At 30.0% G+C, this 72089-nt stretch overlaps 1 long non-coding RNA gene across 8 annotated transcripts; it reads right to left on the bottom strand.

Annotated features, from left to right (window-relative positions):
* Positions 1-21322: 21322 nt before the first annotated feature.
* LOC114130330 (uncharacterized) lies at positions 21323-71516 on the bottom strand. Of its 8 annotated transcripts, none has more exons than XR_007603077.1 (9): positions 71419-71516; positions 46652-46782; positions 39397-39460; positions 36965-37019; positions 36789-36900; positions 36629-36696; positions 27720-27845; positions 27412-27646; positions 21323-21656 (listed from the first exon to the last, which is right to left on the bottom strand). It is a non-coding gene; the product is annotated as an uncharacterized LOC114130330 (long non-coding RNA). The 8 variants fall into 8 exon arrangements; XR_007603078.1 differs by lacking the exon at positions 39397-39460 and having other exon boundaries at positions 27412-27511; positions 27577-27646; positions 71419-71513; XR_007603072.1 differs by lacking the exon at positions 39397-39460 and having other exon boundaries at positions 71419-71509.
* Positions 71517-72089: the final 573 nt, after the last annotated feature.

Below are 72089 nucleotides of genomic sequence, written 5' to 3'. Positions count from 1 at the left end.
ATTATAATAATATTATACTGTGGAAACGGGTGCTAAGTAAGCATTTCTTACAGACTATATATATATATAACTACGGTTTCTTATGCGCTCCGAAACTTTAGATTTTCGTAATCAAAACTCCTCAATGCGACCCGGTAAGGGGTATTTTTTGTTTGTACTGCATTGATGGTGGCAGCCGCTGCTTTGGCAATATAGATCCGGGGGACAAAAAACATGATATTATATGCGCGCACACATCCACGCTCGCATGTATAATATTATTATAAATCGCGAAGGAAGCGGGACGGACGACGACGAAGGGGGTCCATATTTTACCGAGAAATTTGATAAATCAGCGCGAGTCTTAAGATTTCTGCAACCTTATCCCCCTCGCACAAACCCGCCGCCACAGCCTCATCGCGCGAGTTTATGTATACACACACGGCTTGTATACGTGCGCACATATATATATATATTTATGGGGCGGCCGTCATTAATCTCCGGTCAAAAATTACTTACGGGCCACAGATGCTGAGGTCGGTTTTCTTGCGTTTTCCATTATTCATCCACCCTCCCCTCGTTCTGGCGATCGAGTGCCGGGAGAAGACGCACGCGCGGCGGCTTTACGCACCTATACACACACACACACATACCGCTGTAGGGAGGGCTGTACACGTACTTCGTTGGTATATATACGTACGGCGGCGGTGGCGGGCGCCTTGCTGCAGGAAAACCGACAATATTTTTGCCGGGCAAAAAACGGCGGCGGAGGATCTAAGACGATGCGAACACCCCTCCTCCTCGTCCCGTCACCGCCGCCGCGTCCAGGACCGGCAGCTTCATCGACCCGGTCGGGCGGCGCGTTCCCATTGGCCGGGCTCCCGGACGGTTACGCCCGGGCCACACCTCCCCGCCGCGACCCTTGCGTATACGTCGCTCGTCGTCGCCGCTCGCGATTACCCGCTCGAGGGGGGTTATTGATGTTTTTAGGCCGCCGCTCGCACACATATTATTATACATCATCGGAAGCGCGGAACACCTGCTATATATTATTATGCATTATTATTATTATATTATGACGGTTTTCCGAAAACGGTCTTTTCGAATATTCTTTGTAACTGTCGTCGACCGATTTCCTTCTCGTCGTCCCTCCACGACCCCTACCCCGCCGCCGCGACTCCCAGATGATGCGTTAGCCGGGGCAGGCACTGCGAGTATTTAAGAAAGTGACAAATTGGCATATCAGACAAGTACGATATCGCGTGTATACTCGTTTATATAGGTAGATAAAATAATATATTATATCGTGTAACTATACGTTCACTTTGAACTCGACTACGGGGAATGACGTCCATTCGTTATACGGTTGTAGCCCGTCCAAGGCGTACGTAAGAGCTTATAAAATATATAATGTGATATAGAAATATACACGCCTGGTTTTAATCTCGATCGCGATTCGTATACAGTATACGAGTATAGTACATAGTATGCGTGTTCAAGATAATATTTCAGTCGAGGCAAAATCCACTTCGACTAATGTTCCACGATCCCTTTCAAATAACTTTTCCTCGAATCATATATTTTAGTTGCGTACGCTAAATGCGTGCACGTATAGCAGTTTTTCTTGAACTCGTATTTATTTTACGGTATCTTAACAAATTAAATATAATATAAAGCTGTAAATACAGACGAGTGCAGAATTGGTTACGGCTATATTGATAATGCATCTCACTATATAATAATTATACATTATTCTATATTTTGTCCTTGAATTCAATATTTCAATCACGTGACGAATGACAATCAACAGTTATAGACAATAAACGATATTATTGAAAATATGTTCTTGATTCCTTAATCCTTAAAAGCTTACGTAACATAAGTTTTTTAAAATACACACAAAGTATTTTCAACTATGACATGCCTGTACAAGATGAGTTTCCTGGTGGCAGCATATAGGTACCTATTTATAATACTTATCCGTAAATACAGGTAATAGATAAACATGATCGAATAGAATTTTGATAATGTTGAACATTTTATTTGCTTTGCGGGTTTAACATCACTGAACAATTTCAAAGTCTTACAAAGTTGATAAATTCAAGTTGACTATATACATACATATTTTGTTGTTTATTTTCTAAGGAAAAAAATTAAAATCACAGAAATCAATTATTTATCTCAATTAAGCTATTTTTTCCATATAATTTTTTTGTTTCCAATGTGCATTAATTAGAGTAAATTTTTTATAATTTACCTAAAATAATTTTCACAAATATGATAAAAATAATTAATAAGCATCATTGAAAACCCAGATTAAAAGTCATCATATACTAACAAATTAATTGAAAATTAATACATAGATAACGCCATTACAAAGCAAAAGTATTATTTAGAAAAAGTAAAGTACCATTGTATTTTATTTTATATTAATAATTATTTATTTCAGTTTCTTATTTGGTCTCAGTGCTAAATGGAGGAATTCAAAAACATTAGTTTTCTGGAAATTTTAGTTTGTCTTAACACTCAACCAATATATTACTAAAAAGTTGGATAAGTGAATACCACTTTGTTGTACAGTATAAAGATTATCATAGAGTTGGTCACTATAATCGATGTGTAAAATTTGAATTTATCGATGTAGCGTGAAAATACTGAGAAAATGATATAATGTTTGATAAATAATTACAAACATGTTTGATAAACATTTTAAATATCAGCCAATTTTTGTTTAGAGTAAAAAAAATGATTTTTTTCGATTACTAATTTTAAGTAAAAATCCCCATTTTCTTTTTTTAATTTAGTTTTTGCTTTCCCGATTATTTTGAAAAGTGTAGAGAATATTTTTATTTTTGACCTTCTTAAAGTACCAAATAAATTTAATTTGTTACCAGAAATCAATCACATAAGTTGAAAATCGAAGCATTTTTAATTTTTACTGTCACACAGAATAATGACAGACCGAAAAAAGCACATATCATTGTAAAATCAACATCACTCCGCTCAGAATCTAAAATATATTAATTTTATAATATTATATAGCAAATTATGCTCGATACTAATATGCAAATTTATTTTACATAATATGTGAAATTTTGTTGGGAATTATCAAAAGTTAAACTATTTGATTTTTTTCTGGGGTGCTACAAAAGTTTTAACTTATAAGTTTATAACTAATTATGCAATGTATAAGGATACAATATTACTTGTGAACTTAATTAACCCTTGCTATATTGCGCATGGTATAATTAAATAGTAAAATTGTTATAAAACGAGATGAAAACTAAAAGTTCTTAAAATCTATTTTACTTACCAGTAATCATGTAATTTTCTGAATACAAAAAAAAAAAAAAAATCAAACTGCAATTTAAATTATTAGTCTAATAATAAGTTTTAAAAATAAAAAATTTACTAAATTTATTCTAAAAACTTTACAGAGGCCTGATAGACCCCCGCGTGTGGTCATAGGTATTAAGTGGTTTCAAAAGTGTGAACAATCAATATATGGTTAATTAATATAGGTAAGTTACTATTATAATGGTAAGTACTATTCAATGCATAATACAATTATCACGTCATAAATTATAACATGATTATATGGTGTTATAGTATAAATGTATAATAATTACTACATTTGTTGAAATTATGTGCCCGAGTAGTATAGACTACAAATTATTTTATTCGAAAATATATACAATGGTAAGATAAAATTGTTATTTTGACGGTAAATAATGTTTAAATCATAGCCAGGGAACTTATTATTTGGAAACGCGTTTTTCGACCGGCCGCAGACTCGAACCCTTCGAAAATACAAAAAAAAAAAACCTGTTGTCATATTATAATGTTACGGATCATAGCTGAAATCGTTAAAATGTTAAACGCGGTGTATCACAATAATAATAATATATACCTACACGGAGTTCGATTTCCCACAATATCGCCTCGGTCGGCCGTATCCGCGATGTCGTCGAACGTATCGGAATCACTCCGATCAGGTTTTGTGCGCCCCTTGTACCGGCGCGGCGTCCCGATAATAACAATATTACTATTTTGTATTCTTTTTCTATTATTCGATTCACATTCCGCTGACCGATCAAACCCGTTCGACCGGGCGAAGGCGCCGGCAACGTTAGTCTTACGTTCGGTAGTCGAATTTTCTCACGGTCCGAGCCGGTGCAGCTAATTCATATACTATATTCGTATAGGGGATGACGGATACAGGTTTTTAGATATACCGATTTATGTCGTCCGATTGCCACAGTATATAAGTACTTCTTCTCATCCGAATGTCCACCACTAAATATTAATGCAATAGGTTACTTGACGTATTTAGGTACCTATTTCTTTTAAACATACCCCCCCCCTCCATAACAGGTTCGCATTAGAAGAACACGAATGAATATAATATTAACCACGGTCTACCAAATAAGCTTAAGTCAAGACTAAAAATATGTTTATAGTTCGCATTATTTCAATATTTATAAATTACTGCGATGTGACTCACATATACAATTTTTTTTTTTTTTATCATGAAAATAGATTATTTTGTGTTTATTTTAATGGCTACCATTGGTTAAAAATTATATGATTAGGTATTATAACAATTAGTAAAAATATAACACGAACATTTTTACATAATATAATATTTAAATGATAATAATTTTATAATTTGCAATCATAACTTATATTTTTAATTCTGAACATAATATATTTTTATGTATTTTAGCGATATTGAATTTACGTCAAATTTTAATTATTCATTGAATCTGTCCCTTGTTTTTTATGTTTACGTATCAGAAATATGCTCAGCATGAAAAAATTGAAAATCATAAAATTATTTATCGTGATTTCAGTGTTTGTATTTAATATTTAAACTATAGCAAAACTAGTTATAACGATTTATATTGTATACGTCATAATTATTTATTTTTAAGTTGACAAAACTTATATAACTATGTTGTTTTACCTGATCATATTGCAATTATGTAAAAAATATTAAATTGCATCGAAATTTGTTTTTCAGTGTACATTATACTGTATATTTTATACACATTAGGTCTGCCACATATCTTAGTATATTCCATAAATAGGTACTGTAATAATTTATATTTTATAGTTAGTAATATTTAATAGCGTACAACGTTATAGTCATTTAACAAATATTTAGTTATTATTTAAGAAAATTGAAAGTTACTGGAGATTCTGAGAGGAACGATGAAATGTATTAGTTTTATATTGATGGGTATTTTTATTTATTTATATTTTGTGTACGTGTGTGTTGTAGAAAAAATAATTTAAAAATACTTCGATTTTCAACTTAGAGGGTGGTTTCTGATAGTAAATAAAATGTTGTAGATACTTTTGAGAGTACTTTTGTATTTTTTTACCCCAATATTTTTTAAAATAATTAATCAAGAAAAATATAAAAAATGTGAAAGAAAACAGGATTTTTTATGCATGAACAGTTACAATTTAAAAATCAGTGATCCATAAACTATATTATTGTGGAAGGTTGACAGAAACGCTTCCTGACTCCTACATTAAATTGAAAAAATCTCACGAATTAATAGGGAGTGTGATCGTGATATTTTTTTAGTTTGGTTTTCGAACCACTATTTATTTTTAAATGACAATGGTTTCCGAATGTCAAGATAAACTGGATAGATACGTACTGCCTATTGGCCAAAGCTTGTTATTGTTTATTCATACATTCTCGGTACGGATGTTCGTGTTTTGCGCTGTGCCATGACATGCCTACATAATATTATCATCTATTTTGATTTTTAATTTTGTTCTGCCACCGCTTAAGTAGCCGCGCATTGTGTGAAATCGATTACCTTCACCCAGGGCGACACAAGGGTCTGTAATATAGTTTCAAAGTTGAAAACAAACGATAAAAACTCATTTTTGACGACCTTTTTATAATATAAATAAAATATTATAAGGTAATAAAACTATTGTCGAATAATATTTTTTAATTATTAATCTAAGCATTTTAAGCCATTTAGGTGAATATAATTTAGAGACACTAACGTGTTCTGAATCAAATTGTTATTGCGACGCTGTAGTAGGTACCTCTTGCTTATATTTTAAATTTAAAAAAATGGCTATCGTCTTATATTTTTAATGGATAGTTTAGATTTAGTGATTAATTAATAATCAATTAATTATAATATATGTATACGCATAAACCTATACATATCGAGAAAGAAAAAGGTCAAGATTTTACAGTTTTTTAAATAATTACTGTTGTATAATATGCAGTTTTCAGCGATATAAGTACTCCTAGTTCCACTCGAGTGATCAAACGACCATAAATCAACCAGTTTCAGATTGTTTATTAAATATAGATAGAATTGTTATATTTGTAATCCTTGACAACCCTAAATTAATCTGTTTCAGATTAGATTAAAGTAGATAATGAAATAGAACAATACCGTGGTATAACAGACAGTAAACGAAAATAAAATAAATAAACACATCAAAATAAAAACAGTTAATAACAACTTCTCCAGGTCGCCTTATTATAATAATAATCGTATTGTCCTCGGTATCCTCATAGCAGGGATGCTAAATCCGTGGCACAGAAAATGTTTTCTTATTTATATACTTATATAATATTTTTATAATTTAATGGCACGCGTAAAAAACAAAAACCATTCAATTTTTGGCACGTCTCATAAGAAAAATTTGCCATCCCTGTCCTATTATCTATACTATCATTGCAAATGCATTAAATATAATTTAAAATGTATACCTTCCTCAGCCATATTTTCTTTGTGGTCAATATTTAATACTACCTTTTAGACGTCATTATTATTATTAAGTTTTTTATATCTCGTGTTGGGTATTTATTTAATTACGATTTACAGTGTTTTATACACTATTGGTTTAAAAAAAAATGTTCCTCTAGTGTAACGTATATATATTATATAATTATAAAACATTCATCGATCATATTGTATGATTATATGTTGTACGACCCTATTAATATAATATTTTAATAATAATAAGACGTCACGTGTATACGTAAATACATAATAATATGTAAAGGCGTGTACCCGGAATATAATATTGTAGATGCGAATTACAAATATAATCAATAATATTCTTACGTAGGTAACATTATACTCTCACCGTGTAGCTGTATAGGTATAAATAAACTGCGGAGTAAGGATACACGAATATGATACGCCCGGTTGGGATTCGAATACGCGTTAAAAGGTTAATTGCGTTAATACTCGTGGTATATTATACTACATAATATTATATGGGGACTTATACATAACATATAAGCCATAATTTCTTTTCGATAATACCTGTACGAATATGATAGTATGTGATCGTCAAAGGTGTTTCAATAATAATAAATGTTATTTTATTCATAAATGCCATTTTTTTTAATAATAATATAAATTATTAAAAAATAAACGATTTTCTCGCGTTCAATTAAGATATATTTTTATAAAATCCGCGAAAACCTTTAAATTTTAAAGTGATTATTTTACTCAATGAATATTATTATTATTATTATTTACAACTTTATAAACTGGACTAAGACAAACCATGTATCAACAAATTCTTATGCGATTATCACCTACTCATCATTTTTATGAGTGCATATGCGCTTCATTGTAGATATTGTCGAATAGTTTTACGCCATATACTTATTTTATCTACTAGAAAACTGCATAAGGATTTTGTGTTTCTTGGTGAATAACAGACAACAGATTTTATTTAAGATTGTATCAAGGCAGTAGTAACGAAACAGAAGTGGTGAAATAGCAAACGGATTTATACGCGGGGCGATGGAGGGTTCGATGCGTAATCGTGGCACGGCGACACGGCGTCGACAATAAATCTCTGTCACGTCAGCCGATGAATAATAATAACAACAATAATAATAATAATAACTATTATTATTATTGCCGGGCGGAGGCTGCTGAAGCGGTGATTTATATATTATCATAAACTCTGTCAGCTATAAGTCTCCATCACCTACCACTACCGCAATATTTGTACCTATACATACATTACCTAGTGTAGCTACGCGTGTAAGTTATAAACTTGGAGAATATCAACTGCCACGGAGATCTTATAAAATATGTCTATTTAGGTACTTTAGCTGCATAATGTATACAATAGTGTGCACATCGCGAGCGCATATGCACCAATTATCGGAAATCGGAAGTATGACAATTGTAGAACTCTCATTTTCCGGTACAAGCCTTTATCGAGTTAGTTTTTCTCGTTGTTTTAATTTTTACCTACAACAGTTTTGTAACAACGGCTCAAAAATTGTTATGTGAATACACATTTTATATTAAGTTATTAAACGCGATAATACTTTATTATTATTATTAAGTAGAACAAAATTATAGAGTATCTTATTGCATAGGTAATAAATATCATGACAATAATATTATATTCAATATTATAGTATGTGTATCTGAAAAAATATATTCATATTTGTTTTTTTCGAGTCCATTTACAATTAACTCGAATTTTAAGCATTTAGATACGACACGTGCCAAAATGTCTTGGATAATAACCATTTTCTCCAGTAGTCTTCTCTCACGGAGATTTCCATCCACCTCTTCAATGCGTGCTGCAAAGACGATGAAATATAACCACCACACAATCATCTGCACCACGTGCACCCGGTACACGAACTATACATATATATATTTATATATGTGTATGATATGATACAGAATGGGACTTACACACACACACACAGTTAGTGAAGGGAAATACGACGACGACGATGATAATGCGCTCACGGGGTTTCTACGGGAATAATAAAACCCCACCGCCACTGCCGAGTGTTTCCTCTCGGGCGAACAAACACATATTCATCGGAGCATAAATGGAGAAAACGGCCGCCCACGCGACGGTCTTGTCGTCGTCGTCGTCGTCGGTGCAAAGGCGGAAAGGAGAAAGAGCGCTTTCATTCTGTATGCGTATACATAATTTGTACTTTCCTTTCACCCGTTTTCCGTTCTTAGTAGGCACGCACGCACACACACACACCGCTGTCGTTTTCCCGGGCCAAGAATGCCCGAGCAATTAAATGCGTTTCGTCGTTGTCGACACACGGTTTTATGTATACAATAATTTACCGAAAAGGTTTTCGGCGCGATTTGTGTGCTCGGAATTTTAGTCTATTTTCGTTTTAAAATCATGCACCCAGCCTGTGTGTGTGTATATAATATTATATGTATATATTTATACGCACAAACAGGATGTGTACTCGTATTGCTCGCCCTCGTACATACTGTCTGCTCGGCTACGTATTAATATAATTCTACCTACCCGGCCGCCCTTGTTTCAATCTTTATAGACACAATCTAACCATTCGAACCCTCGACGTAAATGATTATGAATTAAAGTTTAAACATTTGATTGTATATGAATTAAGTTTATAAATGACCATCTCAGAGTAGTAAATAAAGCCAAAAACAAATACACGTTTAAATGTTTATTATTGGTTTTGAGAAGAGCTATGAAGAGTCAAATTGAATAATATCTGTCGACATGTGTGTTTAAAAAAAAATAAACACCATTTAAACCTTTAAGTTAAATTTATCTGTGGAGTGTTATCTAGTAAAACATTATAATACATGTTTTAATATAGAATAATATGTCAATGTCTGTTTCAAAACATATTGTAAAAACTTTTCTGAGTGATCTGCGTGATCTAAATGATAATAATTAAGATGACTTAAGTGTGTTCTAGATATTAAATTAACCGGATTCACCAAATTTTTGTTATTTGAATAGGTAATACTGATTACGAAATTTTTTCAATTGAGATAAATTATTAAGCTGTCCCAAAGACATAAAATATTAATTGACATATTGTATTCACCACCAAAATGTTCAACTTTTGATAAAGATTGTGTATTCATAAAATTGAATAAAAAATAAATAAATAATAATATTATAGAAATAACATATTTGTAAATTATTTTTCAAAAATAAATAAATTTTTATTTAAATATATTAGTCTTAAATATAATATTCATAATAATAAATTGTTATTAATTGAATAAAATCATTATTAATAAAAAAAAAAAAAAAAAAAATGATTGATTTCTTAGCTGACTATCAACCATATTTGCGAGTACCTATATTAATTTAAATAACCTAAGTAAATTTTTAAAAATATTTTACAATTAAGTTTTAAAGAGTAAAAGGTTCATTATATCCAAACTAATCTCTCGTATAATACCTAATAAACCTTTCCGTCGCTTCAAACGTACTTGATCTTTTAAATAATCAATAATGACTTATTCCCCCTAAGTTTATAAATTGGAAGTTGAATCTATAGATGTTTCCAATCCCTCAATTTTCAAGTCTTGTATTAATTATTAATTTATTTACTTCTTGTATTTTTTTTTTATATATACATATTGTAAATATAGTTAATAAAAAAAAAATTAGGTACTACCCTGTTGTACATTAGGTGTCGAGAAGGTTACTATTATGAGTGCGTTAAATTTGAATTTTATGATATATCATTATGTACGAAAAATGATTCTGAGAGAAAATAGTCTATTAGCCTATATCACCTACTATCAAGTGAAATGTTTATTTGATATAGCTATTAAAGTAATTTATTTTGTATTTTAGTATATTATAATAGCTTGTTATAATTTTTTAAGAAATAATTATTTTATTGTTGAATATCAAATTTCTTTAACATTTTAACTTGAAATGCTAATGGAAAATTAATTTGACTTCATCTTAGAATTTTTTTTCATATATAGGTTGAAAAACTAATAAAAAACTTAACATGAAATTTTTAAATCTTAGGTTAATATTAATAGAAAACAATAATATAAACATTTGATGAAAATATCAAGTTCCTCCGGTTATCGTTTTTCGAGTTAATTTAAAAAAAATTAAATCGATTTAATCAAAAATTTAATTAGTGTAAGAATTTACATTTTTTCTTAATGTTTTGTTTGTTTTTCAAATTATAAAAAGTGGGCAAGTGAGTACCGCTCTGCTGTACATTAGGTGCCGTATGGATCATTATTATATATTATAGGAGTGTTAAATTTGAATCCAATGATAGTTATCATTGTATACGAAAAACGATTCTGAACGAAGATGATTTGTCAGCCTAGGATATAATTTCTAGTGGTTGGTAAAAAAGGTGGTTTAAAAAAACCAGCTTATATTAAAAAATATTTTGAAAATTAAATCACGTAAAGAAAACTCGAATCTTAATAACTGGTAAAATTTTCAAGTATCTACGACTTATACTTTTTGAATAATAACAAATATTTAAAATCGTTTGAGGATAAATCGTTATCGTTACGCTATTTCGTTAAAATTTAAAATTCAAACGCACTTAAAATTTTTCCTATAATGATGCTTCGAGTTTTCTCTATAGATACTTGAAGGTAAACTTATGGAAAACTTAGTGTTGTATTTTTAATCCTTAGTTATAAATACAAAAAATTTTATGATTTTTCAACTTCAAATATTTCGCAAATATTCATAATTTTGACGAATTTTCGTCAAAATTTGAACTTCAAATGCTAATAAAAAAAAATTGTGCCTATGTATTCTTATAATTTTTTAATCACTATAAGAATAACATATGAGTAACTTTGTATAAATTTTCAAGTATTTTGATAGGGCCAAAAAAATTTTATCGACACTTCAAAAATATTTTTTCAGAAAAATTGAAAATTTCAGTTGTCTATAAATAGCTCAAAAAAAGTCAAAATATTTTGAAATTTAAATCACGTAAAGAAAACGCGAATCTTAATAACTGGTAAAATTTTCAAGTATCTACGACTTATACTTTTTGAATAATAACAAATATCAAAAATCGTTTGAGGCTAAACTGTTATTTAACGCGGTTTTTGTAAAAATTTAAATTTCAAACACTCATAAAAATTTTTTGTCTGAATCCGGTAGAGTTTTTTTTACAGATATTTGAAGAAAAATGTATGGAGAACCTTGTACCAAATTTTCAAAACTTAATTATAAAAGAAAAAAATTTTATGATTTTTCAACTTCAAAATTACTTGCAAATTTTCGCGTTTTCGACAGATTTCGTAAAAATTTGAACTAAAAACGCTTATAAAAAAAAATTGTGACTAACGATTTTTAATTTTTTTAGCTACATTAAAACAACTCATAAGGAACCTTGTATTAAATTTTCAAAACTTTTTGGTCATCCAAAAATTTTTTATCGACACTTTAAAAAAAATTTCTCAAAAAATTCGAAAATTTCAGTGGTCTATAAATAACTCAAAAAAAGTCAAAATTTTTTGAAAATTTAACTATATACGGATACCACTGACATTAACATTTGGTGAAAATTTCAAGTATTTTCAGTGATTAGTTTTTGAATTACAACCATAAAAAAAAATCGATTTGGTCGAAAACTGGTTTTGCGTAAAAATTCCCGTTTTTCCGTCATTTTTTTTTTGTTTTTCTCGATTTTTTTGAAAACTGTTGGAAAATGTTAACTTTTACCTCTATAATGCACCAAGGATATTCACTTTTACATCGGAAACCACCCCCATTGTTTGAAATTGGAGCATTATTTCGACTAGTTATGCTGTACACAGACACAAAAAAAAAAAAAACAAAAAAAAAAAAAAAAAACATACATCATTGTAAAATCAATACATTCTTCACTCCGTTCAGAATCTAAAATAAATTCTTGGAACTTTTAAGTTTGACTTCAGTAGTCAGTACAAATTAAATCAAATTTGATACCCAAAGCCAACTACATTTTTAGAAATCAAAATATTTTATCAACAACTTATCGTGAGCTCACTCAAAAAAAAAAATACATTTCATCGTAGTAAAATAAATACATTCATCGCTTTGCTCAGAATTTTAAATTATATTTTGGATCAGTTAGACATTGTATTTTTTTTAACGAAAAATTTTATTTAATCATAATCGTTATTAATTTAAATTTAAAATACTTTAGAAATTTCAAATTTTTATCAAATGTTTATAATTTAATTTTCTAGATTACAAATGTAATACTATATACATGTTTCATGAGCGATCCAAATTCAGATTTTGATAAACTTTGAACGATAACGTTAATATATAATAAACATTTATTCTCAAATGATTTTTGTCATTATATTATTATTCAAAAAACTTAACTGTAGAGATTTGAATCATTTAACTATAACTTAAGGTTATCATTTTCCATACATACTGACATTTATGATATTTAAATTAAGCTTACAGGATCTGTTTTAAAATTTTTTTACATAAATGTTGAAAAAAATTTTATGCTTTTTTATTAAAAAAGTTTGAAAATTGAATACGAAATGCTTAATAATTGTACGTTGAATAATTTGAAAATATATTATTTTAACTGTATAATATTTTTATATATTGTAGTCTTAAGATTATAAAATATTATCTTACATTGTTGTCCAATTAACTATAATAATTAAAAACTATTTTAAACCATCATGTCAATTATATTGGGATAATATATTAAGAGTACGTTAAAAAATGGTTTAAAATATTTTATACCTACATTTCTTTAAACATATTATTTTTATCAACTCGAACCTGTTCACTGTGCTATATATCACTTCCAAAATCCCAATATTTACAACACTATGCGCTGTCTAAAAAAATAGCTTAAAATAATTTTAGTGGTCATTAAATGCAAAGTAATATAGGTAATTGACGATTAGGTATATTAAATACATCAACATTTTGCGCTAGACAACAGTGTAATATCGTATATATAGTATATATAATTATGTATTAACTTTATGTCTGGCCTAAGTTAACGAAAAAAAAAAAAAATGTTTTGTTCAAAATATAAATTCTCCTCCCTACTTTTAGTATTTAGCTTCGCACATCAATTCAAAACGTCCAATAACCATTAGTCCGAAAACTTAAGTATTTATCTTGGTTAAAACTTGAGGAGTTCTTCTATAGATACGAACATTACCCATCACTTTAATAGGAAAGTTTTCTCATGCGATAACTTCTCTCATCAGCCGAGCTCCTGCCGCTGGAATGCATTCGATTGAAAACCCTGGAAAATTTCAACGGGGGTGGCAAGGTTGATAAAGGAAAGAGGATATATAATATATATATTAACGTATGTGCGGAAGAGTGGTAAAGAGGTATAGAAAGAGAGAAAACGATAGTGAGACATATAAGTAGGAGAAAGATGGAATAAATGAGAGAGTGAGAGAGAACTGCGAGAGAAAGAGACTTTGACAGAAATGTCGTCAGAACTTTGTATAGAAAATTAAATCGCACGGTATCTGTGGTGGTGGGTGGAAAGCGGGTTGGTAGTAGTGGAGTAGTGGATGGTATTTTCCATGATGGCTTCTTCTTAAAACCTACCCCACCGGTAGCCCGTAGGGTTGGTAGGTAAGGTGTTTGTCAAGGAAAGGGTGGAGCTCCCAAAGTATCTCCGGCATTCTTATTGGCCCAAAGAATTTCCACACACACGCGCGCGCGTACACACGAACACACACGCACACGTTTACGCACTCGCGCACGTACACACACACATATACGCGAGCGAGCTCAGTTCTATATAAGTATATACGATGTACGTAAGCGAAGCACAAAACACACAGAGGGATGAGTTTTGCCGCTACCCACCTCCCCGCTCATTCCAGTGGACGACGTGTTCCGGGCGTTTCGTGTTAAATTAGAATTTCCCGGAGCCACTGTCTTTTAGCTCTCTTGACGCGGCATACAATTTAATAATGCACGCTAAGACGGCTCGAAAGTAGACCCGCAGGGACCCTTTGTTCCTTCCGAATAATCTCGTATACCTTAATACAAAACCCGAAGACATACACCCCGCTTGCACTACCCCGCCAGCCGTCTACTGAGCGGTGTGGATCCGGCACGTCAAATTCCCACCACCCTCCCAGTCGGGACCAACGCCGATGCCACCACCGCCGCCGCCACTGTCGACAGTGTGCCTGGGAAGAAATTTGAATCGTATTTCTCCTCCGCCGACGCCCAAGGCTCCTCCGTACGAAGTCGCAGTCGTAGCATCTCGCGCCCGCTTCTAATTAATATTTTGCTCGGCGTGTTTTATCAAACGAGTCACTACCCCCCGTCCTCTCCCTTTACAGTACTTTATGGTAATACGAGATAATAATATACGCGCACTGTATATAGTGAGGGTTTAGTAACGCGATGGATTATTAACAAAACGAAAAATTGATCGTGTATAATAATATTATATTAATGTTAAGGTAATATCTGTATTTCGATACATAATAATATAATATATAAATAAAAACAAATTAAATATTTAAAGCGCCTAAAACAGTAACAACGATTATAAAAATTGAATCTCTTTTTTTTTTATATCATATTTTTTGATTAGTTATATTGACACGATGGTTACATATCTTTTATGTAGGTAAAATATTAGTGATTGAGATATATTTATCTAGTCTTAAAAATCTTAGGTAACTACACTCAGCCCAGCGAAAAACAATTTTAAATATGTTATGGTTTTAGAACACTGTATTATTTTGTCCAACCTATAAGCTTATTGAAAGTTTTTGTTTATTTCCAAGGATTTAATTTATCATTACTATATAAAATGTATTTATTAGTTAAATTATAATTTTTTATAATAGGTAATTAACTAATAAACATTATCTTTATCCACGATAGTGTAAGCGTATTTTTGTTAGTACATTTCGTTATTAGATCCAAATTTTTAATTTAAATTTGAAATCTAGCAGCATCAATTATTGTCAATAATTCGAATAAATAAAACCGTTGAAGCTTTATTGTTGTATAGTAGATTTTTGGTGTACTTCAGTCAAAGTTAAATTGAATTCAATGGTAAATTGTGAACCATTGCACACAAAAAAAAATTATTTTGCGTAGAAAGTGTGTGCCACTGTGTCAGCCTATACTTTTAAGGATATTTTATAATTTACTTGACATGTTATCTGTAACAATGATTTTCTATTAATATTATTCTTTTATGTAGGTAGTATATGTTGAACTAATTTTTACAAAAGCATATATTTTATTAATTATTACTAATCATTATATTCTTATATTATACATTATTTTTATTAACTTGCAGTGATTAATATAAATGGTTTAAAATAAAAATATTTATTTAAATTTATTTAAAAATTATAGTATTTATTAGGTACATTATACTCGCATTAAGAAAAAAAGTGTATTCGCATTTCGCACTTATCTTTAAGTATTATTATTATACTATTTCTATAGTTAAAAACAATTTTAGTCATAGTTTATTATAATTAAGCTATTATGTTTTTACAGATGAATATTTTAATTTTTTTTATTTAATAAAACATTAAACGATGCTCAAATTTTAGATAGAGTGCTGGATTTATTTAATAAATATATACATCGAAAAATTCTAATATAAAATATATATAGTAAAATATATCATTATACTAATTTAACAGTTGTGTGTATTGAAACACCTATCATCAAATGTCTAAGAATCTGTTAATGTATTTTATTCAATATTTAGTGTATAAATATGAACATTTTTCAAATTTAGTACGATTTAATGAATTTATAATGAATAATTTGATATTTGTAATGGACATTGAGACAAAAATATATAAGGTGTTCGTAAAGTTATCCTTTCCTTACGAATTTTAAGTATTAGGTAAAAGTTTAGATAAGTTAACAGAGTGGTATAGTGGTATACTTTGCAAAATGTTAGTCCACTACTCTACTTATCTAAACATAAAATACTGTTAACTAATAAACTACTCATCAAAAATTTAATTTTAATATATCGAAATATGGCGAGTAATTTTTTTCTTTAAATAATGAAATTGAAATGTAATTTGATTTTAAAAAAAAAGAAAAAAGCAAAACAAAATATAATCGTACAAATAGTGGAATATATTTTTTTCATTAATGATGTTGTTTTATGACTTAAAATGGCATAAAGTTTAGATTTTTTGAAATAATGTGTGTCTCACATTAAGTGGATTTCTCTATATCATACTAATTTTCACATCGGAAGATTATTATAAGTCAGGGGATTAACTACGACAATTTCACACACGTTTAAATTATCATACAATGCTAGACATACCTATATAGTATACACACTCGCAGAAGTTTAGTATAACTGTTTGTGACGTCGAAAAATAATTTATCATACAATTGGATAGAAGATTTTGATAAATCAATAACTCAAAATTTTAATTAGTTTGAAAAAATAAAAATAAAAAATAAAAATTAAAAATTTTTATTAAACATTAGATGTTTTTAAAAAAAAAAATATTTTGATTTAGTCTCTCGATTTTGTTTTTAAATAACGAACTTGAGTATACATCATTAATATATGGTATAAGATAGCTTAAGTTTCAGCTTTAAATCTTAATTGTTTAATAATATATTATTATGTAGTATAATATTCAAGTTAATTGATAGTCACAACTCAATGACTTAGAACAAGAACTAGGCAAATCCACTTTTTGAAATTGTTCAGGGCTGATAAAAAACCGTTTCATTCCATAATTAATCGATACTAAAACTATTGCTGTTAAATTTTTCTATTATTAACATGACGAAAAATAATACTGTGAACTTAGAATTTATTTAATTTTGTTTTTTTAGACAAAAGTAATCTAAAGTTATGAAACCTAGGGATTTATCTGGTTATTGAGCCAAAAATATTATTTTTTTAAAATATACTCATATTAGTTTTAAAAAAATTTGCAAAAAAATTAAAAACTAAAAATTCTAATTTTGTTACTTTGAAATATAATAAAACAGTACCTGAAGTTTTAAATTGAGTTATAACAAAACAAGTGGCATAAAATATATTATATTCACAACAACATTTTTGTTTGGTAAAGTTAGTAAATAAATTATGTTTATATTTATCGGATTTATCTGGTTATTGCACCCAAATATACATTTTCCTTGTTGCTTCAGCCTTCAAGCCCTTTAAATATAATATATTCGTAATTACTATAAAGTAGTAGGTATATTTTTTTTTACGTTTTTTATGATTTTTATAAAAATTATCACATAAATATTCAAAAATGCATACTCTTAAACATGTAAATATAAAATGAATTACAATATTGTAAATTGTAAAAACTTTTTTCTTACTTTAATAAAAATATATACATTATTATAATATATAATAGATTCTATAGTGTAAGTATGTTGCTATAATAAAATATACAATTTGTTAATTGGATTGTATTCCAAATAAACTTTAACTACAATTTAAAATAATGCATGTAGTTTACACCTACATTCTGTATTGTCTAACCAGTCTTTATTTTTAATAAAGTTGTTCATATAATCATATATCATAGACTTTTACAGTTTTACTATTCATATTTTGAATTTAATAATTATACCTAATATATGGTTTATAGTTTTTGATACTAATATTTATTTTTGGAATTTACTAGCTATAAAGTTCAAAAATGTAATTTTTAAATTTTTGTTCAATTCAACTACAGTTACTTCTTAATACTTGTGTTGATCATGAATTATTTTTAAAAGTAACAATGCTATCAATGGACATTAATTTCACCAAAAAATACATGTTTTGTTATGTAGTTTTGATTAGAATTTGACAACACAATTAAAATTATTAGGTAATACAATTATTTAATGGCAAAGCATGTTCATAATATTAGGTAGCAACTATAAAATAAATTAGACACTTTTATAACATTTAAGTATTTAAGTACTTGATATTTATTTTTTGTTAATATCAATAAAAATAAGAAATATTTTATGTATTTGTACCTAATAATAAAAAATCACAATTTGTTTTTGAATTAAACTAAATTAAATAATAATCAAAATAATTATCTTGCCGGATCTTATACTACGTATCGTTACTTCTTAAATATTTGTCTATTTTCTTTGACTATTAATTTGCATATTTACTACATTATTTGAGTAGGTAACAAAGCAAATAACTACCTACTTAATAAATAGTTAATGACTACTGGATATAGGTATAGCAGTTAATATTAATATTGTAATCAAACTATATTACATGGTTCAATAAACTATAATGTTTAGTTTGTAAGCATTTAAGTAATTTAAATTTAGAATTTAGATACATCTTTTATGTTAGATAATGAATTGAAATGAAAATTAAATAGTAATGAGTATCTGGCATCTAAGTTAAAAGTTACGATTTAATTGGATATAATTTATAAATTTCCATTCATATAAATAAATAAAAGTAATAAATAAAATTAATTAATTAATTAAACACACAACTCTTTTAAATTGAACTAAAATTAATTTTTAAAATAAAAATTTTAATTACACTACTTGTAGTTGCTGTATACTTTATATAAAGCATTTAATATTGTTGTTTGAATTCATTAAATTATTTTAACTAAATAACAACTGGTTGAAATATTATTATGGATTATATAGAAACACATTAAAATAAGTATCATAATATGTGCGTTAACGAGTTTCTTCATTATAATAATATACAAGTATTAAAATATAAAATTATTTAATAACGATAACATTTTTTTAAACTATACATAAGGTTAGGTTATGTATGATCGATTAAAAAGTTACGTGAATATATGAAGTACCAATCGAATAAAAACAATCACTCCTTTAAAATTCAATTAAGTCACAATAGAAAAATAAACGTTTACAATGTATTAATTAATATTTTAAAAATATTCTTATTATCTATTATATTACTTTTGTAACTTTTTTTTATTATTTATATCGTATTTAACGATAACTTAGGAGAGGTTTCCCTTTAAATTTTTAAGAGAATTTTCAGTATTTATTGAAAAAAATATGTCTTTTTTGTTATACAAAACTGCACATAATATAAGGCTGTGGTAAATAAACTAATATTTAGTATAAATTTGTATTAATGAGTAAATACTAAATAATTACAAAATCTATGTCTCTGTTAATACCGTCCGCTAAACTACTAAAAAATAGTTATTTATTATTTTTAGATATTGCAGCGTAAGTCTACAGTTCATACAAAGTTACTTTCATATGATATAATGTGTTTTAAAGCAGAAACTTTAAAATCTTACTCATCTCATCTAAATAACAATTAAAAAACAATTCAATAATTAGGAGTAATTTACAAAAATCGACTGAAAAAGTTATTATTCTTAATATTATTGGTTTTTTCAATTTACAGTATACTATATGTCTACATAAATAATAAATATATTTATTTTTTTCATAAAAATTACAATAATATTTAAATAAAAAACAATAGCCTGTTTTATTTACATATATTACACCATAATACCATATACCTACTTTATATTAAATATAACAAAATAGAGGTATTACTGTATTAGACTTATTTATAACAGAACTTTATATCAATATTTAGTAACAGTGTACTATTTATTCTATACCTACTGATAGCCATGATAACTAAAAATACAATTTTATACATAGCTATAATAATGACATTTATATTTTTAGTGAACCAGACCTAAATTAACGTAATTATGTGACAGCTGATGACCGAGTTTTAAGTTTTAATGTTTTATATGATAATACAGATTAAATTAATTATTAGGTTTCTTATTATTTTGTTTAATTTTTTTTCTTTTATTAATACATTTAAAATATATTTTATTATTTTGCTTTGATACATGGAATATCTATTTAATACGTTTCACATAATAATTATGTTATATAAGTTATATTAATAAATAATAATATTTAATAAGAAAGGTATTATTGTAGTTAATATATGAGTAGGTATAAAAAAAAATAAAAAGGTTTTTAATATAATACCAAATAACAATGTAAAAAATACTATTTTATACCCAAAAAATATGTCTTAAATGTTTAAAATATTATGCTAATTGGTAGTTAATTATCTATTTATTTATTATTAACACTATTATATTTTATTAAAAGCACGTTACTCGACATGTGTTATCTTCGTCTTGTAAACGAACAACACACTAAATTTGTGTTCAACAAACCCAATTTCGTGTTGTTGTTTGTTAGTTATAAATTTTATCACTTGTCCGAATTAACTTAATTTTAACGCGAATTTTGAGCGTTTTAAAATTGTAATATTTTACATTGTTAATAAAATATTAATAAAAGCTTATGGTATGTCCCAAATAATTGTATTTTTACCTATAAGTTTAATAATTGAGTGATTTATTCAAATATAAAAACTATTAATTTATAATTTTTTGTTCTGTTAAATTTTGTTATACTGAACTCCTGTAGAACGGAGACAACGAAATGCGGTTGAGGTTTTCTCTGCAGATAATGGCATATTGTAACTAAATAATATTTGTAATTTATCGATTTATAAATTAATCACATTTACAACTCAAGTATAATACGTATGGATATATTTAAATTAAATAACATGCTTAATAATTAATAATATTTTCAAATTCATTTGCCATCTTGGTACCTAAGCTGTCTAGCCATGATTTGGACGGTTATTCATTTTTATTTACTGTCGATAATTCGTCATAATAAATAATATAACAATAATGTTGTAACTAATTGTAATAGTTTAAAGTTCTACGTTTATTAGCAGCATTGGTTTCTTAACGAGTGTCCTGATTTCGGGAGATGGCGGTGTCCTCGATCGTTCTGCTCACTATGTATCACCCAGATGGCGGCACGCAATGATATTGCCGGTATACTACCGATTTCTGAAAGTAAAATAAATTGAATTAATGATTAAATAAATATAATTTTCCATCCCAAACTGACCCAACTTATTAAGTCAACGGACCAAAACCGTGTCAAGAAAAATAATATGACCATTGATTCGTCCAGTGTACCTGATTATGAAAATACAAGTCGGCAAACTGTTCATAAAAAATAAAAATTATTATTCGTATAACGGCCTCTCGTTATACTGATATCGTAATATATTTTTTTTTATTATTATAATATTATGTATTACGGTTAAAGCACTTGTGCACTCTGCGGCGCCGATCGAGTTTTATATCGGACACGTAATATTCGAACTCGCACATTACAATATTGTATCGTTATTTTTTATTTCATGGCGATTGATGTTAAGGCATGGGCACTGTTCGACTGACGTTTAATACTATATTTGTAACATTACGATTGATATCGAATATTAAACTGTTACTTATTGGTGTTTTGACAGCTTTGCACTGCGGCGGCAAATATAAACCAATAAATCATAATATTATTGTTGTGAAACGTGCATATAAAAGTTCAGATAATTTAGACAATTCACCTGCGGTCGCGCCGTTAAGGTCGGCGATCGAATTTGTTTAGGAGACACATAATTCAGCCGAATCGACGATGATCTGTACTTTGCGCTGTCTACAAACTTCCCAATAATATTATGAGTGCAGTGGCGTTCGCAGGATTCGTTTATAGGGGTGGGGGAATACAATTTATAAATATAGTATATATATATAATGTTATTTAATGTAATATTCCATAAAAAAAATCATTATACGCGTTTTACTTATGGGAGGTTAAACCCCTAACACCCCCCTGTCGGTACGCCACTGTATGAGTGTGTACCTATGTGACACTATAGACGATAATTATTGAACTATTCTATACGTCACTTGTGTGTTACTGCAATAACGGCCAAACTGAGTAGACTATAATGATGTTACGACTTATTACTATGCACTATAATAAAATTACCATAGACAAACTACGTACATACGATCTTGAACATATTATTACAGTATTGCAAAATATTGTGCGTAATATTTCTCGATCAATGACCCACATAATTATTTATTTTTACAAAATGACTCATTTCCTAAAAAGGTAATAATAATAAACTTTAATTTGTTTCTTAAAAATGATATACTGTAAATCGTAATAAATATAATGAATTGGATATTATGTAAACATTTCTAAAAACAATAAACATTAGCTGAGTAAATCATTGTTCAGTTATCATATTATAGGTATTTATATATTATGTACCACACGCTTGATGCCAGTGGTCGTCTCGGAAAATTTAAATGAAGGAGAATAAAAACAAAAAATGTTGTAAAGTTTGTCACAATAGTTTAGCACTTCCTAACTCATCTCATCATAATAACGATATTAAATATATATTTATAAAAAATATCAATAAATATAATTTTTGATATGCCTCATATTTAAAAAAATTAATTGTAATTTATAAAAGTTTATCAAGTGCACTTAATTTTTAAAATATACTTTTAAAATATTTTTTTCGGGATCAATAACTTGTAACCACTTATATTTATAGATGGCAAATAACGTTAACTTGTCTAGACGATTCTAATAAATTACGTTAAATGGAAAAATGATTAATAAGTTACTTCATTTAATAATAATTATTATTATTATTCATGACTTCTGTCATAGTGTTTCAGTTACATAGATTTTCTGTGTTTTCAGTATATTTAAATATGATGACATACCTACATTTAACTTAAAAGTTAAAATAGTATCAAGTATTGAAAAATCCGAAATACTTAAATAAATTCAAACATAATATAACATCCAAGTTTGCTTTAGATAAATAGTTAACCCTAACCCTAACTTTGAAGTTTTGCCTGTCATATTTTTAGTTTAGCAATAATGGTTTAAATATCAAAGTTTAGGTAAAATAATGTAAAACAAATTTTAAAACGGTCGATACTCGACAAAAAAATAAAAATTAAAAATAATTTAATAACTATTATTACAAAATACTTATTATAGAAATTATATTACAGAAAGTTCACGAAAAATGTTAATGTTTTAATATAACAATAAATGAATAATGATTATCTCCTCAACACACCATGAGAGTACTCAATATGTCTCAATCAGACAATTCGTTTTTTAACATAATATAATATAGATTTATTTTTATGAATATAACTTATGCGTAGGTATAACTATTTCGTTTTATAAACATCTTTTAACAACATAACAAGAATATATTCGAGAGAAATTAATATTTTAGAGTCGAAATCAACGAATCTAACAATTATTACAAAATAATAATATCTAATTTCTGTAGTCAAGTTTTCCATTTCAATAAGTATAGTAAAAGTACTCTCTAAGTCTTTTCTATATTGTAGAACAACTACGTTTAATGTGCGGCGGAAACTTCTACGTGTTTCTTAAATGTGGTTGTACGGTAGTACCTATAGTGAGTTCTAAGTTAAAGCGAGTAAAACGTTTTCATTAAACTTGGACAATAATTTTACTTTTTTTGCAGTTACGAAACAATACGATCGATTTCATATAACTTCGTTAATAATGTACAAAATATCAATTGTTTTATTTTTTTTAAAAAACAAAATAGTAAGTTGACATTTATGACTTAACATTAATTTATTATAACAAAAATGATTAGGTATAACAGTAAGTTATTGAAATGCAATACTAAAATAATATATTATGTAAAAACATACTGTATAATAATATTACAGATCATATATTATAACTATACAAAATGTTATTATGCATTTTAGATTAGTGAATAATTATTATTATCATTAATTTCTATTAACATTTTTCCAGGTGGAATATTTAAAATCGAGTCTATAATAAGTAATTTTCAATTTTATTAGTCGTATTTATATTTATATTACGTTAAAGAAAATACTACCGACAACAGTAAGTTGATTAATTTTTACAGAATGTCAAGAAGAGTGATATAATAAATAACCCGGCACAACGCTGGATTTATATTCGATAGGTATAACGATTTATAAAATCTTAACATCGTGTAACCCGGGTATTCGAAGTAAACGAAGCGATGCAAATCGAGTAACTTTATAACTATTGCTCGGATTTCAAAGTATAATAATCAATTAAAAAGAATATTTAATTTTTTAATTTTAAAAAAAATTAAAAAAGGCATATTTATTTTTAAAAAAAGCAAAACTAAAAATTAACATGATTTAGTTATAAAATGGATAAAAATTTTTTAAAAATTAATTTAAATTAAAAAAAGAACTAATTACCATGCATTTCCTTAGATTTTCACAAGTGAAACTGACTATTTTATTAGTTGTGAATATTTTTATACTTAGAAAACAAACCCTTTACATCCACTGAAGTGATCGGTACATACTTCATACAGAAGTTTCAATTTCTAACTCTAAATTTTAAATTTTGAAATGGTTGATATCGATGTTGTAGGTGTACTGACCGAATAGGTCTGCAGACTATTATATTAAGTTGATTATATGATCGATAATCTATACGTTTAATATATTTATATAACAATCATGCCGATAACGAAAACAATAATTATCCATTATAACCATTTATTCCATATTCCGGGTTTTTACGTTTCTTTTTTTTTCTTCTTATTTTTTTTTTTTTTTATTACAATTGAATATTAATTAATGAACATAATATAAAAAATTCACAGTTGTAATCATTGAAAAAAAGCAAAAATAAATTAGTTTATTTGAAATCAGAATGACGTGAAACGAATTTATGTATACAAATTAGATTTATATAATTATATCTCATATATGAAAAAAGAAGTATATGCTTTGAAATCCGAGCTCTAACAATTACAAAAAAAAAATACAGAGTTTTGATAACTAATTCACAGTCTGTTTTATATTCATAGTTGTTTAAATCTTACGTTCACGGACTATAATATTTAAAGGTATAAAAATCAATTTTTTTTAAAGTGAAGACTATTATATCCCTTAAAATTCGTTGGCAATACCAACAAATTCCTACAGGAATTGTACAAACAGCATAACAGATTTACCAGTTACATAAGCATAAACGGTTTTAATTATTGCAACGGTCGCGGATCAACGATCTACTTGTTCGTCGCGGCAATCAGCAGATTTTGCGGGGGTGTAAGTACCTATTTACTTCGCTTTTGGTCAGCCGAACTGTTTAGCGGAAGTGCGTAAAGTGCGTAATAATAATAACAACAACAACAACAATGACGGAAATTAGTGTAGTTAGCAACATAAAATAGGACGAACGAATAAACTCGCAACGGTTCTGTTTCGCAGTACAAAATCAACGGGATGATGAACGTGTGTAAATAAGCACGTGTCGAGATGAAAAAATAGTGCAAGACACGCAAATCAATTAATATCGATTAGAAAAGGTGTTTTAAAAAAATTCGAGATTGAGAAATACTTATTATTAAAAATTATTGTAAAAATAGTTGATATTTAAAATTATCGTGTTTTAATATACATGATATGTATAATTTATTAATTATCCTTTCTTAAGGTTTTTTTAATCACGATGACGTACATTTATAATATTATATAATAGGTATATAGATTATACTATAAAAAATTACGGGTTTAATTGAGTTTTGTACATAATAAATTATTTGTATATTTTTATTTACATAAAACGTTGTTTAATCTCATCTGCATGTATAGTCGTGTAAATTGCTATGAATTTTTAATCGATCCGTCAGTACGACTCTCAGTTAATAACACATTTAAATTTATTTGTTGTCTTTAAAACGTTCATAATAGTATCTTACTATACTGCCGTCCTAAGAAAAAACGCCGTGAATCGAAAAAAAAATTGACCTAACCTAACCTAACCTAACCTAGGTATAACACCAACTCAACTCTATATTATTCGACTGACGTCGATTTTTTTTTCTTCTCCGTACGACTTTCGTACATTCAAACTCGATCGCGCTTTGGTCGTAAATTATTTAGACAGAGTTCATTAGACTCGATCGAGGTCCGCCAGACGAATCGCGTTTGGACTCGCGTGTACGTCTTCGTCGGATCCATCACCGCAGCACGACTGAAACTTATTGGTCCGTATACAGTCTGCGATGGGTACTATTATTGCGTCTCTGCAGTTCGTCTCGGTCGACGTTCATTTATTATGTCCGTCGTCGTCCGCGTATAAGCGATCAAAACGGATTTTTGATCGCATTCCCTCGCTGCAGACGATTACTCCGCCGCCGCCGTAACAAAATAATATACTGCCGACCATTATCACGACGACGACGACGAAGAGTCCGCGACGATGTAAACCATTATCGTTTTAACGTCATATAATGTGCACTGGCGACCGTCCCTACCGTCGCCGCCACACCGCCACCGCCGCCGCCGACGTTGTGGCGATTATATTTTCACGATGATCCGCGTCGCCACCGGCCTCGCGTTAATTCGTTAATTTTCCGACTCATCGCCATCCGCTTTCAAAGTGTAGGTACCTACGTATATTACACGGTATATACTTAATATAATACGTATATTACAGTCGAACGCAGATTCGGTCCTTAATCGCCGTTCGCGGTGCCGGACGATTGAGTTCGGCAAATGACGACGACGCTGGAAATGCGATTTAAAATATTGTCATAATATATTACGACGACCTCTCTTTACGTACATATATCGGCAAACCACTGACGACGCATTTCAACGACCATTACATTGTTATTATTATATATATATATATTATAATACGTGTACATACCGGCCCGGTGGAGTAAACCACGCGCTGCTATAGGTATAATTGTCGGAGAAATAATATTGTCGTTTGTTATTATCTCGTCGCAGAGGATGCTGTCGGCGACCTGCACAAGTCGGTATATTATAATTTATATATAATATTATGATTGTTATTATTATTGTTGTATACTGCAATCAAACGTCGCCGCCGCCGCCGCCGTAAGATTCTTGTCTCGCAATCTCTGCTCCGTGCGCGGTTCCTATTGTTATCATACAAAATATATTATTTAAGTCGTTGTTATTACCTAATCATCATACTAAGATTATACATACTATAATATTAAAATATGCAATGTTCTAGATCCGCAGATTTTTTTTCTTCTCGATTGAAGTGAATGAAATCACTACGCGTCATGTAAAAGTTTTGTTAAAATTTTATGACACACATTATTATGTGTACTGAAAAATAATTAAAAATAATTAATTCAATAACTACAGGTAGTTCGAATTTTTTCTGCTGACAATATTTTAAGAGTACTTAAAAAATATGTTTTTAAATATTTAATTATTGTATACTACGTGGAATTCCATTTTAAAATGTAAACTTATTTTATTTTAATTAAGAACAACCCCTTTTAACTGTAAATTTATAAAGTAGATGATTTTTTTTTTTAATTTTGATATAAATCTAAACCAAAATGCAAACGAAATTTCTAAGTTATTAAAATATTTTAAAATATTGCTTAACAGTGATTTGAAAAAAACTATAAAACCGATGTAATATTAAATATAGTACATAGGTACCTGATTATTATAATATTAAACTATTATACTATCTATGGCGTTTTTTATTTTTGGCTTATTAATTGATAAAATAGTGAATTCGCTGTACAGTTAAAATAAAACAATACGTTTTTAATGGCTATAATTTTTAAGTTTTTACTTTTTTGAACAATAACGTACATATTTATTTTCATATTCTGAAGCAGAATATTTTTTTAAATATTCGATACATAAAAATCGAAATTCGAACAATTAGTTTTTGAGTTAAAAGGCTTGGCGAGTGGAGAGGTATAGGAATCTCCGAAAAATATCGGTTTACTACCTCACTAACTACAGTTTTAAATATTCGATGTAATTTAAAAACTACTCCTCCAAATTTTGATTTTTACGTATTGAAGTGCTTAGAAAAATATTTCGCTTTAAAACATGAATTTAAAACTGTATTTGGTTGTTCAAAAAAGTAAAAACTTAAAAAAAATTATAACATAAGGACAGAGTATTAAAAAAAAAAAAAAAATTGTAATTTTATTTTGATTGAAAATTATGCAAAATAATTAAATACATTAATATATTTTATAATAATGAGTGTTGTTTGATAAAAGAATATTACTCAGTATACATACATAATATATTATAGATTATACCTACACATTATATATATACCTAAACTTATAAATAAGTAAGAAAATAATGTTTTCTCTACGGTCAATAAAAATTTTATAATTATATATTTTTGATAAATATGTATAAATTATTTTTAATTATATCTTTAAGTAGCGAAATTTTGTAGTAAAATGTTTCTACATTATTATGCGAAATAGAATTTCTTATTGAAATTATTTGTATGCTAACTTTAATTTTATGTTTTCCGTGACTGCGTTATACTCAACTATGTTTTACTATTTTAAGTCCAATATGGTTATGCAAATACTTTAAGTGTCGAACCCTGAATTTATAATATACGATTGAAAACGAGTTCATAAGTAGGTATAGAGTATGCAGATATACTCTCAATAGTATTATATTATTGTACAATATTCGATATAGCGTATGAGATATAATAATATGAAAGTGGGTGATATAGAACATAGGGCGAAGAAATTTCCAAAGTATTCCTCTAAAATAATAATTGAAAATCCCTCTAGCGTTTCGTAAAGTTTTCACAATATAAAGGGTATTCCACCGTGTATGGTAACTGTTATACACAACTTCTCATCCGACAGTTCAAAAGTTTTGTAATATTTTCGATATTCGAATTACTCGTGGAAAATGCCTATGTAATATAGTATGTATCGTAATAATTATTCACAAGACGTACACGTTTTCTAGATAATCGTATAGATGTTACAGAATAATAGCATAAATACAATATTCCTTTTATCTAGTCGTTCAGGATAATTTACAGGAAATAACATTACGATTTATAATAAATACTTCCGGCTAAGGTAATCGATGTATTATTGATAGATTATTATGCAAGATGTGTACCTGTAATATAGCATTTCACTTTGTCGACATTATTTCGAAAATACAATGATTATTAATACATATATATATATATGAATCAATTGAATAGACATAAAAGCTTTAGTTTGTTCATAATAATATTGCATTGAATTTAATTTAAGTTTATATAGTTTAGACATTATTGTTGTAAGATAGGTACCTATATTAACTACTTATATATATCAAAGAGGCTCGTCTCTATTACTTATATTTACACAAAGCATTTTTTATATTATAAGAATGATATTTTCTTCGATAAGTATCAGAACGGAATCGAACTGTATAGACGTACAGATTACAAAACAATATGATGTATCGTAATTCGTGATATTATATGCGTATTTATCGTAACGGTGTTTAGTACATCAATTAAAAAATATAAACAAATCTAGTAAAAAAAAAAAAGAAAGAAAACACACAAAGCAAAGAAGGGGTGTGTATTGTTCAACAATAAAATCTGTTCGGGATACAAAAAAAAAATAAAAACCGCAGGAAAGGAGAGAGAATGGAGTACTAATTTATGACCACCGACCGTTTGGGTATCACCTGTTGTTGTTATTGTTTTTACCAATCTGTTTTCTACGGTTGTTTGAAAAGTATGGTAAAGGTTTGTCTGGACATCGGAGGAATTTATCCCAGTTTACTACAATCATAGTTTTAATCTGAAATTATGATCCAATTTTATTTTACTTGATATGTGCATAAATAATATAATTTTAGTAGTGTGAGTTTTAAATAATTATTTATTTAATTTTTTTAATTTTGATCTGAAACACGTAAATCAGATAGTTAATTAATTTATATTGTGGTAATAATATAATATTTATTCATTAATAAATATATTATACAAGAAAAAATCCCAATTATGTGAAATTATTAATTATGTACATTGTACATTGTACATAGAACATTTTGAAATATAAAAATTATTTACATTTTACATTTAGTATAAATAACTACACACAATAATGGATGAAAAATAAAAATAATTCATAAATGAACGATTTAAAAAACATTCTCAGTATAAACATTGAATGATTTAATGAATTTAAAACCAAAAATAATCAATTCGTACATCATTAGCAATGGGCATCATTCGGTTTATATAGGAACAGCTAATGCGTAATTAGATTTATGTATGTTAATATAGAATGTATTCGGCTATTGTATAATGCCTTCAACACAATACCTATTATTGTATAAAGTTTATTTTCATCTAACTTAAAGTAGAACCTACTACAATAGTTATTCTAATTAATTTAATAAATCAAATATAAAATATGATAAAAATAATTTTCTATTAGGATGAAATGTTTTCTATAACACAAAGTCAATTATTGATATCAAAAATTGACAGGGACCTCAATTTTAGTTATAATTTAATAAATTCAAATGTACCTATTATTACTTATTGAACGCATTGTGTAATGTGTTTAAATTTGTATGAAACAATAATAAAATAAGATTAATTAAATTCAGAGTTCCTTTGTTTGCATAATAATATTTATTTATTGTATATGAAGGAACTACAAAGCCGAAAGCTGATAAACCTATAATTTTTGTTTATATAAATTTCATTCAATATATTATGACTTTCAAGTAGACCTACGTTAAATTTAACTATAAATTGGTTTGAAAGTAATGTTATATATAAAATAATATATGTAATTGATTATATGATTATAGTCATTAAATAATAAAACCAATATTTTTAAGTCTACTGGAATATTATGTAAAATACATTTATTCTTGTTATAAATAAAATATAATATATTAGAATGTATAATTTGTTCAATAAATTGATATTCTTTACTTGAAATATTTGTTATCTAAATTCTAAATATAAGTGTCAAATCAAATAAACTGAATTTGTAGTACGTTTATTTTGTAATACACTAAATCACATCATTCAATAATTTCGTTTTTTACAAAAAATGAAAAATATGTTTAACGTTTTAAGTTATAAGTGTTCAAAGTAGAATTAATTATAATATAATTGGGATATTATAAATTATATTAATGATATTTGATCATTATACTTGATTAATGATCATTGGTTAAAAGTGAAAATGATGGTATCATAACTAAATGGAATACCACTTATATAACTACCACAATGATTTCTATAAATCAGCGGGGACCTGATACGTAATATATATCAAATTAATTTTAAACGTTGGATCAAATCCAAACCTAACATAAAATGTATCAAAATAAGACAATAAATTGTCGATTAATAAATGTTACTTTTTATTCGTATTATGGAGATTTCTGTAAGTTTTCCCAGTACACGAATTCCCGACATGATATTATACTCTGAGCTAAACATTTTAAGCGATATCAAATTAATTTAAAGTGGTTTTATTTATCTATGTTAAAGATAAACAAACATAGAAGAATATATTGGGATTATCGAAAATGACGTGGTTAAGTGTGTACGTCTGGTCCAGACGGTCTGGAGTGATCAGAGTTTTTGATAGTTTTAAGAAAGTTTAGCTTCGTGGAAAATACAATATATATGTTTAACCTAGAAATTAAAAAGAATATTAATATGATTTAAAATCAAAATAATGTTACAATACTAAAATATGTGCATAAATTAATTTTAAATAAAGTTTTTTTTTCCCGAGAAAATATCCAAGTTTATTTGAAGCTGTTATATAACAAATGTTACTATTATGAAAATGCGATTTGCCATAACACAACCCTAAACCCTTGTTACATATATAACTATTATAAACATATGAATCACATTCTACACTTTATAACCATACGTTAAATTCAATACACGATTGAGTGTGTTACATTTATATGATAACAATATTAAACAGTAACGCAGTTGTGGTTACGTTCAAAATGAATACTAGCGATGTTAGCGAGATGGTATAATATGAGTAAAATACCATAGCAAAAATTAAATTATACATCGTAGATAGGAACTAAAAAGAAAGATCGCCCTCGTATAAACTCGCTTGTACCTTAAAGTTCATAAGAACACAAAGTCGGAAATAGTAACGGGTGGTATTATACATTCGTCATTTAAGAACTCCAAGTTAGTTTTGTTGGACTTAAATTATACGTCAACGTCGTCGTCGTCGTCGGCGAGTCGTTTTGTCATTTCCTCCGGTAGTGGCTGGTGATGATGGTGGTGCACCAAATGTGAGTGTGAAATTCAGAGTGTTCGGGTGTGGCTAAATAGACCATACCGTGACGAGGTTTTGGTGGTGGTAGAAGAATGACGAAGGGGTAGCGAAACGACGGTTGATTAATCCCCGGGTCGAGCCGGAGACAAAAGTCTCCGGTGCTCGTCAATAATTATTTCGACAACAAACCTCTCCTCAACGACGACGTGAAAACTGATGTATGTGTGTGTTGTCGTCGAGTACGTGCAGTGTGAGCCTAAGTGTGTGTGTGAGTATACGAAGAAAGTTGCATACAAAACGCGCGCGCTACCGAGTCATAAATTACAAGTTGGAAGTTTCTCGCCTCCCCCGTCGTCGTCGTCGTCGTCGTCGTCGCGACCCGAGAATGGCATTACTCAAAAGAGTGCGCTTGAAGGCAACGAAATTACACTATCCACCGCCCTCGTCCACCTAGCCTGTTTACAAAACACGGGCATCCGCACGAGAGTATACTCGGCGGCGGTGGTAGGTACCAACCATTCGTATTCGTGATAAATCGACCTATGGGGGTGGGACGGCAAGTCAATTACCAGTGAGCGTTCCACCTTGGAATTTCTCCGTACAACTTTCACCACTGCAGCACACGACTGTATTGTGTGTATTTATATACATGTGCATATTACACCACCAGCATCACCACCTCCGCCACTATACCGTTGCCGGGCAGTACGCACACACATATTATATACATTCTATGTATACCTACCTAGTTCCGAAGAGCTAAATAATATTAAGTAACGCGGCGTAGAAGAAAGGTCGTCGTATAGGTCGTAAAACGGTTAGGAGGAAAAGGCGTGATTGTGATAGGAAGGGTGTGTGTGAGAGAGAAAGGCCGTTGCGCTCAAAATTGTTTTCTTTGAATGTGCACTGCACCTAACACCAGCAGCTATACAGAATATATACCGACACAAAAACGGCGCGACAACGGTCTTTAAAGCTGACATGTACAGAGCGATTAGAGTACGTATATAAGTATAGCACTGGTTGCGTGCCGATTCAGTACACCGGAGGAAGAGGAGGAGACGGAAACCAGGAGCACTTGTACTGCGTAACAATCATTCACTCGACATTTTAATGGATATAATATAATACATAATATACATATATACATGTAGTGCGTATATTGTGTGTTTGAGCGCGAAATTCGAAGCGTATAAAAGGAACGGCCGCGGCAGACGTTTTAATTCACTGTAGGTAACTGACAAAATTGAATTTCCGCACACCCAGTAGGTACGTGATAACCGATAATATATTATTATTATATTATTATCCAACAACGCGCCTTTAGTACTCTACCTACAATACGTAGCCCGGCCGATAGATATAATTAATTACAGATATAGGAGTTCACATGTAAATTTTATATACGAAATATTATCTAAATTACGAAATTGAAATAATTTTTTCTGTTTTTTGGTCGCTTTAAAAATAATTATAGTAAACCGAATCTTCTCCTTTATACAGCTATACAATATTCTGAATGATTAATTATTCATTTTATAACCTTTTTATCGACGAGGTATATTGGTTAGGTTAGGTATTTTTTAACAATAGATTATAAAATTATTAAAATTTTCCCGAAAACGTCTTTACACCATCCGTTTAACATAACCTAACTCGTGTTCGCGCGTAAATTGAACTGATCATTAAAAATTCAGCAAAGTTCTAAAATTTCTATGATAATTTAAAAAGTTTTAGCAAATAATCTTAAACGTCTATCGTAGTTTTCAACCCGACGTGTAGACGCATCGAAGTCATGTCAGACCAATTAGTATTTGAGACAAATATTTTAATATTATTTTTTCACATAGCTAAAGTTTTAGTGAAAACATCAAACATATTTGATTTATGTAAACATGACAATTTCTTCCATGTCAAATTATCATTAAAATATGAATAAAGTATTTATACTAAAACACAAGTAAAATGCATCTGTGAGAGTTTCCCTTATAAGTGTTTATATACTTTTAAAATGTTTACTCTAGGTTAAACTTCCATCATATTTCAACGAAATATTAAATGCAATTAGAAATGTTGAAAATAATTATTCGAGTTTAAAAATTAAGTTTCTGAGCCAGTTTTAATGCGTTGACTGCTAACTGCATACCCGTATGTACGAGCAGTGCTATTTTGATGAAAATATTATTGTGCAATAAATTACTTATTTGAAATTCCTACTTTTAGTATTTAAGAAAAATATAATTTTACATTAAAGAAATCTTTCTTTAGGGAATGTTTATTGTTTAACGTTAATTCTTAAAACCTCAACCTCCCTCGGTTACATCCTTCGTCTTAGTAATAAAAATAAATTATAACGTTAGTAACTAAATGGTATTATCGATATTTAATTGAACCAAAAGGCTCAAAAGGGTTTGTAGGTATAAAGGTGTTATAACGAACTTCAAAGTAATAATATAATCGTCATTATAAGCAGTTGCGATAAACGTAGATTCAACATTATATTAACTGATCGAAAATATGATTATAATTGATAGTCGTGACAAACAATACGTTACGGTTATAAACGAATTATTGTAAAACAAAACCTAAATTAACGGTTTGATAACCATCCTACAGCCACTAACAACCGCCACAACCATACATACCATAATAATATACCAGCTACTCGGCTGGCCCGACATGATCGGAGTGTTAGAGTAATGTTTCGTTTCTAGTTTGTTTTTGGATCGGTGACTAAACAAATATCAAAATATTTTTTATTATTATTAATATTTTACAGGACGATCGTCGAGCACCTATATACGATTCAATTCAATATTAATACGCGTGGTGTTAGTTTTTTTTTCGTGTACATTGTCGGTCGAATAACGTTTTAATTGCATCTGAATGATATAGTAAAGCCCATCAACTACCACGACTGAAAATATATCTAACTATCGTTTGTATAATAATAATAACAGCAATAATATTATACCAATGCAGTTAGGAATGTAAATCAAACTCCTTTTGTTTGCGGGTCATTGGACTGCGCAAATATATCTCGGATACGAGTAAATCGAGAAAATGCCCGTATTTCACGAGTCCGTTGAAAGCGGATGATACTGCTGTCGGCTAGATTTATTTATGATGTTAATTACATATGTCCCACTGCTTTTTTAATTGTGCTTAATGATTGTCCTTATTTTAAGCATCTTCAATGCCAAATATTTTAACACATATTTTTGGTAGCAAGACAAATATTACACTTATAGTAGAAAAATTATAATAAATAATAAATTATAGAAACTACGATTCAATAATGGTAATATGCAATATTTATTCCATCAAAACAAATATACATTAAGAAAGTATCCGACTAAATGTTTAACAAACATTTTTATCCAATTTTGTAATTGACACGATTTAAATGTAAATAATTAAAACAGTTATATTTATTTTCGATCAAATTAATTTCGTATTAACTTAATAAGGCCAAACTGTCAATCTAAATTAATTTTAATATCATTATATACATTAGTTTAGAATCCATTTTTATTTTAGAGCTATCGACCTTTGAAAAGATCTATCACTTGTAATATTATTATTACTATTTATTTATTTATTATTTTTTTTTTTTAATTAGATAAACTCTCGGAAACTACGGGCATTGGCAGAATTAAATTATATATTATTATGTTTCAATTTGATCTTAAATTACATTTATAATTATTGTTAGATATTATTTACTTTGTAATGTTTATTTGTTTAATTGAATAATAATAATTATTATTGCATATTAATATTTACTTGTAAATCTATATGCATACGTACCTACTGTTAATTATCACGAAGATTTTTTTTTTTTACGAAATCTAATTTTTGTGCCGCTGTTCTTACACCTTTAATAAAATAATGAGATTTTTAAACGAAAATGAATTTATAAAAATTAGTAATTAACTTATAAAAATAATAGTATATATATTATACATACATACATATAATATACTTTTAAATGGACTTATTGATGATGAGTTTTTAAACACGCTGAACATTCTTGTGGCAAGCATATCTTTGGGTTGATTTGACTTTTCTTTTTGTTCGAGCTGAATAAATATGTTTCATATATAGAATAATTCTTATTTTAACAATCATTTAAAATATTATTACATCTTTGTTCCTCGAATATTCGTCGTCTGTATTTTGAAATGTTATCCTTGATTCACTAAAAAATAAAAAATAAATATTTAAATTTAAAATAGTACGCTAGAAGTTTAAAGGATAAAAATATGTCGTGGAAATTATAATTAATAAAATTTAAATAATATTATTAATAATGGTCATCTTTTTACAAGTTTCCATATTGCTTATTTAAAATTTCTCGTATATATTACACGTTTTAACCACAAAGGTTATTTAACCCCTTTATAGTTTTTGGCTTTAAAGGAAAACCACATGACAGATAAATCGGATATCCACCACATTTTCGGCGGCGTATACAGCTTATAAGCCATATAAATTAATTTTATAGCTACAGTTTTCTGTTTGAATATACGCAAATAATAGTCAAAACACAACATAAACGATCAAACTTTCATTTCCTATCAAAAGCAAACCTTCAGATTTTTTCAAAAAATATATTTAAAAACTAATTTTAAAATATGATTCGATCTTTTGTAGATAGATAATGCATTTAATGTAAATCGAATTTAAACTACAATCTTTTTAAATATTTATAAATTCAATTGTATTGGCTGATAGCATAATTAGACACAGTGGACTTTGCCTTAAATATAAGATAAATTCTCAAACAAGTATTCTATAAAATGTAATCGGTTTTTAAACCGATAACACATCCGTATATACTTACATAGTTCCCAAAATGAACGATGTAAATAATACTACTATTGAATTTAATTATTTCGCGTGAATTTTCCCACCATACATAAAGCGTCATTCTAAATAGATTTAAGTGTTTGCTTCCACCGGAATCATTACTTAATGGCATGATGTTGTGGCAGGAAGAGGTAGATGTGGTGCTAGCTGTGACAGGGTGACTGTCTGGGAAACGTATAATAGGGATTTACCTGCTGGTAAACTTAAGGGGGTTCGCTGGCCTAATTTCCAGCGTAATTTATTCATTTTGGCGATAAGAAATAAAAATTAAATTCCCGCCAATGAACCTGATAATTCAATTTCGAGATATGAACATTGTTACATATTGCTGAATAATTACGTAACGTCGTCGTAATCGTGTCGACGAGCGACGCCTCCGGCACACCACTACACAACCGAGGCCAGTGGCGGCGAGGAGATGTGTTGCATGACGACAGCGGCGGCGGCGGAATCCTTAATAATTATTATTTATCCGGTTTTCTCGGGCGCAAAGTTTTCCTCGCAAACTTTCCACCCTTTCTATTCCCTTAACCATCGTCGGCGTCGTCGTCGTTGCCGTCGTCACCGTCGTTGTTGTATTCTTTACCCGTGCCGCCGTCGTCTTTCTCTCTCTTTCTCTCGCACATATACTATAGGACGTATATATATATATACATATACATACAGTACAGTATACACGTAGTCCCATTCTAAAATATAATATATTCCGCGAATAATAACTTAGGAATTTTGTGTGCCAGAGTACCCTCAACCAACCTCGGACGACTTTAAGTGTTCGCCATGGCCCACACACACTACGAGTAGACAACATATACATATATATTTCTCTCGTTCTCACTCGCTCTCTTATTCTCTCTCTTTCAGTCTGTCTAGTTGGAAACCCGACGAGTTCGCGGTAAAATTAATTAGTTTTAAACTCGGGGGCCCGTGCCCAGAAAGTCTTAAATTATGGATCCCCTCACCGCTAGTCCTACCGCCGCCCACAGCATTTTCCCTCGTCGCCGACAACACTGCAGTTGGTTCCCTCTCTCACACTGCCGACTCGTCTTAATTTTCGCCAACATCGGGCTCTAAATTTGATTTATTACGTAATAATGTATCAAAAGGCGCTCTCTCGGATGGAGTCCCGTAAATCAACGGTATAATACAATTTTATAGCGGGTGGGAGTAGTAGACGTGAAATGGAAAGAGGATCTCAACGCCCTAAAGGATACCGGAAGAAAACCGAAAAGGACAAAACATTTTTCAAATGCCCAAAGGTCCGTGCTCGTATTTTCCTCAAAATCGTTCCAAAAATATACGGATATACAAACTGTGATGATACAATTTCGTACTGAATTTTACCTATCACGAATATGTTGAACTGTGTTAATTTATTACAGCATTTATTTAGTTTTATGCAAGTTGAAAATATAAAAATAACCTAAACAAATTTAAATTTTACTCTAAATTTTTACCATTAATGATAAATGTAGAACTTAAAAACTATTAATTTTATTTATTTATTTATTTAATCAGTTCAAACAATAGTTATATTAGATTTTTACGTAACACTAATGATTTGCAATATTTAAGAACTCAAAATAAATTATTATACTTCAAACGTTTAACCATTATTGTTTCTCGTAAAGCGATGTTTATAATATATATGGAAGCCGTTAAACTTATTAGAATACAGACTTATCGGATACTGTTTATAAACTCACTCTAGTGTGTTGACTTTTCCTCAGGTGTTATGCTTCCATTATGGGATAAGTACACATTTTATCTCTAAAAAAATTTAATACGTGAACAAAATGTTTGCATGCAATAATTTAAATTTAATAATCAGTGTAATATTATTTAAGAAAAAACTGATAAAAAAAAAAAAAACTACAGCTATAATAAAAACTTTTCTAGTAAAATATTATATTTTGTCAAAACAGTTTAAATTTATCAATATTTTTTAAACGAATCATATTTTCTATGTGAACTTGTTTGAATATAAGTATGATTTTATTCTTTTTATGTATATTTTATTAAGCTCTATTATTGTTCAAAATTGTGAATATTTGTAATCATCAAAATAATATAAAAATCATACTTCTATCTACACATATTATTTATGTAATTCCAATAGTATTATAAGTGTTACTCGTATTTAAATATTTAACTCAAATTTTAAATTTCATTCTTTTATTAAACGTTTAAGTAAAGGTAATGGTTACAGGCTATTTACCATAGTTTTATTACCATAAAACTCTGATAAATAATTATGCTTTAAGTCAAAGTGATCTAACCCACGATCCGTGAGCTGTAGATATATGAACCTCGAAGCTATTTTTGCCCCCCCCCCCCCCGTAAAAAAATGTATATTAAAAAAAAAATTACAATAATATAATAAAAATATCGTAATCAGAAATATAGTTTTTTAGTTTTAAATTCTAAGTATAAGAAACCTGCTAATCATCATGATCATAATAATTATGTTAATATTAATCTGTGGTGGTAATAATTTATGCATTATAATATAATATGTTTGAAATAAAATAAAATATAAATAATAATATATTTTTTTTTCTTTTAGCAGCTCCCAGTAGGTACTTTTATAAAAATATAAATTGGCCCGTCATCTACAAAATGTTGGACCATCTAGTTTAAGTCAATTGTAATTTTTTCACACTATTTCGTACAATAAACATTTTAATCATACACTATAGGTTAGGTTAGGTTTGTTTTGTAAAACAAAATATTTCCACAAATTATTATACATAGCTTTTAAAAGTAATAAAATGAACCTTTCAAAGTTGAATCGATCTTTGATAAAATTCAATTTCTATTTTTCTCAGCTATATCCTTCCGCTTATTTTTCACTAAACTTGTAGTAAATATTTGGGCTTTATTATTAGTTTTGTTGTAATAGGTATATATTATGAATTTTGTTTAACCACGTACAATATTATCAAAATTTTATGGTAATATTGTTTATATTTTACCCAAGAAAACGATAAATAATATTAAGTACCTACACGAAAGTATATCAGGTAATATTCAATAGATACAAATATTATACAAATGATAACATATAAGTATCACAAAATACTAACAGTAACATAGGTAAATTAAAATACAAGGTTATTTAAATTTATTAAATCCGATGATTTACACATGACTTCCTAAGTTATTGGATCTTAAGAAATTTTACTAATATTTTGAAGATTTGTAAAAGTTACATTACATCACAATATTACCAACAACCATAGACGAATCTAAAAAATCTATACATTGGATTTAGTGCTGTTTGTATCAGTTAACTGGCGAATAAGGAAAGTGACATAAATATTTAAGGGCACTAGAAGTTCGATTTAAAATAATATTACCGATTATATTTTAAAATGTTTATTACCATTTGAAATTTTAAGAATCATTTTGAATGCATCTACGTATTTTATGATTGACTTAGCAAATAATATAGTTTCATGACGTAATTCGGTCACATGTTTATTCAATTGGACATTATTTTTAATAGACGTGTTTTTTTTTCAGCATAAGATTTAAGGCAAGTAAAAAAATTAAAAAATTCGCTAAGAATCTGATTAACCAATTATTATTCATAAAGTTTCGAGCAATAGTTATTTAAAATTATTTCGTTACGATTCATATAACTAAATTAAAAATTATATTGCATTTTGATATTCAAACGAACTTTGATAATAAATATGACAAACTATTGAATCATCACAGGATGATTATATTTTATTATAGATCTTTATAGTACATTAATACATGGTATTTGCTTGTGACCGAATAAATAATATCTAATCGAAATACAACTAAAACGACTGCCCGTATTTTATATGATGATATATAGGTACCTCGAGGCGCGTATACTGCAGGGTTTGCTCGCATATACAACACGACTAGATATAAGATTATTAATATATTTTAAATAAGACACACTACCAAGACTCAATTAAAAGTTTTGTTGTTCTTATAATTTAACGTTTCCGAGTTGTACACACATACACGCAGACACAAACATAGATACAGACACACACACACAGTATATCCGTACCATAAGAAGCAGCCATTTTGTTTGTTGTTAGGCTTTGCATAAATTTTATCGCGCAAAACTCGAGAAAGAGCTCCTCTTCCTCCCATCGGTCCCCGACAGTGCTACGGTGGTGCACGCACCCCGGTCGGTGTATATATATAGAACGTATTCAGGACGCGGCATCATACTTTATACATATTCGTATAATGCGAAATATACCGCCACGCCTTGAATTTCAATCTGACGACGGCGACGTTCGTGTTATACGCGAAAGGCACACGGATGGAATTTTAATATCAACAACAGACATCGAGACAGTGTAAAACGGGAGAAAGAAACTTTGTAGTAGGAACCCGTCGAGTGCTCGCCGCCTTTGTGACCCCCCACCCCCCCGCGTCACACACACAGCCGCCCACACAACGCAACACAACACAACGCCGCCTGCCACGGTCCCTGCGCCGTCCTTGTCCAAAGTATTGCAGTCGTACGAACCGTGTGTACAGACAAGGCGGGTCGTCATGTATATATATATAGCAGGAAACTCGGTTGTATATAATAATAATATAATATTATATATTGTTCACTTGTGCACTGCGTATATATTATATGTATTATTCGCACACATAGGTGTATTACACAAGGCTGTTTTTATTAATTTAAGAAGGATAATATTTGTATACTTATTCATGTTTGCGATAGACTTTTGCCCGACTATATATTTATTTTTTAGCTTTTATCTTTTGCTGCTTCTACCGACAATGTCTGCTAAGTGTATAGTCAATGTTTTCGATTTTTTCTGAAACTGCACAACTTATTTGGTCCTTAACTATCCCAGTTGTATCATCCTACTTTTTTAAGTTCGTCATATGACTTTAGCCCATTTCAATTTCTTTTGTTTCAAAATATTTTTGGATATTTTGTTCATTGAAGATTCTCTCGATTCGTTCTACATTCGTACTTTCCTGTTTCCGTATTATAATACGGATCCATGAATTCCTTTCCAGGAACTTTCCTTTCAAAGGTTGGTTGTTTTATCTTTTCGCCTTTAGGCATCAACTATACGTTTCACAACTGTAATATATTACTACTTGCTGAATAAAGTAGATGGTGAAATAATGCTTCCATTTAGTTTCTTTAGAAAGAAGTTTTCAAGCTTAGAGCTAAATTTATTGTATTTTAAATGAACTAAATGTTATACCTATATTTAGAGAATTTTTATTTTAAATTTCTTTTTACAAGTTATTAAAAACTTAGTAATATTAATAATTAATAATATTCTTTACTAATACATTTTGTATATATTTTTATTGTTATGAATATATGTATAATATTATAAATTGATATATATATAATTGTAAAACAAATTGTTAACAATAAATAATACATTAAAGAATCGATGTAAAATGAAAATGTGCAAAAATATAATTATAAAAGCTCTCCGAAACTATAGAAAACACTGTAATATATTTTGAAATTTTAAACAATATATTTTTATACTATTCGTGCATTAAAATTACAATGGTATGGCTACTTAATAATTTAGAGTTTAATATTATTGTTATCTATTATTTTATATATATAATAAAAAAAATCTCATTCGGTAAAACCACTATGAATCAATAGATTTTAAATTTTATGTGAACAATGTAACATTTGTAGAAGAAAAACATTTATAGACACTGATTTTAATATTATAATCGTGTTAAATATATATATATATATCACTATATCAGTGTCAAACAGGAATTACGTCAAACAGTTTAATTCAGATACAAAGTGTCACTCGGTGGTTAACTAATTTAAACCGAGGGTAATAGTAATAACTGTGTTATCCTTTCACTTTGAATAAGTTGTCCGTTGGATAATAGTGATCATTATGACGAAAATAAACTGTAAAGTCATTACAATTTTCGCTAACGCGCGGTATGAACAGTTAATAATTTATTCAGATGTGTTGATTCGAGAATAGCCTTTTTCCAAGCTTCTGTGTATGAAAATAGAATAGAAACACGTAATATAGTTATAGGTTCGAAATTGATAAGGTGATATATCGTTTTTAATATTATATGAAATGATGTGTTGGAAATCGGAAAAAAATAAATTAAACAACGATGAAATAAATTATCGCTATAGTTAAGAGCTATACATAAACAGTACGTATTAATATTTAACATTTTCGAGTTTAATAATATGGCCATCCTTGTTAAACGGTAATATTTTCCATACTCATAAATCACCGTGAAATATCTTATAAATCCAACGTAATAACATATAGATAACGTTCTTACATACTTGAAATTGATAATAGGTAAATTCGGTGTAGTATTAAAGCTAACAACTCAGAATTTATTCTGCTGAACACAAATTTTCTATGTATTCTGCTGAACACAAATTTTCTATGCTGTGTCGTAAGACGAAGAGAACGCATAATGTGTGAGTATAAGATCACCGAAGCTAAGGGATGCGGGTCAATATAGTGGCATTTTATCGTGTACCGTGTACCGAGTTCAAATAACTGCACTTCACATATACATATACATTATCCATACACACACAACACACACATATATATGTAGGTTTATGTGTACGTGTTTATGTGCGCGCGCGCATATTTATATAAACCGTGTATTATGGCGAGTAGTTTTAGTGGTTTTCTCGCCAAATCTCTACTTCTCTCTTTCCACCGCCGAAGTATTCTTAATGCCCGGTAAACGCGATAAAGTTTTAACGGCCCTTTTGGTTTTACGATACACGCCGAGTTCAGTGGCAGTCCAAGAGCAGATGAGTACGGTGTGGGTAGGGGAGGGGGGGGTACGGCGTGGGTGCCTTCTTGTCGCCGTCGGAAGATTTTGTTATTGCCACCGCTTGTACCGGCCGTTCGTGTGTCTCAGTGTGCGGCGGTGGTAGTATGGTGGTGCGTGTTTAAATACCATTAAAATCCGCCACCGAGCCCGCCTTATCTCGACGCCTTAACAGCAAACAAAGTTTTGTAAAACTAGAGACGAGGCCGTTCGTCGTCGTCGTCGTCGTTGTCGTTCCATGAGTATGGATTGGACGTGGGTGGTATATGGAGGTGGCGGCTGGTAGCAAATGCCGGTGGATCGTCGTCTGTGAGGCTGAGAGTGCGGGAGAAATGGGGTGAACGCAAGTAGGTACTCGGAAAGAGGAAAAGCCCTACGAAAAAGTAGCTGCGAACCTCTGCCCGCTACGCCATCATTACGCTGCTTTTATATGTACGCGCCCGGACTCTACGACCCGCTCGCCAATTCCATCTCCGACTGTTCGCATTAAAATATACACGCTCGGCTCACTTATATATATATATAATATATATGTACACATAATTATAATACTTCAAGGCGAGATGAGACGACCTAAGTGCTATGAGCACGCTCATCGCCCCTTATTGTAATACGTGACGTATTGTATATAATACACCCAGTTGCGTTCACTTATTTCCGTCAAAAGCCATATAGTGCCAGGAATCTTATTCGAATAATATATATTATAATATATATGTGTGTGTATGAATATTAAATATGCATCTACCAAATTATTGAGATCAGTTGACAAAATGAAACGGGAAACATCACGCTCGTATTATATTATTATTTGATTGAATTATTAAATGATTAGGGCGAAAGAACGGTGATGGAAAATGGCGAATTATTAATTATTAAATCTTATTTCATAAAGAAAAGGGTTATAATTTTTCATTCACGATGAGTACATTATCTGAACCATCTTGACGAAAATAGACGATAAACGAAAATGGAAAAGCCATATTTTCACTCTATATACGTAGTTTTTAATGTTCAATAATTCGAACTGCGGCAAAACTATGCAATAATAAACTCCCACGCGTTAACCAGATGACCTGATAAAACAAAACGAAGAGTTATTGAAAGTTTTGAAGTATGAATATGAATCGCAAAACTAATAACAAAATATGTCAATATCTAAGGTACATAGGCTATAAACTAAATATTCATATTACCAGATAATTGTTTATATCTTTGAATAATATAACAGTGAAGGTCAGAACAAATATACAGATTTTATAAACTTTTATATGAAAAAAAATTTATTTAATTTTAGTGAGTACCCCCTAAAAATATCAAATAGCAAAGTACTATAATGTACATGGTGAATTTGTATTTAATGAAAAAAAACGACGAATCTGAACGAAGAAATGTTGGTCGCCAATCTGTACTCTGTATATTATAACTAAACATATTTTCTTATATATTTAAATATTGCTATTATATCATTCAGTAATACAATAGGCTGAATAAATATTTATTGAAAATATTTCATATGAAAATATCATTGTATATTTATTTTATGCATAAAATATATAAATATATATATGTTAAACATTTCAAATACCTACCCATGTGAATAATATATTTAAATTATTATAAAAATATAGTTAAAATCGTTATTCTTTATTTAAATATAGTCCGAATCTGAAGTTAAAATACTTAAAAGTAATAGTAACTTTGTATTTTTAAATAATATTTAAAATAGAACTTATGAAGAACCTTGTATAATATTTTATAGAATTTTTATCAAATGTATATGGACATTTATATAGTCAAAATATTATAAAATTATGCTAAAAAACTAGTTTTGCGTAAATATTCCGGTTTTTTAAAATTTGGTTTTTCTAGTTATTTTAAAAATTACTAGAATTTGCAACTTAAACCATCCACAAATTTGAAAATCAAAGCATTTGTAAAATTTAATTATAAAGCAAAATACACATAATTATAGTACAATTAATACAATTACATTACTCGGAATTTAACCATGCAATAATCAAAATTATAAAATAATAAGCTTTGAGATAGAACCTAAAAATAATTTAAATTAATTTATTTGTACCTATAAATTATAAGTAAATTAAATTAGGTATAAATAATTACCTTGTAGGTATTAAAAAATATTTGTGTCCATATAGGTGATTCATATTATACTAATAGCTTATTCATTATACTTTTGAATTTCTTAATTTCTTATAGGTATACGAATTGGTTATTATCTTAAATTCTTAAGCCTGAAATAAAATTAGAATTGTTTAAGTTGTTAAGTTTTAAGTGTATTTTATTTTTTTTTTTTTTGACTGTATTATATTAATAATGTTTATTTTAATTATTTATTTGGTATATTCATCTATAATAGTTTGTACAATTAGAATTATATAGGTATACAAATAATACAAATTATTATAATTACGATGAATTATTAAATCAGTGAAATTATTTAGTAGTTAAACTTTTAAATTGTGTTTTGATGTAAACTATGGGTTTAGTAGCAAAAGAAGCATCAATAATGACTTACACAATATTATATAGGTATAGATTAATACTATATTCATCATTTTTCAATTATTAAATTACGATTATTTCAGATATCAAAAGATTTTAAAACCTTTTTCCTTTAACGGAAAGTATTCGTCTAAATTGCTTTTGCATGAAATCATTATTTTTTGTTAATATAACGAAGAATTAAAATAAAAAAATAAAAAATATTTACACATAAAAAAATTACAAAACAAGGAAAATTCGGTTACTTCATTGGTAACTTGAATTATGCACGACAATATTGAATGCTTTTAACAAGTGGCCTTTATAAAATTGTTGGAGCGTATGCAGCTGCGGTGATTCTAGTAATGGTCAAGAGAACGAAAGAGGATTTGAATGATGTAGCTAAGTATTTGGTATTTTCCGTTATTGTTCTAGAACGATGTTCTGTAAGAATGATTGCACTTACAGCTATCATCGTTTCTGCAATGCATAAATACATTTTGAGATTTATCAACTATATTCAGGATTAATTCAAAATATTCTAATCTTTAGAGGTACAGTAACACAAGGTTCTATCTAAATATCTCCAACTAAATAGTATTATACCTAAAACATTCTTTATTTGAAGAACACAAGAGTTATTTCTTGTACCTACGAGTATATTTTCAAAGTATGTTTTTTATCATATAATACAATAAATTATAAATTATTATTTATTATTTATTTACCTTCTTTAAATATTTTCAAACAAAATTAAGTTCCAAAAATTAGTTTTTATTTATTAAAAAAAATGTTGTCTTTAACTTATTATTCAGCTTGACTGATATCGAATACAAATAAGTTACAAAATATTAACTTAAAATTTTATTTACTAATATAAATATGTATATAATATATTTACTAATTTAATTATTTATATTTTTTTTTCATATTTACTTCATTACCTAAATCAAGATTACTTCTAAATTTTGGATGTGGATAAAGAGAAAACATTAGCTTTAGTTTTATAAATATGAACATAATATACGTACCATTGAAAATAAATAAAATCATAGCAATAGATAATACATTTTTTTTGAAAATATCTTTTAACTAAATATTTAGTTTAAGTAATGGGCGTGGTTGGACTAAATTTTTGTTTTTTTTTAATGATTTGAGGACCAAGCGATGGTTGTGATTTATAGCCTAGCTGTTGATACGAGTACCTACTAGTTATTGCTACTATTTGGAAGTAGTATGATATAATATATATTAATTCATTAAAATTTTATTATTACTTAAGTTATAATAACTTTATTTTCTGAAAAATAGTCATGCAATATATATAAATTGTCATAAAATATTTATTATAAATAAATAATTTAAAAATAAACAACATATTCCAAAAGCATTATAAATGTAATTTATCTATTATAATAGATTTTGGATTATTATAATATATATTTAAAAATATATTTATTTTATACAACTTCAAAGTTTAAAAAATTGCTCATCAGCCCTGAAATCATGAAATAAAATTGATTAAAGTGATATATTTTTCGATTTCTTTCTATTGAATTGACAATGTTTTTTAAGATACATTAAAAAATCTGGAATTTTTTTTTTTAATGCGACTAGTAGAGTGGAAGTAAAATTTTCAAAATCAATTTGTTAGCCTGACGGTCTATGGCAGATAATAAATCGTCACCTCGCGTGAACTTTCCTTTCATGCGTGGTGTTTACTGTATAGCAAATATACGCTTGGGCGTGTAACAAATGAATAAAACGTATTATTTGCGGAAATAGTCGTGAAAAGGATCTATTACTGAAATTCTTACCATGATGTATACGATATATTATATTGTATAAAAGTGACACAAAGACGTTGCACGTATAATGTGCATAATATATTATACACAGTTGTTACTGGCAACTGGCGAGCGTTATGTGAAATTACGATATTATAATATAAGAAACTGAGCTTACTACAGCAGCCGTCATAAATATACGCACGCGTATCGTTATTATGATTATTGTTCGCCGGATAATAATATTATATTTCACTCAAACGGTGTTCCACACCCCGACACCACCCTTACAGTCGGAGCAGTACCCTCCTGCCGACAATCCGTCCGTCAGTCCGATTACCGACTCTGCAGCCTTCGACCGTTGAGAAATGCGACTAGCGTGCACGCAAATAGATCACGACCTACGTCGTACCACGACACGTCCGGGGGCGGTTTGACGAAGGTGCGGCCGCCGAAACGAAAGGGTTCATTCGTTATTTCATCCTCGCGATGAAATATACACATGTCGTGTTTCTTCTAGTGGATTCTTCAAAAGTCGTATTCAAGTCGCGTTTAATTTCGAGAGCTTCGAATCGTTTTAAATTCCTTACACTTGAAAATAAAGTTTTTTTTTTATAAAAAAAAATTTTACCAACATTATTTTTTTCAAGAACGTTTGAAAAAAACAATCATAGAACGAAACGAGTTCAGATTTTAACGAAATTAGACGTGTTACGAATAAAACGATATTTTTCCGTCTAATGGTGTTTGTCAATCTTTTTTGAACGGTACATTGACGAAATCAATGGTATTAAAAAGCATGTCAGCATGTGGTAGTATAAAATTTATTAGTGTACGTATGGACACGATTTAACGACTTCTCTCGAGACGCGGAAATTAAATTTAAAAATGTCATGCCTTCCAGTTACTCACAAGTTACATAATATAATGTTTACCTATAACTCCTCTCTTTTCGTTCGTTTTTTAAACGATGGCAAGTGTGGCTCTGTATATTACTACATCGAGTTACTCACATATTATACCGAGCCGCCTACTACGTACTTATATATATATTATATAATATTATAATAAATTATAATAACATACCAACACACGTGGATGCGAGTCGTATGTGACCGCCGCAGGGTCAAAGGAACCGAATATAATATTATATTATTATAATATCGCGTGTGCATAATACGACGACGGTGGTCGGTGCCCCGCAAAGGGGGTTAAGACGGCGATGTGAGTGACTGTCTGGGCCGGGAGGAGTAGAGGCGAAAGGGACGATGCATATTCATGACGACAACGACGACGACTATACGAATACGATGAAGTGCGTGCGTGCGTGTTTTGCGGGAATTCTGTCGACAAGCGCTGACGGATATAATATAACAGCTATGTACAGCTATTCTTCTATTTCTCAGACGTTCGGTTCGCGTACCGTAGCCGTCCCTCCGCACCGCGGCGCATAGCTTCCTGTACACGCGACCGTGTCCGCCGACACGGCTTTTATTTACATTGCCCCGTGTAAACGTGACACGTTGCGCTTGACATCGCGTAATTTATTAAAAACACGCCAGTATGTTTGAACAGAGATCTGGGCTGCTGTACGCCTGTGTATATTAATATTTCTCGGGGACCAAAATCGAAACCGCGGTAGTCACCTGCTAGCGTGCTTCTGCACGCTGCTATAATAATAGATCCTTTAAAATATCGCCGAATTTCTTAAATAGCCGTTCGAAAAAAAAAATGTGCACAATAATGTACATAATTATAATATTATGTGTTTTATAGTAGACGGTTTTGTTGTTTTAACATCTAAAAACAAAAAAAAAATATTCAGACGAGTAGATACCGCTCTGCCGTACGTTGTACAGCTGTCAAATGGGTCACTATTATGGGCGACGTGATCAATTTGAATTCAACGATGATACATCGTTATATACAAAAAGCGATTCTGAGCGGAGGACCGCGAACAATATTTGGTCTGCCAGTTTATATCGCCTAGTATATTATATTTTCATTAAATTATTTTTGATCTAATTCTTTAAGTCATTTGTTTTATTTTTACAATAATACATTGTATTCATGTGTAGGTATTTATAGTTTAAACCATTATAATGTATAAACGTATGTAACTCAAAATGTAATGACGTCTTTCAAAAAATATCATTATAAATAATACAATTTATAATAATATAATATACGTAAATATTTAAATTCCCATAAATAATGTTTTGAAATTATAAAAGAAAAAATAATTAACATTATTATTTATCTTTTAAACGTAGTTTCGAAAACATTTAACTTAAGATGTCTATAAAAAATAATAGCTTTCATGTATGTCTTAGGTTTTATATTTTCAGTACGAACTACGAGGAATATTGTATTAAATTTGCATGTATAACTTGTGTACATAAAAATTATTTATTATTATTTTTATCAGTCTAGGACTTTAAATTAATACATAAACTCGATTTAATATTCTCCCCCGTTTTGTTAATGCATCTCTGGTGCTTAAGTTTTGTATAATATGTACGTATAGTAAGTAGCCTAATTGAAACTGAGACAAAAATGATTTGATACATCGCACATATACGGCGCCCGGTAGACATTTATCTGGCACGACATTTATGCGACGCGTGAATACTCGTTCACTCTGTTGCCTTAGACAGGCAGAGCCGCAAAGGATGTTGATTAAATTATTCAACTAGACGGTATCATGGAAAGGTTTTTGGGTGCAAAATGTTGCTGTCTTCCAGAAATTTAGTACCCCGACACTGTAAATCCCAGACGAGTGCTGCAAGCACACGTTTCTTCTCGCTCTTGTCAGGTTAAATTTGACGTGCCGTGACGGGCGAGCACGCGTGACGATAAGTTTTACAATAAACAACGACGGAAAGATATGAATGCACTAAGATTAAGTTGATATTTTTGGGGTGTGTAGCGAATTCGTGATGAGTCTGGTTCAGAGGGACCACATAGGTTGCTAGAAAAAACGATTTAGAGAAACGTAAATATAAAGTCATAGTAGAAATTATATGATTCACTGTTTTCAAATGTTTATACACACAATAAAATTGTAATAATATATATACTTTTACGATAAATAGATTTGATTAAATAACTAACTATAAATAGTATTATAAACGATATAAAATATTTTGAAAATGTAGAATGGTAATTGGTTAAATTATAAAATATTATATAAAATACACATAAGAATAATATTAATCTACTTATTCATAACGATAAAATATTGGGTTTTTATATTAATTATAAATATAAAGGCAAGTCATATATTTAAAATAACAATCATACAATTAATTTCAATAAAATTCTTCAAAAATATTTAAGGAATTTACAAACTACGATGTCAATATACTTATTTCTATAATATCTCTTGAAGCTTTATGTGAAATTTCTGAAGTAGACTATCTGCATACAAATTGCATTATAGACAATAAACAGATTATTTATCTTTATGTATGGTTAAGGAGTAATTCTAATTGTTTTCAATGACTCTATTAAAATACATTGAGGTCTCTTATTTAGTAGGAATATTAGGAACTAAAATAATATATAATAATACATATTAGCATATTCAACTATTAAATAATACATTACAAAATATTTCATATTTATTTTAAAGGACTTTTTGTATTAATTGTTATTATTCATAAGCATTTAATAAATTTAAACCTATTTCCATAATATTATATTATGTTATTAATAATACTTTAATAGTAGTTTATTATTGATAAATAGTTAAAAGTAAAATATTTCAATATTGATATATTGTCAAGATATACAATGCCCAATTTTATAATGAATAATTATTCTAAAATATTTTGGGTTTTCATAAAATCATAACAATATAGTTGTTAACTTTTTTCAAAAAAATAAGATTATTCAATAATTTAATAAAAATCACACGGCGTCTTAAATAGGCAATTTAGCTACGCTATTGATGGAGTACAATAATTTTCCGGTGACAAATGCATAATTATTTATTAATTTCTTATCAATATAGAATTTTCATTTTTTTCTGATTCAAATGAACTGTGCACTTCGGCTTAAGTGTAAGTATTTTGCTTTGGCTGTACGGCTTGTCTACGTAGGTCTTATATACAACGCACGCACTAAAAATATAATAAACACATGAAATTAGACAAATATTTTTATGTTAGTTATATAAAATATAATTTGATTTATAAGTGTATTTTTAAATTAAAAATTTATTATTTTAAATGTAAACTTCTAAATTAAATTTGTATATAATGACTAATTATATTATTTCATAATATTTCATTACTACTAAAATGTAGAGTTTCTCTTAGAAAACAAGATTAACTATTTATCCGGTCAAAATATACTATTTCGAGTCATTAAGGATTATTGCCTATTGGTATTATCTGCGTTCATATAAAAAATACACATCATCTTTCCTAATATAATTGACGATTTCAAAGTATAATTATTGAAATTAAGACTTTTTAAGATTTTGAACTTTGAGTTCTTAAGTCCCCCTTATACTCTCTTATAAATATGAAAAAAAATTCATACAGTTTATCACAGTATGTTAAAAATTAATAAAACTACTGAGGCAATATTTTATAGAATAATAGAATACTATCCCTTATATTTATAATGTAATTACAAATTGTATTTTCTTCATAAAACTTTATTTTATAAAATGGATGCGCTCGACTTATGATTAGATAATTGAAAAAATCTATAATTACCATTTGAATATTTAATTATAATATAATATGTTAAATTAAAAAATCAAAAAAAAAAATTTCATAATTTAAATTATTAAGAACCAAAAAATATAATTTAATAATTAATAATTAATTAATATTTCCTCAAGTGTATAACAGTAGGTTTTCAATTATAGGATAACAAAAAGTAATATTTATACTGCACTTATTCATAGCACCTAAACGGCTTTATTATGACATTTGTCATGATGGCGTCATTGGGCTTGATTGAGTAAAATTAAATTAATGTCAAACAAAATAGGTAATATAACTTCATGTAAATTATATTTATATAAATAACAATAATAACTATACACAAAATATCATACTCAGATAAACAAAATTAATGAGAAAATATGACGCAATTCCAATTTTGGTTTTAATTTAAAAATAAAAAACGAAAAGGAAAGAAAACCGTTTTATATTACAATAGGTTTTACGATGAATAACGTTAAATCGGGTACAATGATGTTTAATAGTAATTATAACATTATGAAATTATTAATGTATAATTTGTGACTATAAAACGTTATTGTTTTAGTCATTCACGGTTATATGGAACAATATTGGTGAATGCGATGTTTATATTTTGAATGAAAATCTTAAAAACATTTTAGGTATTAACATTAAACGATTAACACATAATAATAATAATAATTAACTATGTGGTTACACGCAATTTTAATTCACCACGCATACATTTTATAAAACCAAGATAAATCATGATGTAAGTGTGCCACATATTATATTATAATATCATTTTATTTGTAGAACTATTACAGATAAATGCACTGTACTTAAATACTGGTTATTGTTTCTTATAAAAAGAAATAATAATATTTTTGAGAAACAATATTTTTTTTTAGACAATTCAAGACCGTGAATTTGTATACCACCACAGTCAGTGTATATGACTTGAATATTCGATTATAAAGTAAAAAATTATAAACTTTTTAGTATTTTATTTTATTATATTATACAGCAAAATGATAAAATGTTTGATTCGAAGTATTGAATTAGTAATTTCTCAATCAAATAAGTGTTTTTAGTGAGTCTGCATATTATCTATGCCTATTTTCTTCCTTTAATTCAAACTTTAAGTGCTTATAAAGGAAATAACTGTTCATTTAATATTCAGCGTTTATTGAATTATTTTGCTTCAGATAATATGTAGAATTACTTTTCTGATCATGAATTGATAGTAATATTATATAATACGGTCAATGATGATTTTCTGATTTAATATAGGTTTAAACTTAAGACTAATCACTAATGTATACATACAATATTATGTATTTAACAGTCAACAGGAACGGATAAGTTACATAAATTATAAACATTTTGTTATAGTACTGACAGTACCTGAATTGCGATTGCTATTTGGGGAAAAACTCTATTTGACAGAAAATAGTTGTAACATTTAAATCTAAAACAACTGAAAAACAGTTGTAATAATTATTTTTTCTATAGTATAGAAACGGTGTGTATAGTGTACCGTTTAAACATCTAGTAATTATTATGGGTCACCAGATTACTATCACAGCCTACGAGTCATTAGCTATCAGTTAAACCGCATTAACTTTTCCCCCGTAAAAATATTCAAACGAAAAAATCCATGTTTATAGTTTGTATTTGGAACCTACAGTGACCTCAGTTGTTTTCAGACGTTACTGGATACAGTAATATGATATTCATTCGTATGAGACTTGATTGTTTTTTTTTTATTTTTTTGTAAACGGTAATTTTACCGACTATATATGGACGTGATTTGGGTAAAACGAGTAGAAAAAACAAGTACGCGTATAATACAATTTACGTTGACGAACACGATACAAGCTTATGCGCGTATGTACCTACGTATTTTCCTGGATTATATAACGAAAGACCGTATAATATTTACAATATTTATATACGTACGTATCGTGAACGTACTGAAATTGTATATATATATATGCATATCGTACGTATACGAGTGCGTGTATATAATAGGTATATATAAACAATCGTCCTGTAAGCAGCCGCCGCTAACAGCAGCCGGTACAAGCAATACAATATATAAACATATAATATGTTTATATATACGTATATATATATATATACACACATATTAGGGGAAAAAATCGATAAGTCGACACACACACACACACACACACACCACACACACACACACATACACGGGTATACGCACAGAGAGACAAGCACACGCCGAAGAGCAAAGACTGGGCGAAAATGGAAATATTCGAAGAAAATCCTGTAGCTAAGAGAATTATTCGCGCAGTAGCCGGCGCGGGGAGGAAGCTGCTGCAGGGAGCGCAGAGACGTAGAAAATATATTACATATATATGTGTGTGTGTGAGTGTGTAATCACAAACACACACACACACGTATGTACACACAATAAAAGCGAACCCCACACACACTGGCAAATTATTATATATATATATGTGTGTGTGTAAGGGATGGTAGTATAAAAGAAAGGGGTAGGCGGTGGCGACGTAAGGGATTTTAAGCCTGGGGGTTATTACAAATGGCGGCGGCGGCGGTGCGCGGGCGCGGCAGAAAGAAAACGGAAAACGTTGAGAAAATATAGATCCGTATGGCTCGAGCGGAGAAGGGTCGCTGCCGCCGACTGTGTGCGTGCGCGCTCGCACAAACAGGAAACGGCGGAGCGGCGGCGGTACACTCCTCATCGGTGCTCTGTGTGTGTGTTTGAACTACTTTTCGTACAGCGCGCGAGACTCCTATAACCCCGCCGCCCCGCCGCCGTCCCGGGAATAAGTAAAAGAGGAAAAAGCAATTAAAATCGGTCGCTCCCCATTGGTCGGAAATGTTTTCCACCGTTCGTCGGTGTGTGTGCGTGCGCGCCGAGCTCGCGAATGCCGTTTCGTTTGCCCGAGGAGGAATCAAGATTTTAAAACCGCCAAACACCTCCCCGGCCCCGCCGCCGGTCCCGTTCGCCCCTCCGAGGATTTGTCTTCGGTCGGTATAAATATTTTAATAATGCGCGCGCGGTGCGGCGGCTGTCGTCCGTCGGTGTTTTTCAAAATCCGTTCTACAACACACATTCGCGAAATAATTCGATTTACGGGCGCCGACCGCCGCGGAACATTATATTATATAATTATATTATATAGGTACATCCGGCCGGTACCGGCGTTACAATATAATATTATCATATATTTTTAATCTAACGCCGTTTATCGCGCAAATTATGGACACTGAAGTCATTGAAAAATATTTAAAACGATACGGAATAATATAATATATTATGTGACGTGTGATTCGTATACGACTCGGCTGTATCACCCTCGCGGTTCGACCGTCTTCGCGCGCGCCACAACCACCCTAGTCTCTCCCGTCATCGCGCTTATTAATAATTATTATTAATATATTATAAATGTTCACCTGCGATCTCCAACCAGTTACGCGGGGGGAAAATCACGACCACCTCCCCCAAAAACTCATCGATCACGACCGCAACGGTGTTATAATAATATTATTATACGTGTATGTGCCGTGCACGCAACTCGGCACATAAATGATATTATTATATACGGTCGGTGTGGTAAGAAGGGTGTGTGTGAATCACTGTTAAAATAATATTTGAATCGAGTAAATGGACGACCTCCGATATTCGATAAACCGTTATTAAATTATTCGACTATTGGATATTGACGCTTACGAGTTATACAACCGTAATAATAATTATAATAATCAACTGATTATAATATCGTATCGTAAATAAATAAAAATAAAGATACTTATTGCTTATTTTCAATCGCGTAATAAATTCAATTTCAATTACGAATTTATTAAACCGCACGCTATTACAATCGGGAAATTAAATAAACCGATAAGTTATGAATTATTGTATCTGATTTGCGCACCGGTGCAATGTACTTACTACGTATACATAAATTACTATCTTCAAGGATGTACAATTCGAGATTTCTAGGTACGCAACACATTTTTATGTTGTGTGAATTAAGTTTTGAAAAAAATCAATTGTTTCTCAATAATACGAGTTCTATATGGCCGTCTTGGTAAAATACTAAAATATCAATTATAACAATTATTATACAAAACGATACAATGCGATTTTTTCAATATATAGATACAGTTATATTGTGGAAAATAATTTTCGTAATTTAGATTTAAAAGTGAGAAACGTATTGTCCTAAGAAATAGAATAAATAATTGAATACATACATTCAATTCTTGAAGTATTCAAAATATTTCTTATACAACCATTTTATTATATAATATACTAATTAGCATAATTTAAATAAATAATTGAAAATACAAAAATCTTTTATCCAAACTTAAATCCACCAATAACAATTATACTATTTATACTTAGATACAATTTAATTTCATAAACAATTTTAACGTAAAATTATCTAAATTGTTAATTGTTTATTGAACTTTTATTATTTATTAAATACTTAAAAAAACCTTTATACGTTTATTTATTAGCTGTACGGTTCATTACAAAATGCTGTTTCTAAATCAAATATTAATACAAACTAAGCATACCAAGCATACCAGTACTACCCAATATTTAAAATACACGTATTAAAATATTTTTTTTTACCATATTTAAGTCTGAAATATATCTGAATACATTGAACATAAATACGTAACTAATTAATGATTATATAAATCATCTCATATTTTGATTTTTTAGAAAAAAATAAATTATAATTTATAATATTTCAATATATTATTATTTACTGAGCATCAGCTAGTAATACGAATATCTAATCTAAAAAATTCTAAAACCTAATATACATAAACTTTACTTTAGATAATAATTTAGTTTTTATGTATTGTAAAACACTAATAATATTTTACACGGTGTGTATAAGTTAATAAAACACCGGAAACAATTTTTGTTGTGACATATCAAATTCATTTCAACAAATAATAACAACAATTTTCTCAGAATGCATAGAAAAATTTCTGACAACAAAAACCAAAATTGTTAAATAATTAAAATTTGAATTATTATTTATTTAATCATATTATTCCTATTAAATGAATACTACATAAATTGCATATATAAAACCATACACGAGCAGATGATTTGAAATATTGGATGAAATTTGAAACACTTATTTGTAGGGAAAAAGAAATAAAGCACAACTTATTTCGTTCTATAAAAACTATGAATTAAAAGAAAAAAACAAACATTTATTACGAAAATAATTAACTTAATTTCATTAATTACAGTCACTTGATTAAAATAAAATATATTATGGCATAATATATGATAAACAAAATAAAATATCTTGTAAAAACAGCTAAAATATAATTATTAGTTGTACGAATTAATAAATCACATTTTAACACTATTCACTGAAAAGAAATATTTTGTATCGTATTTATTTTATTTAACTTTAAATTCATATTTAATTCTTAAAGTATTTTAGATTTGTGTTTTCGTAAAAATTATAGTTTAAAAATGTATAGCTTACAAAAAAACTAAATGTGTTTTGATTTTAATTTTAGCTCTTACTAAATTATAATCTAAAAATAATCGATTCAAGAAACTAGTAAACAAATTTGAACTATTTTGTTAAATATTTAATACGACATATCGGGTTACACAATAACAGTGAATTATTTACTACGACTCGTGAGGAAAAGCTTGTTAGATGTAAACTAAGAAGTATTATATAGAATGAGATGGATGTCTTCTGGCTTGACACGGTTAATTATGGTAAGAAATGAGTTTTAGAGAGTGTGTAGGAATGGTCCCTATATTGGTGATTAAGCAGGAGAGATTATATTGAGATGGTTTAGACGTATTCAAAATAGGAAAGGAGCACAGGGGAGTTGAAAGGGTGTTTGGAATAGACATGAAAGGAAACCCGAGAAGAAATTAATAGGAATAATCAATATTATGATGTAGAGAAATGGGGAGTGGCAAGATGGAGTACAAGATTAATGGACAAGAAGTAAAAGAGGAATGGCAATCAAAAGTTCAGGGGAAAAAACAAGCATCATGCTACTGTCTTAAATGAAATCGTTACCGTGGATATATATCATAATATATTTGAATTAAGAACACCAAATATGATTAAGAATTAATTAAGTATTTAGAATAATAGAATATATATTATATTTTATTTACATTTTATAGACCATAATATTTAATATGTATTTATAGCTTTAAATAATATTATTTTTAACCATTATTAATAGTTAGGACTCGGATTTTGAAGCAAAATAAGCAACAACAAAAAGCACACGATTGTATTTAAAAGTAAAAAAAAAAAGCATGACAAAAAATTAATAAAACAATTTGAAAAACTAATTTAAATTAGAAAAAGAATTAACTACCATATTTTTTCGTAAATTTATAGAAGTGAAACTGATTCTATTGTCTTACAGAATATTTTTATACATAGAAAACGAATTCTCTACAACCACTGAAGTGATCGGTGCATACTTCATACAAGAAGTTTCAAATAACAACACTAAATCTTAAGTTTTGATATGGTCGATATCGATCTTATAGGCATACTGACTGTATATGTACTGAAAGCTATATGTATATCGATAATCTGTATTATGTTTAATATATTTTATAATCAAGCCGATAATGAAAACAATTATAATAACCCAATATAAAAATAATAATAATAACTATTTAATTAGTATTCTTGGTTTTTACATTTCTCATGAATTTATTCATTTTTATTACAACAGTTTAATAAACATCAAAAAATCCACAGCTGGAATAATTTTAAAAAAGCAAAAAAATCATTTACAGAAAAAAGCCAAAATAAATTGATTTATTTGGAAAAAGAATGACGTGAAACGAATTTATACAAAAAAATTAAATTTCTATCTCATATTTTATATATGAAGGAAGCATATATGCTTTAAAATCCTAGCCCAAGCTAATCCTAGTTATTAATAATAGCTAATCACAGGTGTATTTTCGTGCATTTAAAACAATTGTATTATCATTAAGATAAAATTCGATAGTATTACAATGATATAGTATTTGACAATATGTATATAATTATTATCCTATATTTCTCAAGACTCTTGTGTTTTAGTGTTTCACTGATGTGAAAAATTACGTTATGTTATAAATGCATTGTATCGATGTGAATCAGAAACAAAATGAACATTGTAAGAGGCACACGCACTTATACAATCGTAATAATAACATAATATAATAAACGTGTGAGGTAAAAAAAATAGTTCCATTCTCAAAAACGATTCAGAATGATGTTTTTGAAGAAAAAACTGTAAATTTCGGTAGTATTGTTTGTTTTAAAAAAATCCGTTTAATAACATTCGATATTTTACGACTTCCAACCCAATAATGCGGTACGGCGATGACGCTCGTTTTCGGATGGTTACAGACGGCGGGACGGTGAGGCGGACGTACATAACGAAACGCGTGTAAGTGCGACATCGTTCTAACAATATAATAACAATCGGCGAATGAAAAGGAAATGTATGCGATGGTAGGGACGGGGTGTTGTAGGGCGGCGTAAGAGCCAACGAAACTGTAGGTATACAGGTGCTCGTAATTACTGTCGGCACCGTGCACGCGGCGCTTTAACGCATTGTCGGCGAAAGGGTTTTTCCGGGCGCACCGCGTAATTGCGCGCGACTGGCGCAAACGGAATAAGAAAATGTAATTTGGGCTTCGCACCCCCACACACACCCCATACGCCTCCTACAGCCGTCATCCCCCGACACACGACCATAAGACCTGCGTGCCGATATACGTGCGAGACCTTCGAAAAAGACGCGGTGGGTGGACTGTGCGAGGTACGAGCGGCGGAAAACCAAGAGAGCGGCTCGTCAACTAATTAGCTAGTAGTTCTAAGTTTTAATAATAATTAAAAGCCACGCGGCAAACTTGGAAGAGAAGCGAACGAGTGCTGGCAACGACGACGGAGCGCGCACGCTCGCTACCCCCTCCACCGTTTAATTATAACGTACACGTACATAATATATATGTGTGTGTGTGCATGCGTATACACATTCGCAAGACTTTGAAGCGAACAAACTTAATCGCCACGTGCATATAAATAATATAAAATAATATGATAAAATATACGTAGGTATATTATAATTCAGAGGATATTTGAAACAACACAGTTTTTTCTTATTCAATAACCTTCTAACGATTTGCGAAATACATTTTTTGTTTTCGAAAGCAATGCAGTGATGGCACTATTTTTGCCGTTCCGACCGGTCATCCCAAGAGTCACTACAGTATATAATTATGTCGTTTCGACCGAAAAATACATTATCGGTATAATATGCGAAACACTATCGACTCTAATAGCCGAGTGTAAATATAGCGACGGAGAGCAGGCCCAATGCGGAAGCAAAATAGACAGCCACCTAGAGGCAGCCAACTAGTTTAGGGGTGGTAAACTTTGAATAAACGAAATCGATTTAATTATTTTATTATCTAGTGTACTGCAGAAATTTTAAAGTTGCGTTGAAAAAACCCGAGGACGGCCCTGTAGCGAAGTACGATATTTCGGATATGTGAAAAAAAACATAAATATTGTTGATAAATATGAAGATTATATAAAAATATCATATAGGTCGCGAATGTCGTGATACCATTGACGGAGTTTGTAGTTCGTAAAATAAATTATAAATAATAATAAAAAAAAAAAAAAAACAATTTTAAAATGTTCGTTTTGCGTGGAGTATAAGAAGACATTTATGTTTTATACGTATTCTAGTCATTTTAGACTTAAGTCGTGTAAAATTATAATATTATCGATACAATAAATTATACTGTACAGAGTAAGAGCTCAAGACGTTACGCCAACGTTTTCTTCGATTACATTATTATATAAGTTTGCGCGTGAACGAGTCAGATTCGATAACGCGTCCTCGGAGGACCGCGGTGGCGCGAAAGGACTGTGTAGCAACAACAACAACAACACGCGCCGTCTTCTTATCTACGGTACCGAGGTCGTTTAAATTATTGGCGGCCGTTATGTTCTTGGACCGCGATAAGAATATTCTCCGGGGTATAGTTACACGAATGAAACATTAACCGAACTATTCTATATTTTAAACCTCAGCTCCCATATTATATTATATACTTCTACCGCGATTACAACAGTTCACCTGTAATTTCCACGTACACCGTTTTCCTTTCCACGTCGACAATACACGACCCTTACACTGAAAACCTTTGATAACCACAGCTACTGTATTTCCAACGTCCTGCCGTCACCGCCAACCACTCGAAACACGAGCGAATGAATCATTTAAATTTTTTTGTTTTTTTTTTTTAAAGTATCCGAAACGGCCAACAACCGGGCGACGGAATATCTCACGCTCTACGTGACCCCGCTTATAGACGTATATACACGACGTGGGTGACGGTGAAGTTATCCAAAACTTTTGGTCGGTTTAACGTATAGTACTACGTGACGGAAATAAAAACGACTTTTTGATAACGCGATTACCGTGTTTTTCCTTTTCTCGAATCGTGTACGGCGGCAGTTAACGACTCCGCCAACAACTGTTACAAACAAAATGTTTTATAATAATTAAATATATAATATAATATAATGATATTTTCAACAGAATATTTAACCGCTGAACCGTTAATTTAGACCATTAGTACAACAATATTACGATACTTGCGGGTCATTATTTCCGATGGTACGATAAAGTACATATATAATATATATTAATATAAAAAACGGTGTTATTATTAATTAATTATTATTAATTTTACGGTGTATTATTCCACATTACATATCTCACGAAATCAAATGAGCGTTCTTTGACAATCGAAGTTATGTTTTAAAATACTCGACCACCGTTATGAAGATTTGATAGTATAATGTTAGAACTCGAGTCGACATCATTTAGACGCAGCCGTGACATAAAACACGACGTCGCGTTGTGAAAATATATCAAATGACTGCAAATACTCGAATATATATTTTCTACGACCCTTATTGTGTTCCTAAGCTACCGTACCATTTTGAGTTTCAACATTTTAAACTTTGTAAAATAATTCCATTATAGGGACAAAAAGGCACGAGCTGGTAGAACTGCTTAACGCGGAGTGTGTTGTACACCCACCCATCGGGAATAATATTGTCTCTAGGTAAAATACGAAGGCTGAGGATCCATACACTTTTAGGGTAACAGAGAAAGCATTATAAAACTTATACATATATATATATATATGTATATTCATTGTGACCGAAAACCCCGTTCCTCGTTACTCGCCGCGGTGGATACTGCCGTTAAAAAGGGATTTTAAATCCCTTTCCCAAAAAAAACAATGGCCGGTGGAAAAATTAATATTTAATTTCCACCTCTTGTCCAACCGAAGCGGCGCTCTCGAGAAAAACGTACGCGTGTATAATGTATAAAATAATATTATAACGCGTCCAATTACACAACTGCCGGTCGTGGGAATTCACTTTTTCATAACCTTCTCCGTCGTCCCGCACCATGCGCCCCTCGGAGCCAGTGGTCAAGGGTGACTTATACAAAAATATCATATATTCAACGCACACTTTAGAAAAACATTATGCCCGTGTTTTTGCAAAATGTATTCCGTCGCCCTTTTTTCGGTGGGTATAAATATAGCCGGGACAAAAGTGCGCATTAATTTAAACGCCGTATGTATAATTGTATACAGCACGAACACGCACTTGCCGACCATACAGAGACCCCTCTTCTGAAAAATGTCCTCTGCAATTACACCAAACACGGACAACAAGTCTAATGACAACCCCTTTTCGACTATCGTAAGACGTTATCTCCGTATAGCTTTGTAGCACGCACTGTACACTATATACTCATCCCACGGGACGCTGACTCAATTTTCTCTTTGTATGCTATACGTATAGTAGGTACATGTACCTACAACATGCGTCTAAAAGAGAGTTAAAAGAAAAAATAAACAACAAACAAGACACAATATTTCGCGTGCAGTAAAAGTAATTAAATGTTTTTGACTTTTCAGAAAACGCTCAAAAACATTATTTTTTGTTTATTAGACAAAACTTTATTTGTACCAGAAAATAAACGAGATGATGCCAGATACACATAATAATATTATTAGTAATGGCAATGCAAAAATCGTTTACACACCTAAAACAACTCTGAAACTAATCCTTTTTACTAGGTATTAAGGTACTGACCCATCGTTAATAGGAGACGACCGTCTATCTATCCAAACCAGAATGATATCATAACATCAGTACATCATATTTAATTTATAACATTGAAATTAATACACTATTTATAAATGTATATTGATTAATTTTCTAGTTTAATACTATGCTACTAAAAATTGTGATTAAATTATAATTATATGGATGAAATGCGTTTGTATTGACTTCCAGCTGTACTACACTTTAATTTACCTCGAAGACGTCAAAACATAGTCGTCCACATGATCTTATTAGGTAATTAATTATTATGTAGTATGCTATTATAAATTATTATGTCTACTAATTAATAATTATATTTTTCATCTTTACACTAGTACATTATATTATATTTATAATTTCTAACCAATCTTAAATACCTACTTATAACTATTGATTATTATTATTATAATTATTAACATGTTCAAATCACAAACAATTACCATTTCTATAAATATATGTGGATAAATATTCTACAGAGACTAGGAATGTCTTATTATATATATAAAAAAAATTATTATATAGAAATTCATTAAAAAAATAAAAAATTATGAACATCTTTTAATATTCCAAAAACATGGATCTGATAATAATGTACAATTGCCACTATGATAAAATGAAAAAATCATACTAAATTCACGAAGGTATCAATATTTAGTATGCCTATATGGATTATCGTGGTATGAACCATTTTGTTAGATAACATTTTCTTGGCAACAAATTAAAATCAAATAAATAATGATATGATACGTAAATATATATCTATATATGTGTGCATACTATACATATATTTATATCATAAATTTTTAATACGTAAAATAATTTATACCTCACAACAATAATACGTGTATTCATAGCATATATGAATATTATATTTGCAAATGTTTAAGAACTAGGTATTTATGTCGATATAAAAAAAATATTTAAACAATTATTTCACTAATACTTCATAATGAATTAGGTTAGACCGCAAATCCATAATTTCAGACTTTTTAAATCCATATTAATCCTTAAAACATTATATATATTATATATTTATACAGTTTATAATTTATTTATATTTAATTATAATCTTTACAATATTCAAGAATGTAAATTTGATGCAATTCGAAACTAATAAATAATTGTAAAAATAGCAAGACAATTCGATATATTCAAATGTACCGACAACGATTCGATTTTCATTCGACGGATATTTTTACATAGCATTAAATAACAACAAAATAATTATTTTCGTTGCGTATAATAATTATTATAGTCAATACGGCAGCATACCAGTGTACAATAGTGTGGCTGTGGTCTCTCCACCTTGAAAGCAAATGAAAATTAATTACGTTTTCCATGTCTGCCCGCCAAAAAGGTACGTCAGTATATTATAATAAACCTACCCGAAGACTGCAGCCATACAATATAATATATATATATATATATTATATATATATATATATATACATATTGCATGAAGTAATATAATAATAATAATAATAATAATAATATGTCGTAGGTACACGTCATCGTCTTTTGCACAGCGCCGGACACGAGTGGGACGGCTTTTAAAGGACGACGTTAAATTCCCAGGCTGCACATGTACGTATCACACATATATACGGTATGCCGTGCACGTGTAACCCTCTGCCGTAGCGAGTTTCTTTCGGTCGAATGAAAAAGAGAGAAAGAGTGTGCGGGAGAGCGAGAGACGACGACAACGATATATGCGTGTATATATTATATGGGGAGAAGAAGAGTTCAAACGTCGTCTCAGTCGCCGTCTACGCTCGCGTATATATATTATAATAATAATGTGATAAAATTACCCGGGCCCGAAAGAGAGCGGAATAAGAGTAGAAACGGGAGAGGAGGAGAAAACGAGGGTGGGTCCGTGCGTGTGTGCGTCTTGTTGTCGGGCACGATAAGGGACGCGAAACGGGGCTGCGACGGGAAGAGAACTCTCGCGAGCAGTATAATATATATATACGTACACACTGAAACCCGGCAGCAGTTTTAAACTCGTATATACCACTTCGCCGCACCCTAAGCCGAATGAATAATGGCGGCAACAGCGGTGGCGGCGGCGGCCCGGGGGTAAAGAATCCCCTATTTTCTTTGCGCCGCCCCCTCGCGCGCGCCACGGATTCTTTGGCGGCCGCCGAAAAGGGTGGCGCGGGCGGTGGCAAACTATACATTCTTGGTACGCGCAACCCCGCCGCCGCCGCCGCCGCCGTTGCACTCGCCGCCCGCCGCCGTTATATATATATATATATTATACTTCCACGCCGACACGCCGCTCTAACCCTTTTTGCGCGCGAGAAACATTTTAAAGGCATCTTTGCCGTTATCGGTGTGCAGTATCATCGTCGTGCACGCGACACGGCCCCGACTACCACACACACACACACACAAGCACATTATATATATATATATATATATGCACAGTACAAGGGAGGAACGGTCTCGTCGCGGGGGACCCGTATGAATTACGGCCGTAAGGTTATAAACCGTGCCAAGAAATCCTATTAAGTATAATATGAAATACTTCGACCACGCTGCCGCCGCTGCCGTTTCCGAGCGTACATAATAATATAATATATATATATATAATACATAAACCGTGTGTCTGTGTGTGTGTGTGTGTGTGTGTGTGTGTGTGTGTGTGTATAGGAATTCGACGATAACAATATTCCCGAGCTCTTTGCCTATGGGTATTATTACTATTATTATTACCGTCATGTCGTAAGCGCCACAATAAGAATCGCCGTACATATATCTATAAAGGTTTTACCTGTCAGAGGAATGCGCGCCGCTTCTTCCTATCTGCTGCCCACGAACCTGCACCGTATTCATTATGATTATCGTCGCATTAAACATTGTACAATAGGTACCTATAAGGGTTGGGCTAGGTGGTTAGGATGTACGCAGGTGTAACGACAGAGTCGGCGACGATTTTTTTTTCAAACGATATTGTTAATACAATATTATTATAATACATGAGTATTACATAATAATATAATTTGAACACCTCTACGAAGCCAAACTTGATAAAATATCAATAATAAAATACTAAGAATCGTAGACATAATATTAAAACGAAAATTTATTACTGATATACTGCAGTAAGTGGAGGCCATTATTTAAACTATATTATTTTTGATTTAATCGCCAAATTTATTCAAAAAAAAAAAAAAACATTTTTTTTTTTTGTAATTAAAAACTAATTATTTAATTTATTGGTTTCCATAAAAGTATGTCGAGGGTATTAACTTAAATTGTAATTAAAAGTTATAGGTATATTTTTTCAAATTTTATATTTCCTGAAAAAAAATGGTACTATATAGCTTAGATGTCAGATATTTAGACTTACGGAATAATATTACTTGTAAATAATAATGTAATAACGCTATATTGATGGTGGTACTGTATAGAAAAATAGCTACATTTATTGAACTTTATAAAAAGTCACGAATAAACTGTATATTTGACACAATATATTAGATCATATTATTAAAATAAATTAACCAGATCATCAAGTAATATTTTGATAATAAAAAAAAAAAATCCTTAAATTTATTCGTTAACATAATCTATAATATACTATGTATAATAAAATATTAGAATCTTTTTTATGATTTTAATAACGAAGTTAATAGTAGTAAAATAATAAAACCAGTTGTATTACAAAAAGTTAAAAAAGCGAATAAAGTTTATTCTAGTTTAAATTTATTACATAAAATCCCAAAGGGTAATACAAAAACTGCTCTCACAAGTTTTATTTTATTATTCATTAGTATGAGTATATGTTATTAGTTAGTTTTTAATTGCCAAGAATTGTGTAACTATAAGATACATTTACGAGTAAACTTTTTTTATTAATTAGTATAAAACTTTTTTGTATGACAACTTTTTTTTTGTATTTAAAAACACGTATACGGTGTCTTTAAGCTCATTAAAAAGATTGTAAATTGAGAAACCAAAAATTCAATAGTTTTTTAAGCGTAAAGTGGTACATCTATAATCCACCGCATACTTTTTTAATCAACATCTAATAAGAATCAATTTTAGAATATAATACTTATATTAATAATAATTTTAGTAGTATCTTTATATTATTTGTATAATTAATACACTAAAAAGTATATTACCAACTTGCAGTAGTAGTTTTCTCGGGATTTGTACGTTTGAACTTATGGCGATCTTACAAAATGTTTGATATTAATTTATTAGTGCGGACATCAAAAATCTATGTGAATCGTAAATACTCATTTCTCACAAGTCACAATTAATATCTTAAATAATAATATTATAGTCATGACTTATTAATAAATCAATAAATTGACATTTGATTATTTTTCAATAATTGTATCAATAATGTGAATATTCAAAATATTTCAGATACCTACTATTCTTTTATTTTGACAATAATTGTTTTTTTTAAAAATAGAAAGAGAATTCCGAAGATTCTCAAGTCCATATTATCAAAAGTGATTCTACTTGAATGTTTCACGTTTGATCAGTTAGTTTTACTGAGAATATTATTTATTAAGAAAATTCTATAGAAAAGAGCTGAAAAAAATTACGTCAACACATTTTTAAGTTCATAGTGTTATTTGTTTGTAGTTTAATATAAACATAATTGTAATTTTTAAAAACTTGACATTAGTATTATGTAGATATGCAATAATTTCCAAAATAATTTCCAAAAAAAAGGTGCATTTCTAATTCTAAATCCTATAGAATTTTTAGAGAGTTATCACAACATTTTTATTTGTATTATGTACAAGTAAATTTTACTCCCATTGACAAAATGTTGAATTATGATTAATGATACAACATCAAGTGAATGTAACTAAAATCATCACAGGATCTTAACTAATTTAACATATAAGACATAGAGATTTAAATTATTTGAACTACCTATTGAGGAAAATTGTTTCCGTTTTATATTTTATGCGATGATGATTTGTGCCATGTATTTAATTGTTATTAGTCAATGTTAATATGTATTATCGCAATGGAAATATGAATAATTATGCATTTAATAATATGCACGTAGACGGGATGCATTTCTAATGGAACAAAAATCAATTGTTTTTCTGACATTGACACCCTTCGGGACGATCTAACAATGCGAAAAATTTGACGTGCGTCGGCTGTATAGTAACCATGTGAAGGTAGTGTTGTAGAAACGTAACGGAATTCGGTTGAGAGTACTAGTGGGGATTCTCGTAAATGGACAAAGCGTGTAGTAGAAGTCTGTTTAAAGTCGAAGGGAAAAACTATATGTACATATGAAACGACGTCGGAGGCGGCAGTGGCGGCGGCGGCAAGGAAAGGAAACGAAGGGATCTCGCTGGCGGGTAGGTGTGGCGGTGGTCTGGATAGATAATTTATGCGATGTCTGTAAGAGGGCACGGTTTGAGTGGAGAGGGGGGGGGGGAGTCCGCGAGGAGACGAGACGAGACGAGACGCGCGTGGCGGTGTGCGACAGAGAACGTCCTCGGAGCCGGGGCGGCAAAAGGAGGCAAAAATGGAAGGTCGGGAGAGCGGCGGCGGCAGCAGAGCAAAGGAAAATGTTGACGAGAAAACTTTTGTATGAATAATGAAGCCCGCTTGCTGCAAGTCGAAGGGTTTTTCGGACAGGCGGCGGCGGAGGCGGTGGTGGACGACGACGACGACGACGACCGGGGGTTAGATAGCAGCGGCAGGCAGGCACAATGGCTGAACCCCGGGAAAAGAGGGCGAACTTTAGTTTTGACGTGCAATCCTCTCTCTCTCTCTCTCAGCCACGCACTCACATATATATATATACACATATTATATACATTATATACGCTCTCGCGTGTGCGTGTGTACCATTACTCTTTCTCTGTCTCTCTCTATTTCTCTTATATATTATAATACGCGTGTGCGTATTTTTGTGCTCGTAGATGTATACACGTATATTATATACACACGTTGAAAGGAAGCATTATTCGCGCACAAGTACACACACACACACATTATATTTATATATATGTATATGCATATAACGCTCGCGGGGCAAAAGACGAACGAGCGGGTGAAATAATTCCGCGAGTCGTTACGGCTCTGCTGGTGATAAAACGACGGCGGTGTTGACGAAGAAGGCGAAATAATGTATAAAGAGCAGGACCCGTCGCGTAATAATAAAGTTTCCGAGCCGATTTATTATATTACGCTGGAGCTCGCGCGCTGCCGCCGGAAAGACGACGACGACGGCCGTGGCGCAGGCGACGACGTCAAAACGGCGGCCATGGCGGCGACGAGACGTGTATAATAATAATAATAATATTATTATTATTATTATTCTGATAAATTGTTTTTAACGTCGTCCTCGCTAAAGATTTATGACGAGTTTTATTAAACAGACCCTTGGAAGACGAGAATATTATTGTCACTCGTTTTTCCATCAATTATATATCGTCATAGGTACATCGATAATACGTAATAATTATATACAACGAAGAAAAAAAACAAAATTATTCTATACCTAAATGAAAACTCGCATTTACACGTTCAATGCAGGTACGACAAGACGGTAAAACAACCGATATCCGACAAGAGAACAAACAAAAAACACCCCGTCGCGGAAATCCGAAACCCATAAGCGTATAATACACGTAAAAACTCTCAAAAAATATATATATATATTTGATACTTACGTTTTTTGACGCGCGTTCCCAGATCGTGACGTGACTAAGGCCGAATCGGCGGTCGTACTGCGATGTTAGAAATCCGAATGAACGGCTAAAACCGATATGCGATAATAATATTATACATCCGAGAAAAAAAAAGGGGTTCGATCGGGTTTTGCCGAAGGGCCGATACCGGTCGTTCCTGTCAATCCAGTTTTATATTATTATTATTATTATTTTGTTTTTTATATTTTATGGCATGTCGTACCCGGGACATCGAAAGGCTATCGAACTAGTTTTATCGATTGTAACACGTTTTATATTGTATTGTACTCGCGGTTTCCACTGTGGGACCGGAATTACTCGTTCCGCGGCTGGACATCTGGTCCCCTATTTTTGACCGTCCGCGGTCTTCGAACCCCGAGGGAAGAACCTTTGTGGACAAAATTTAGAGAAATATACGTACACGCACAAAGTAATAATACAAAAAATAATACATGCTTCGTCGTCGGATCGACGAAAGCCCAAAGGCAAATTCGCATAGGATACCCCACGGTCTTTGGATACGCCTATCTACCGTGTCTTTTCAGCTCATTATCGACGATTGCCAATATAACAGTTAGTACCTATATATAGGTAACATTTTGTTGCATCGAAATGTAAAGAAAAACTGTACTAATAATTATATAATATAATAA

This window comes from Aphis gossypii, chromosome 1, assembly GCF_020184175.1.
Source record: "Aphis gossypii isolate Hap1 chromosome 1, ASM2018417v2, whole genome shotgun sequence".
In the NCBI taxonomy this organism is placed as follows: Eukaryota; Metazoa; Arthropoda; class Insecta; order Hemiptera; family Aphididae; genus Aphis; species Aphis gossypii.
Note: the sequence above shows the minus strand (reverse complement) of the source record. Positions and strands in the feature narration are given on the sequence as shown.